The 71,920-nt window shown below is 45.1% G+C and overlaps 1 protein-coding gene across 1 annotated transcript; it reads left to right on the top strand.

Annotated features, from left to right (window-relative positions):
* The first annotated feature begins 17,106 nt into the window (after positions 1-17,106).
* Positions 17,107-60,733, top strand: THBS4 (thrombospondin 4). Its single transcript, XM_032847723.1, has 22 exons — positions 17,107-17,362; positions 22,792-22,995; positions 36,179-36,426; positions 38,721-38,829; positions 39,211-39,293; positions 39,628-39,679; positions 39,897-40,108; positions 41,644-41,781; positions 43,308-43,376; positions 45,144-45,296; positions 48,432-48,536; positions 49,100-49,207; positions 49,466-49,625; positions 51,502-51,620; positions 52,474-52,526; positions 55,004-55,197; positions 56,156-56,334; positions 56,987-57,035; positions 57,133-57,329; positions 57,900-58,072; positions 59,828-59,967; positions 60,502-60,733. The coding sequence occupies exons 1-22, from the start codon at positions 17,275-17,277 to the stop codon at positions 60,561-60,563; spliced, it is 2,895 nt and encodes a 964-aa protein (XP_032703614.1). The 5' UTR covers positions 17,107-17,274; the 3' UTR covers positions 60,564-60,733.
* The last annotated feature ends 11,187 nt before the right edge of the window (positions 60,734-71,920 follow it).

Below are 71,920 nucleotides of genomic sequence, written 5' to 3'. Positions count from 1 at the left end.
CTCTTAACTCCATTTCCTGGCCCACCTTCCCAGTAATTCATCATCAAATTCCATGATGAGGTGGGATTATAAGCGAATTATGAAAAGAGCTGTTTCATGAAAAACTCATTAAGGCTTTGGGGTACAAGGCAGTGTTGCCTTGGCACCACCACCAATTCCTACAATGTATATATGTTCCACCTGCCCGGGGGAGAGGGAAGCCCTCAAACTTCCCTTCGCCGTGCTGCACAGCTCGGAAATCCCACGGGATCCAAAGCAAGAGGTGATACCCAGCAAAGGTGATAGATTTTTCCAGCAAACATGACTTCTGTCCCCAAGCTCATGTGACAGCAGTACCTAATAGGCATCAATATGGCTCGCAACAGATGTAGCAATGATCTCCAGCAGACATGACAACGGTCCCTGGCAGACGTGGTGGTATTTCCGGTAGAAGCATGAATGGTGCTCTGTGGATGCAGCAGGACCCTTGGCGGCCACAGCAGCCTGAGGCTGGTTGAGACCAAGGGGTGCTGGGGCCCAGGGCTGTGGTATTGGCCAGTGGTTGGAGGAAGAGAGGAAGAAAGTGGCCAACACCAGGGGAGGAGTTGCTGGTATTCACTCAGGAACATGTGTAGGTATAGCCCAAGGTAGAGAAATGTGGGTATGAGGGAAGTGGAGAAGAGACTCTGAAGTGAGCTAGAGTGAAGAAAATAGGCAAGGAGGTATGACATATGCCTCTGTCAACTGGGATGCCCGTAAGAGTCAAATGAAGACCTTCATTTACAGCACCGTATTTCAGTGAGGAAGTGGAGTGAATGCTGCACCAGGAGCCCGGAGCACTAGGTTTTCATCCCAGCCTACCCCTGACTCTCTCTGGAGAAGCACCTTCACCTCTTTGAACCTCAGCTTATCCATGTACAGAAAGGAGGGAAGAGAGTCACCCTTTCTGTAATGGTTTTATTTCATCACTAGCAGATTCAGATAAAGCCAAGGTCCTTCTAATACCCTTTTCCAGTTGAAATGTGTTATCTCCCGTGAACTTGGAGATGCCACCATCCTGGTAACTAATCTTTTCATGGGAATAGTACATCCTTTAAAATAATTAACGTTCGGTACTCAACCTTAGAACATTATCCAAATTTAGAGGAGAAAAGATGAAGCAAGGAAAAAGGTGTGACCCTATCATACTTTTTCTCTGGGGCATTCGAATACTCAGTAAGGGGATGGGGAAAGTTTTAGTTTCTTTAGCCCCAAGTTGGTGGCAGCAAAAGCTAAGTGAGAGTTGACTACGTCAGGTATGGACTTCCCTGAGGTGCTCCAGGTCCAGGCTGCTTCCTTGCCACCAAGGCAAATGATGCCCGTCTGGGGCTGGCATGCTTGGCCACAAGTAAGAGAACTTCGACAGAGGTCTACAAGTTCCTGGGGAGGATGTATTTTAAAGAGCTAAAGGTGGACTAACCTGAGGGCTGAGGGGTGGGCAACCAATACCTCTGTGAGATTTACTAGGAGAGGTGAAGTCATCTTCTGGAGCTTATGTCTCTATGCCTTCTCACACATATCCCCCCGCCCCCAAAAGGAACCTCTGATAATCATGTGTTTCACTGGAACAACACCATCCTCGTCATTAGCAAAATGATTGCTGATTGTGGACATTCATGGAGAAGGTGTCTGAGGAGATCAGGTGTCACAGGGAAGACTGGAAGACAGACTCGCAAAGAGAGTGTTCCTTTCCATGGTGAAATTGCCAGAGCCCAGGATCTGGAATTCAGTCTTAGACATATAGAAACTCTTCTCTTGTCAGTGTGTGAGGGAGGCTGGAGAATAATCAGCAGACTGTCAGTATTGTCATTAAAAGTCAAGGCGTCTTTTAGGAGGCTGACATTCACATCAGCCTGGCATGCACATTCTTAGACAAACTGCAAGGAAGCCAATTTAACAGAAAGTTGTCTGGCAAGCAGCAAAGGTGCTACTGAATGGGGTCAGCCTGTAATTACCTGATGTATCCATTTCTACCGTGTGGCCTCCTTGCTTCTTGGACCAGAAAGGTTGTGTTCAGGACCAGGACAGCCCTTCCACAGACAGTACTCATATGTCCACTCCCATGTTTTGCCTCAATGACTTTTCCTGTGCCACCCACTTCCAAACACCAACGTCTGACTGATTCCCTTTCTGACTGACACAATCCTTCCATAAATGTGTTAAGATCTTTCATCAGGACAGGTCACACTCCGAGATATGGCTGCACACTGGGTTGACCCATTACATGTGCTCAGCCGGTGAAAAGCTATTTCCTTTCATAGTCTAATTCGTGGGGTCACCCCATCGTTGCCCTCCTCTCATGTAACACCTACATTGTAGTCTTAAAATGTCGTTTTGTTTTATTTCATTTCCCTTTTATTTTCTGTTCTTTTGAATGTCTCCACTGATTTTTTTGAGTGGGATTACTCTGAGAAAGGATGTTATTTTTAGCATAAATCGAATCAAGTGAGATGAAATCTTATAACAAATTCCACTGCCATAATCAACTTCATTATATCAAGGGAGGGCAGGTTCTTTCCCTGCTATAATTTCTCTTTGAGGAACAAAACTATGTTCATAAATAGTGAAATAAAGATACATATATTATCACATTTAGAATTATTAGCTCTAAAAGTTGGTCAGTAAAGTACTGACAATATAAAGTAATAGGTTTTTCTTTTTCTTTTTCATAAGACTTGTCTTGTTGGTATTTTGTAACCACTAGCAGCTACTAAAAACCCTAAGCCTGGATAAACTGCTTGTGATTCCAACCTTAGATGAACAGATTCAAAGAGGGTAGATTAACCCATACTTCACTCCCAGTAACAAAGAATACTAAAGAACCGGCAACATAGTTGCTGCTTTCCAGATTTCAAGATTCTATTTGCTTTAATCACTTTTATTTATTGTCCCACTCAATTTTTTAAAAAATTTTTTTAATTTATTTGACAGAGAGAGAGAGATCACAAGTAGGCAGAGAGGCAGGCAGAGAGAGAGAGAGGGAAGCAGGCTCCCTGCCAAGCAGAGAGCCTAATGTGGGGCTTAATCCCAGGACCCCGAGATCATGACCTGAACCGAAGGCAGAGGCTCAACCCACTGAGCCACCCAGGCACCCCTGACCCACTCAATTTTATATCTATTTATTCCTACCCGATTTGTTCCACAAAGTATCTAAGATAGATGATAAGAACACAAGATCAAAGTTAGGATCAGGAAAAATAAACTCAATGTTAGATCAAGTGAGAGGAAGGGGGTGCAAGATATATAAGATAGTAGTAGTTCCTGCATAATTATTAAAGTGGAGGTCAGTTTGGGCTGGGCTTCCTGGTGGCAAAAGGAAAAATGAAAATATAATAGGTATGAAATTACCTATTACCCATAAAGAAAACCTCCTGAAATGAACAAAGTGCTTTTATTGGCATTGAAGTGGAAAGAAAATTTTATTTACATCTTTATATAAGAAAAACTCATTGATAGGGATGACACCATCCCATAACACAGTTTGGTAACACAAAAACCAAAAGAATTCTGTGTTTTTTGAGGGTTTTGTTTTCCTTGTTCATTTTCTTCGTTTTACTAGAGCAATGCACCCTCTGTCTATTCTTCCAGATGTTAGCATACATTTTTTTAAATATTTAATAACATCTAAGTTTAATCAGTATTTTTACCTGCTCCTGAGAAGTTCAAGGACATTATAAGACTCTATCAAATTATTTCCCTCCCAACTTTATAGTATACGCTAGTTTGGTTCTATCTTGCTTTGTAATTCTACAAATGAAACATCATTGTTGTTGTTTTATATGACTAATGTTTATATTTATTTATTTATGAATGTCTTTGTTTACCATCTCTTCTTGCATTTCAGACTTTCAATCTGAGTTCATTTTCTCTGAATCTGAAGTATATCCTTCAGAATTTCATTTTGTAAGCATTTATACTCAGTTTTATTTGCCTTAAATGTCTTTATTTTGCTCTCATTCTTAAAAGAACTTTTCACTAATTGTAGAGTTTGGGATTGATAATTCTTTTTTCAGCACATTAAAGGTAATATTCCTTATCTTCTGGCTTCCACAACGACTGTTGAAAACAGTGCTGTAATTTTAACTTTTATTCATTTGAGGTGATTTGTCTTTTATCTTTGGCTGCTCTTAAGATCTTCTCTTGGACCTTGGTGTTCTGAACTTTTGCTACCATGTGCCTGGGAGTGGTTTTCTGCTTTTTTATCCTGTTGAGGATTTGTTGGGATTCTGTGGTTTAGAGTCTTTCAAGAATTCTGAAAAATTCTCAGCCATTATCTCTTCAAACACTGTCACTTTTTCATTCTTTCTAATGTTTCCACCTAGAATTTCAATTAGACATACGGACTTTCTCACTCTATCCTCCTTTACTTGTAATTTCTCAAATTTCTTTTTAATATTGTTTCTCTGTGCTATATTCTGTATAATTTCTTTAGCTTTATCTCCTGCTTCACTGGTTATCTCTTAATATTGTCCAATATGTTGTTTAATCCATACATTGTTTTTAATTTCAGTGATATTTTTCACTTCTAGGTCTATTTCAAATACACTTGGTGTTTTATTTAATACTTTTTGTGTGTTTCTTGTTCTTACTTTTAGGCTTCTCTTTTATTTCTTGAGGCATACTGTATGTACTAATTATATAGTTTGAAAGTCTATAAAAGTGTAATTCTGTTCTCTGTTGTTTCTGTTGATTCTCACTTATGATCCTTGTTTCTTTGAGTGTTTTGTAATTTTCTTTTTATTATGGGCTTATATTCTTTGGAACATTATCTGTAGGAATTTTTTGAAAACTGGGTTAAAGTTCCTGTCCCCCAGACAGAATTTCCTGTGACGTCCGTGACTACAGGCACTACCAGTTTTCTGAGTTTTTCACACTGTATATTAGCATGAATTTGGATCTACAGAACAATAAGGACCAATATCAACTATGAAGCATTCATGATGAAAACATTTCACCTGAATCTAGTCGTGAGGAAAAAAACTGGTCAAACCCAGAAAAAGCTGATCAAATAGAATATGACTGTTGGGCCAAATTCTTAAAAAAAAAAAAAAAAAAAAGTCATTGTCACACATGTGAAAAAGAAAAGGGAGGTTATTCTTCTTAATTAAATAGGAAAAAAAACTAAAAAAACAGAACAATCAAATGCAATGCATTCACTTTAATCAACTTGTTTTTCTTTTTTAAGACATATTTGGGAGACAATATTAGAATACAATATTAGAATACAAAGTATATATTAAATGATATTATGGAATTATCATTACTTCTCTTAGGTGAGATACAGTGATTATATAAGAGGATATCTTTGTTCTAGGAGATGCCTGTTCAAGTATTTAAGGGTAAAGTGTCCTGTGCTTATAACTTCATTTCAGTTGGTTCAAACAAAAACCCCCAGGTGGTTATCTAAACACACACACACACACACACACACAGGTAGGTATAGGAAGAGAAACTGGTGATTCTAGGAGAACTATTGGTAGTGCTTTTCTCTGGACTTTTTTGTCGGTTTTTAAACATTCAAACTTTTAAATTTTGTGAGAAAAGGCAAAAACAAATAAACAAAAAATCACATGAGGGAAGGCTCTAGCCACAGATTTTGAGGAGGAATATTTTTCTTCCCTTCACAAGGGCCAACATGAAGACAGGCAAATCTCCTTGTTCCCAGCTTCTGGACAGAGGGCTTATTTCTAATCTTCTCTTACACGAAGGATGTAACCCCTTGAGGTCTCAGCTTTATCTGGAAGTGGGCGGGGGGGGGGGGTCCTGTATTAGACTCTTTGCCCTAGGAAAGACAGGCTTTTTAAAATCCCTTCAATCGGGCGCCTGGGTGGCTCAGTGGGTTAGCCTCTGCCTTCGGCTCAGGTCATGATCCCAGGGTCCTGGGATCGAGCCTCACATCGGGCTCTCTGCTCAGCGGGGAGCCTGCTTCCTCCTCTCTCTCTGCCTGCCTCTCCTCTGCCTACTTGTGATCTCTCTCTCTGTCCAATAAATAAAAATTAAAAAAAAAAATCCCTTCAATCTAGGAAGCTGATAAAACAGAAGTTCAGTATCCCAGGGTTTATCAGATACTCTCAGGGTAAAAGCTGATTTTCCTGCTCATCTACCTCCCAGGATTCATGCTTTAATTTTATATTTGGGCTGTGTGGATTTCTTGCTCTGTTGCAGCTGAGTAATTCATCTAATTTGTAAAATGTTTTCCACCCCAGAGATGCCTGGGTGGCTCAGTCAGTTAAATATCTGCCTTCGGCTCAGGTCAGGATCCCAGGGTCCTGGGATTGAGGTGCCCATTGGGTTCCTTGCTCAGCAGGGAACCTGCTTCTTCCTATGCCTGCCACTCCTCCTGTTTGTGCTCTCTGTCTCTCTCTCCCTCCCTATTTCTCTCTGACAAACAGATAAATAAAGTCTTCTAAAAAAATAAAATATTTTCCACCCCCAAGTTTTAATTGTTTTTACTAGGAGAATTATTTAGGACATCTTGTCAAATGATACTAGTAGAAACAGAAGTCTTCATGCAACAATATTTTAAGTGAAAGGTATTGTTTTTCTCTCAATTCCTGTAGAGATTTAAATAGCAATTAAAGCCATAAGCACATTTTGAAAAAATATGCCTTATCATATCATTATTATAAAGCCCTGGGCCTTAATACATAAATCCAGTATATTTACCTTTCATCTACCAGTTGAAAACATAGTTGTCTCAAAACAAAAGAGTACTCCATCAAGCCAAGCTTTTCCCCTAAGTTATGAAGCTTATTTAGTCAATTTATTGTAAAGTCATAATTCTACATTCTGTGCCCAAAAATGTATATGTGAAGAGAGGCTGGGTCATGAAAGAACACCTTCTCAGTGAGTCATAAACACCTTTCCTAACAACAGTGGAAACAGCCCTGTTGACAAGAGCAATACATCCCTCCTTTCATGCTTCATTTGTTTGCTTATATGAGGAGCAGGCTACTAAAGCCAATATCCCCCACATTTTCTTTTTAGTGTAGTGGACTTGGGAGCCCTGGACCAAGACACTCCAGGATGTCACACTTCCCTTAACACAAGCCTCCAGTTAAGAACCAGGGTCAACCTCTCCCCTAAATGGCTAAGAAAGCTATCACCAGTTCCCTCAGTGGTGTGAACACCATCCTCAATGGATGAAGGGAAACATTTATTAAAGAAAATAGAGAAAGAAAAGAAAAGAAACATTATTCTGCAATAAGCCAACCTCAGAATCCTAACATTCCATGATGTTCCATAGTCCCTGATTATAATAGAATAATTGTTCTCCAATGTCAGTTACATGGAGGTTGTGGATGGAGGCTCTTTTTATTCTGGGATCTTCCTTGGCCTGAACCAGCCCCCAAACTCTATTTCTCTGATCTGTGTGTTGGCCAACATATCTAGGTGTCCCTGTACGCACAGAGTCACGCAGGAGTAAGATTATTCTGTTTCCGTATATAGTAGCACAACCTCTTGATCCTCCTCCCTGATTTTGGAGCTCCATTCTTGCCCTAGGTTACCAAAACAGCCAAAAGCACTAATTTTGCTTGTAGTCAGGGTAATTAACATATCCTCTCATTCCTGCTTTCCTTTTCTTCTTTTTACAAGAGATTTGGGTGCCCTTTCCCTAGGAGGATGTGCTCTGCTGTTTAAAGATCGTCAAGGCAACCTACTGCTTCTCCAGTTCCTCTCATTCAGGCTCAGGACAATAACAGATTAACTAACTCAGTGACAAACGAAAATACCTGAACCTCATCAAAGAAAGAAAAAAGAAAGAAAACATACTAATGAAACAACTATGTGCCAGGCACTAGGTCAAATATTTATTCTTTCACCTAAAAAGTGCCACTGGCATCTCCATTCACCTCACAGCCGGTACCATTAACATCCCTATTTTAGGGTGACTCTCCGGTCTCAGAGACAGAGCAACTGAATGGCTGCCCAAAGGCACACAGTGACGGCGATGGAGCCAGGAACAAAACCAGGCAGTGTGGCCACAGAGCCTGCTCCTAGCCAGGACACTACCCCTGCTCGTTGGCACCAACTCTGCTCAGAAGTGTTTCAAATTCACGTGTCTGGGATGTCCGCTTCAGATCTCGAGAGTCACAGCCCCAACCTAGGAATAAACAACCAGTACTGACTGAAAGCCACAATAGGCCGGCCACTGCCCTAGAGCTGCCTCTCCTACAGCTCTCAAGATCTGGGGCATTGCAGTTCCTGCTGAAGAAAAGAAACCTCACCCCACCCACACAGGAGCCCAAGGGAATTCCCAAACCATACCCCTAATAAGTGCTTCGGCCTGTGTGACTCCTCCAGACCACTTCCCCAGAGTAGACATAGCATTCCTTCATGGTGCAGGCGAGGTCATCATATACTGTGCTGCTGACCTCACCATTTTGGCAGTGGTCTTTAAGAAGCGTAGAGAAAGAAAAAGTAAATACTAGAAAACAGTTTTTTGGTTTCAGATTATAGAGCATTTTCATATATAGTTAAATGAACACCAAGAAATTCATTCTTTTTTTTTTTTATTATTTATTTGACAGACAGAGATCACAAATAGGCAGAGAGGCCCGCAGAGAGAGAGGGGGAAGCAGGCTCCCTGCTGAGCAGAGAGCTGGATGTGGGGCTCGATCCCAAGACCCTGAGATCATGACCCGAGCGGAAGGCAGAGGCTTTAACCCACTGAGCCACCCAGGCGCCCCAAGAAATTCATTCTTATGGCCTCACTTCACTTAATCTGCCCAGGCAGCAGAGTTTAATGCGTTGGTCAGATATTTCGTGCTCCCTGAGATAGCGCAGCAGAGTAGAAGGGTGCTGGGGCTGGGGCTGGGGCTGGGGTTAGAGACCTGAGTGTGACTCCAAGCTCTGGCATTTCCTTGGGAAGGTTATGCAACCTCCCAAACCTTTAGTTTTCTAGTCTTTACAGTGGGAATTATAACCATCCTACCTATCACACCTCATTGTGAAGATCGAGATCAACTATATGAGCGACTTAATGAGATATTTAAGGTCGATCGCTAACATTATGTGGGGGTACTAAGGCTCTTCCACAGAAGAAAAGAGAAAGATGAGGTGTATGTGTGTGCTCATGCATGTACATGCACAGACATGTGAGCACGAACACGGACACAGTGCCGTGTATAAGTAAGCTGCATTATGCAGATGAAGGTGAAAAAAAATTCGTCAAAATGTCTCAGGAGAAGCTCTGATAGATTGTGCTAAGGCAAGCCTGCAGGCCTCTGATTTTAGCGGCTTAACTAGCGGGACAGCAGACAGTGCTGAAAGATTGCTGCTGTGACCAAGATAAGAGGAACGACAGTCCTCAAAGGACTGGCACGAAGCCACGCCTCCCGCGGCCCCGTCAGGGAGCTGCCTCGGAACTCCCTAGCTCCCCCCAGAGGGCGCCGCCGGAAATGAGCTCTCAAGTTAGGGGCTGGGGGAGAGGGACAGATGTGGGGCGATGGAAGAGTCAGGTATGATGAAGGACATGGGACTCTCTGACAGGTGTTTTAAAAGGAATCAGCATTTAACAACTCCAGACACAATAAGCTTGTCCTTGAGGGACGCTTTGCTGCCTTCTCGTCTTTCCTTCCCATGCCCTCCTTCTCTTTTCTTGTTCCCCAGTTCCTCTGCTACTTTTGCTCACTTCTGGTGTTTTCTGGCACAGCTTTAACTTTTACTGAATTGGTCAGGTCTATTTTCCTTTCCCGCTGGCCAATTTTTAAATGCAGCGGCCAGAATAATCATCACTAGGAATTAGATCCACACTCAGAACGACTTCTGGGAGGGGACATGCCAGAACCCCACAAGGAAATCTCTTTCTGAGAATTACGTTAAGTTGGAATTTCATTTTTAAATGACATGTAGGATGGAACACATGCTATATATCAATGAAAGTCAATGTTCAAACGGAACAATAAAATATGTTTGCAGTTCACATCTCCCATAAGAGGAATCACATTTTCATTACCCATTTTTCAGGTTAGTGACCAAGTCCCTCCCGTTTCTCCTGAAACTGATATAAAGTTGGTCCATTTTGATGCTGCTGGGAAAACACTATATCTAGAAAGAGGAGGGAGAGGAACAGTAGATTTATTTATTTATTAGTTTGTGGTACTAGGCAGCAGGATGTAACTCGTGTCATGTCCCTCAACTCCTAGGTCTGAGCAGGACTGTAGAGTAAGGAATAGGGTATCAACAACAGGAGTCCATTAATATTTGCTTCTTCTTCCTTCCCACCCACCCCTCCTTTTTTGTCTCTGCTTAATAATTAAGCCTAACTTAATAGATAGGGTTTTTCAGAAAATGTATGATCTAAAACAGAGCTTGGTAACTTTTTCTATAGAGGGCCACAGAATAAAGACTTGAGGCCTTTGCAGGCCATAGGCGCTCTGTTGCAACGGCTCATCCTTGCAGTGATGTACAAAAGCAGCCACAGATGAGTGAACACGACTGTGTTCCAATAAAACTTTATTTATAGCTTAAATTTTACATAATTTTCACATGTCAGAAATAATACTCTTCTTATTTTTTTTCCTATCCTTTAAAAAATGTAAAAACTCTGTTTGCTGAGACCAGAAGAACAGACAATGGACCAGTTTGCCAATTCCCGGCCCAGAACTTATTTATTAAGAGTATGCTTCCCATTAGACCTATCAAAGTTGAAGTTATCTTTTTTTTCCCCTTCCACTTTTCCCTGAATCAGTTACTTTTTTCCCCACAGCCTCCTTCTTACTCTGATTTACCAATACCTCACTTCTCCTCTTAGCTTTACTTGTTTTTTGGCACTATGAACCTCACAAGAGAATAAAGACCATTTGCCAAAGACCTCCCCACCCCGCACCACCCATAAGCACCCAGCACTGTGGTGAGCACTAACAAAATGGTAGACACAGACTCTGTGGCTGACCATGTTGATATCATCAGCTATCCATTGTCCTCTTTCTCTTCCTTCCTGGTACAGTCTACTCCCACAATAGATGCTGGACCCTAGTCATCACTTCCCACCCCTCCTGGTAGATAAGATGTGGGTATATCTGTGATCTACTCCTAGACAATTTTAAACCTGAGAAGTCTGTTTGGGTGCTCCTGAGAAAGGTTTTTTCCACTGGAAAAAGAGAGAAAGAGAGAGTGACAGCAAAAGTGAGGGAGACAAGAACAGAAGACTCATCTTCTTGCTTCCTACTTTTGCATCATGTCATGTAAAGATATGATGTTTGGAGCTGCAGCAGCCATCTTGCAACTGTGAGGAAGGTCCAAAAGCTTTTTGGCACATGTAGAATACCTTCTCATTCTTCATGACCCAAATAAAAATCCATCTCTTCTAGGAACACTTTTCTAATTCTAACTACAAGTTACTTCAAGTATTTCCCTATTTCTTGGGACACCTATGTATGATAGCCCTTGTCATATTTTTTATATCATCTGCTTCTCTGAGTAGACTATGAGCGGGAGAACAAGAACTGTGTTTTATTCATCTTTGCATGCCAATTGTCTAACAGTGCTATGCACATTCTAGAAGACTCGAAGTAAATATTTTTTGAGTGAATTAGCGATGGACACAGTAATTATTTGTTGCTTAACTGATCACATTAATGAGAAGAAACTCTCTCTAATATTTCATATGCAATAGACAAATATTCTTTCCAATTCAACACTTTTGTCACTGACTAGATAGCAACACCCACATAATTTTAGAATTTGGAATTGGAAGGGCACCTGGGTGGCTCAGCCTTCAGCTGAGGTCATGATCCTGAGGGTCCAGGATCAAGCCCTGTATCTGGCTTCCTGCTCAGCAGAGAGCCTGCTTCTCCCTGCCCCTCACCCCACTCATTCTCTCTCTCTCTTTCTCTTTCTCAAATAAATAAATAAATCTTTAAAAAAAGAATTTGGAATTGGAAAAATTGTACGTATCTAGTCCAACTCCTTTATGAACTCATTAATTACTGTGAGCCTCATTAAGGCTCATGGTAATTAGCAGTACCAATTTTCCTGTTGACAGTTAACTAAAATCCTTCATATGTTTGTTCCTTTAGTTAGGTTAAACATGTACCCAAGGATTCCAGTGATACTATTTATTTGTGTATAAACCTTTTTTCTGTCCATAGGTAAACTTCAGTTTGGAGCAAATTATCCCTAATCCTAAACTCCTTACATCCAAATGAGTAGCATTTTAGCATTTTTTGCAGGTTTGCTTTATATCCTATTATTTTATTGCAATTTGTATCATATTTTCTTAGCAAATATATTTAGACATCTGGCCCTAAAGTTGTTATTGTCTTGGTACAATAATCATTGTAATCACTTGACATTGAAGGAACTACCATGCGGATGGATTAATGTATTATTTAATGAAGGAAAGAAGTTACTTTAAGAAATGCTAGAGGCAGGGTGCTTGGGTGATGCAGTTGGCTAAACATCCAATTCTTGGTTTTAGCTCAGGTCATGATCTCAGGGTTGTGGGATCCAGCCCTGCTGATTGTGGAGTCTGCCTGAGACTCTGTCTCCCTCTCTCTCTGTCTCTTCTCCACACAGCCTTCCCCCCCCCCCCCCCAAGTGTGCGCTCTCTCTCTCTCTCTCTCTCTCAAATAAATAAATAAATCTAAAAAAAGAAGAAGAAGAAATGCTAGTTGTCAAAACTCTCTCTGGACTTCAAGTCGGGTAGACATAGTTATTTGTAGTAATGGTCCACACAACTGCATTTTTCTAAGGAATTTTTACACGGTATTTGGTAAAGTATATTAAAGAAGCTTAATGAGAGTTTTTTTTTAATAATCTACTTAGACCCTTAGTGAGATTGAAAATGAGTGATTTTACACATTTGTTTTTTGCTTCACTAATCTTCAGCGCCTAAATTGCTGTCTTTTAAGTTCTGGGGGAAAAAAAAACAAACCTGTTTACTTTTAACCATACACTAATCTGAAGCCCCCTACTTATCAGTTCCTTATTTGTGCTAACTAGTTTCTAGAGAAGCTATTATCCTGTCAATTAATCAAGTACCTTCCTTTGTTATTAACATTAAACTGCATAGTAGCCCACAGTCTACATTTTCCAGGGCTGTGGCATAAATGTTATTATACATTAGGGTATAAACCATATTCCCTTTAAGCCATCTTTAAGTGTTAATAATTATTTTCCATTTTCACTCCCTTCAAGAATTCAAGTGGAAAAAACCTAACTCATGATAATCTTATCCAAATATCAATTAACAAATATGTATAAAACTTCTTAGTTGTGTCAGATAGCAATATGTAATAATGAGTAACTTCCCCACTACTAAGGAACACAGGAGCAGGAACAGGACGGGTATCCCCACACCCAAAATGAAATTTGGATGTTTAGACTGATGACAGTGCCACAAGTGCAGCAGAAGGGTTTGGAAAAGTTTATTACCCACATAAGGAGACTTTCTGCCAAGAGCAGGATGGGCTCCCAAGCTGGTGTGAAGATGACTTGGAAGAGCAGGGAAAGGACATTGTTTAGGGGATTTCGGGGTGGTCAGGGGGTGGGGCTGGGGTGAGGATTCCTGGGCATGGTCTAGGGCTCCAACAGTTGGAACTTCCTGCCAGCACCAAAGGAAGGAGCACCCAGGCTTTCTCATCAGCTAGCTCCGGTGTGGGGCCAATGGAAGGGGGAATGGTAGAGCTTGAAAGCTGTAAGCAAACATAAAACATGGAGTTATGCTCTGTATAAAACAGTTATAAATGGAAGGATACCTAGTTTATCAGCTACCTATTGCTACAATAATATTACATAACAATCTTAAAATCTTACGACATACAAAATAAACTTTTATTGTTCACACATCTGGAGTTGGCTACACAGCTCTGCCGATCTAGCTTGAACTCCTTCACCTTTCTGAATCAGCTGTCAGCTGATCTCAGGTAGCTATGCCTAGGATGACTGTGGTGACTAAGCTTTGCTCCATGTCTCTCATCCTCCAGCAAGCTAGCATAGCCATGCTTTCACAACAAAGGCAGAAGTGAAAGAGTAAGCAAGCCCAATCACATAAATACTTTTGAAGCTTCTGAATATGGCATTTTTTTTCTAATATGGGTGGGCCAAGGAAATTACATGGCCAAACCTAGAAGCATAATGGGAAAGCAAAAGATGTATAGATAGAAGAGCAAAGAATTGCGACAATTTTTGCAACCTACCACACAAATGGATTACTAACATATCACAACCTCTTATCCTACTTGACAGTGCTGAGAGAAGGAAATTCAATTCAACGAGCTACTCACTAGTACATGCTAGGCACTAGGAAATGGGGCTACAAAAAGAAATGAGACAGTGCTAAGAAGGTCACAGTCTGATACTGGAGAAAAATTAAACAATCCATTATTAAATTAAAATTCAGTGAAATAAGTGCAACAACAGATATTTTAATGAGGTGGCACAGACTAGACACTGATTAACTCTTTCATTTCCTTTATCATTGATTTCATATCCAGTTTAATGGATTGTATTGTAATCACTGTCATCAAATTTCCTCTTGGTGTTGAAGACATAAAGAAAAAGCTGACTGAGATTCTCTAGTGAATGGCTTCCTCAAAAGTCAGGCTCTTTAGAAGCAAAACTAAATTGTAAGCACGCTAGACTAGCAGAAAGTCACTGGGTTCTCTTATTGATCCTTACACTTATTAGTCACTCAGGTTCAACCAAAATTTATTGTGTGCACCCCTGGGCAAGCTATTTTGCTGGGAATATTCTAACAATTGGAGTTACCTAACAAAGATGACTAAACAAAGATGACTTAAAAAATAAGATCTGCCTCAGAGGACATGAATAGACATTTCTGCAAAGAAGACATCCAGATGGCCAACAGACACATGAAAAAGTGCTCCATATCACTCGGCATCAGGGAAATACAAATCAAAACCACAATGAGATACCACCTCACACCAGTCAGAATGGCTAAAATGAACAACTCAGGAAATGACAGATGCTGGCGAGGATGCGGAGAAAGGGGAACCCTCCTACACTGTTGGTGGGAATGCAAGCTGGTGCAACCACTCTGGAAAACAGCATGAAGGTTCCTCAAAATGTTGAAAATAGAACTACCCTATGACCCAGCAATTGCACTGCTGGGTATTTACCCTAAAGATACAAACGTAGTGATCCGAAGGGGAACGTGCACCCGAATGTTTATAGCAGCAATGTCTACAATAGCCAAACTATGGAAAGAACCTAGATGTCCATCAACAGACGAATGGATAAAGAAGATGTGGTATATATACACAATGGAATACTATGCAGCCATCAAAAGAAATGAAATCTTGCCATTTGGGACGACATGGATGGAACTAGAGGGTATCATGCTTAGCGAAGTAAGTCAATTGGAGAAAGACAATTATCATATGATCTCCCTGATATGAGGGAGAGGAGATGCAACATGGGAGGTTAAGGGGGTAGGAGAAGAGTAAATGAAACCAGATGGGATTGGGAGGGAGACAAACCATAAGTGACTCTTAATCTCACAAAACAAACTGAGGGTTGATGGGGGGAGGGGGGTTGGGAGAGGGGGGTTGGGGTTATGGACATTGGGGAGGGTATGTGCTATGGTGAGTGCTGTGAAATGTGTAAACCTGGTGATTCACAGACCTGTACCCCTGGGGATAAAAATATATGTTTAAAAAAATAAAATTTATTAATAAAAAAATAATAATAAGATCTGCCTCCAGATAACTTACAGTTTAGTCCTGCTGACTCCGAAGACCTGCTTAAAGCAGAAGGTGGGAGCCTGGAGCTCCCTCTAACTCAGGCCATTGTTGGGGACACAGTTTGAAGATTTGAAGATTCTTCACTCGTGTCATTAGTACACAGTCACAAGTCCAGAAACACGTACACTTTGTCTCTACAGCACACTCTCATGTAGATAAATGGTGACCCATTCCACAAAGTGGCGTCAGTGTAATGGGACATTATATGAAGACAGACCTCAAGTAGAAGAGCTATGTTAAGATAGCTCACAAATCCCCAGGTCACTAGCTATGACCGGAATCATAACTGGTGAGGGTTATTCTAGTACAGTTTGAAAATAAGATGTTGAGTTAATCTTCCAGCTTGTGGCAGATCAAACTCCAATATGAAATTCTTTGAGACATGAAGATAGCAGAAATGCTTTGCTGGATCTCCTCCAATACTCAAGATTTTCCAACAGGGAAACGTTTTGCCATTATTCTGAAATATTTTTTCTTCTACTTAATCCACATTATTTCTAGGAGAACTCACCTACCTCCTGCTACCCAGCAAAAAGACCAATTCCTTATGTTCCTTCCCTCTCTTTCAGTATGTTCCCTACTCCCAGACCTTTCCACTGTCACATGGAATCTTTGGGGAAGACGGAACAGAAGTGGGCAGGCAGAGTGGAAACTAGACTGAAAATAAATTTTCCATAAAGCACCACCATCCTATCTAGAACAATTCCTTGGGATGTGTTTTATTTCCTTTAAAAACTCAAAGCTTTCAAACGTTCACTGTTCAGGTCTCAAAACTTGATGGGGGAAAAAAATACGCAACGTTTGAAGTACCCAAGAAAAGCTTGAAGAAATAAAAGAAATCAATTGCTCCCTGGACCACTTGAGGAAGCAGGCGTTCCTGTAAAGCCTTCAGGGTTCCTTTGCAAGGGAATCTACGACGGGTGTTAAAAAGCCTCTCCAAATTCTGCTTCTTTTAGAAAACAAAAGGAGTACAGGAGGTGGCGGGACTGACGGTGCCTAACGCTGGCGGGACAGGGTCACTTTGTTCCCCCTTTCGCTCCCTTCTTCCTCTCCATCTCTACCCCGTCCTGTGCGCCTATCGCATCCCCGGCTTCCCGCTCCCCCAAAGCGCCTCGCCGGGCAGCGGCCGCTGACTGCGCCCAGCCCAGGTTCGGCGCGGCCGGGTCGGCTTCCCCACCCGGCACCCGGGCCTTTCCCCCCGCCGCCCACGCTCCCCGCTCCGGCCGCCCCCTCTCTTCCCGGCGAACCGGCTTCCCCGCCAAGGGGGCCGCCCCGGCCTCGGCCCTCCCCCGGCCCCGGCCGGCCAGACCATAAAGAGCCGGGCGGCCGCCGCTCAGCAGAGCCGCGAGCGCACTCAGCTCCGCGCGGCATCTGGACTCGAGCACCGCCCCCGACGGCAGCCCTGGACGCCGCGCCCCGCACACGCCTCGAGCTCCCTCCACCTGCGCCGCCCGCGGGGCCCGACGGAGAGCGCGCCTCTGGGGACAGCGAGGCACTGTTGAGCTGCCTTCGCCCGCGACCGCCCGCGGCTGCAGGAAGAGCCAACATGCTGGCCCCGTTCGCAGCCGCCTTCCTCCTGCTGCACCTGGCCCTGCCGCCGCGGCTGGGGGCCGGCGCCCAAGCCGCCCCCCAGGGTAAGTGGGCTCGCGCCGGGGCGGGGGGCGACGGTCCCCAGGTCCCTCCTTCGCGTTCCGCTTGAACGGCAGGAGGAGCCAACTCCGTGCGCGCTGCTCGGCCCCTGGCACCTCTCCGTCCCTCTAGGGCCCGAGTCACAGCACTTTGTAACTGGACGCGGTGATTACAGTATAGCATTTTCTGAGTCCATTATCCAGCCATGAGACCAATTCCCTAAACGACAGCTTAGGGGATGCGAAACTTTTCAGTCTATGCGAAGAAGTGGGGTTCATTTCCGAGTTCACCGCCCTGCTCTAGACCTCTAACGGGTCCTGTCTGGAGTGGGGTGAAATCCAGGTTCTGTCCCCTGCGGATCTCTCTGGCGGGCCATCCCCTCGCCCTTGGCCTTCTAAATTCTCCTACGCGGGAGTAATCTTACCCCCCCAGAAAGTCTGAGAGGGTCATCCCTCAGAAGGGCACAGCGTAGTTCTGTTTGCCCCACCACTCGCTGTTTTCTGCTGTTTGTTTGGACCCCAAAGCCTCCTTTGGGAGTTGGCGTGATCTGATTCCTGAGATAAATAGAGCAGGAAGGACTGAGAAGTCGGTGTTTCTGTTATAGAGGTAAAGATTCGGAAAATACCCCCAAAAAGACACCTGAATAATCTTCAAACCCCTTATTGAGATTGGGGTGAAGATAACTGTTGGGCAGAAGCACTTAAGCTTAAACTGATTTTTTTTTTTTTTTGTAAAGGCCAAAAGGAAGAAATTATTTAAGTGAGAAAAGATCTTAGCACTCTAACTAGGCACTCAATAATGACCTTCACTTGTTGATGTGTTCGCACTAATGAAATAAAGCTGGAAGAGTCACACAGGTCCAAGTAAACGTTGTTACTCCTCACAAAGCCAGAGTGAAAAATGCCTGTGAGGGAATTCTCAAATTCCTTTCCCTCCCATTGCAGTAGCCAACCCCCTTCTAAACTTTGCATTTCCCAAATAACCTCTTTTGATTTTTTTAGACCGGGCAACCAAATAGTGGTTTCAGGGGGTAATGTTCTGCATTTAGTTGGCCTTGAACTATTTGAAATGCTGTAATTTATCATCATTGTGACTGCTCTTCTAGGAAGGTGAACAATGATTCCGTAGTTGTATACACTGTGAAATGGTCACCACCATAAATCAAGTTAACATCTGTCACCATACAGGATTACAAAAAATCATTTTCTTGCAATGAGAACTTTTGAGGTCTTCTCTCTCAGCAACTTCCAAATAGACAATATCATATTATTGATTATAGTTATCACGCTGCACTTTAAATCCCTGTGAGTTATTTATTTTATAACCGCAGGTTTGTTCTTTTGACACCTTTCACCCATGGCCCCCATCCCAATCTGTTCTCAATCTATGAGCTTAGGTTGTTGATGTTGAAGATTCCACTTCTAAAGTAAAGTATTTGTCTTTGTGTGTCTCGCTTATTTCACTTAGCATAATACCCTCAGGGTCCATCCATGTTGTCACAAATGGTGAGATTTCATTCCTTTTTATGGCTAAATGATATTTCATTATATACTTATACCACATCTTCTTTATCCGTTCATTGTTAATGGGCACTTGGGTTGTTTCCATCTCTTGGCGGTTGTAAATAATGCTGCAGTGAACATGAACCTGCATATATCTTTTTGAATTAGTGTTTTTGGGGTTTGGGTTTCATTTTTTGGGTTTTTTTTTTTTTTTAATAAATACCCATCAGTGGAATTGCTGGATTGATGTAGTTCTATTTTTAGTTTTTTGAGTATCTTCCACAATGTTTTCTATAGTGGCTGCACCAATTTACATTCCCACCAACAGTGCACAAGAAGTCCCTTTGCTCTACGTTCTCCCCCACATTTGTTATTTCTCTTTGATAATAGCCTTTCTAACAGGTGTGTGGTGATTACTCGTGGTTTTAATTTGCATTTTCATGATAATTACTGATGTCGAACACATTCTCATGTGCCTGTTGGCCACCTGTAGGTCTTCTTTGGATAAATGTCTGTTCAGGTCTTCTGCCCACTTGAAAATCAGATTGTTTGGTTTTTTTACTATTGAGTTGTTATCATTTCTTTATATATTTTGGATATTAGTCACGTATCACATAGGATTTGTAAGTATTTTCTCTCATTTGTAGGTTATCTTTTCATTTTGTCCCTGGTTTCTTTTGCTGTGTGAAGCTTTTTTGATGTAGTCCCACTTAGTTATTGTTGCTTTCGTTGCCTTTGCTTTTTGATGTTAGAAAGGAAGCTTTTTAACGCAATTCAGAAGTTTTCTGGTTAAAGACATTATCTGGCAGTTTTGAATTTATGGGTATAATATTTTGTTTTATATGAATTCTTGACGTTTGAAGACACAACTTCATGGCCTGCTATGGTAGGGATTTTGCTGCTGCTTAGAGCTGCCTGTTTAATGGGACTTGTAATCAGGCTATACTACCTAAATTACCCAGTTAATTTAGTTGATGTAGATTATCAGATTAAGTCAAGTTTCTGATACATTCTTTTATTGAGTTAATTAGTCTTATAATCATCAGCTCAAGTGAATAATTTGCTTATATCCTTTCTCCTCTGAGCTGCCTTGCTTGTCTTATTAGTATGTATTCAATTTTCATACCGCGGTGGCTGGGCTGATTGGTAGTAGTAATTTCACCTCTAACACTAGAAGGTTGCTTAGATCCCGGCACTATTACTAAAATGTAATAACATTAATAGAAAATTGTTGTGTCTCATTTCCTTTTCAAAACACTTTCCAAACTCATTACTGACTAATCCCAACTCTGCCCCTAGAGAGAGAAGCCAATGGATTAGATGAACCTTGCAGATTGAAACAGAGTAAATTTAGCTTGAGCTAAATTATGAACATAATCATAGATCAAGAATCAGGGATAGGAAGAGTTTAGTTTTGAATGCAATTCACATGCCTTAAACTCACATCTGCAGATTCCTTGTCCTGAATGGAACTTCTAGACATACGGTCTCATTGTCCTCACTGCCCTGGTGGAAATGTAAAGCTTCCAGTTCTTTGGAAATTAAAAAATTCCGTTTCCCTTTTAGAGTACAGTAGGTAGTAGTATTCAAGTTTTGGGAGAATGTGGAGTACTGGAAGGAACATAATAGATTTTTTGCTTTCCAATACTTCTAGTATCAAATTCATTATTTTCTAAGACCCTAAGGACACAGAAAAGAAATAATACAGATCTAGTATAAAGACGGATTGTCTTTTAAAGAGTAGACATTCTTGAGTAACTAGGTTTTTGCCTGTTTGTTTTATAACTTTTATTTTTTTCCTACTGCAAACCCAACACCTGTTCATTGTAAAAATAAAAATAAAAAATTGGGTAAGCCAAAGAAAAGTAAATAAATGTATACTTATACAATCCAAAGAAAGCTACTATTCATGTTAGCATTCTGTTGTTCTGTCTCTGAAGTCTTTTTATTTGCGGGGGTGCCTGAGTAGTTCAGTTGGCTAAGCATTTGCCTTGGGCTCAGGTCATGGTCTCAGGTCCCTGGGACTGAGCCCCACATGGGGCTCCTTGCTCACTGGGGAGTCTGTTTCTCCTTCTGCCTGCTGTTCCCCCTGCTTGTGTGTGAGTTCTCTCTGATAGATAATACAATCTTTAAAAATTATTAGACAGTTGTATTAGACAGTTTTATGGGTATTTACCCCCCAAATACAGATGTAATGAAAAAAAGGGCCATATGTACCCCAATCTTCATAGCTGCAATGACCACAATCACCAAACTGTGGAAAGAGCCAAGATGCCCTTCAACAGACGAATGGATAAAGAAGATGTGGTCCATGTATACAATGGGGTATTATGCCTCCATCAGAAAAGATGAATACCCAACTTTTGTATCAACATGGATGGGATTGGAGGAGATTATGCTGAGTGAAATAAATCAAGCAGAGAGAGTCCATTATCACATGGTTTCACTTACTTTTGGAACATAAGGAATAACACGGAGGACATTAGGAGGAGGATAGGAAAAGTGAATTGGGGGAAATTGGAGGAGGAGATGAAGCATGAGAGACTGTGGACTCTGAGAAACAAACTGGGGTTTTGGAGGGGAGAGGGCTGGGGGATGTGCAAGCCTGGTGGTAGGTACTAAGGAGGGCATGTTTTGCATGGAGCACTGGGTGTGGTGCATAAAAATTGAATCTTGGAACATAAAATAAAAATTATTAGACAGTGTTAGAGGCTAAAGTTCCTGCAGACTTGGAATTGTTCAAATAATATTTGCATAAACCAACAAATACTAAGTAACTTCTAGTATTGCCCATTTGGCCTTTGCCTTTAAAATAACTCTGGGGACGCCTGGGTGGCTCAATGGGTTGGGCCTCAGCCTTCGGCTCAGGTCATGGTCTCAGGGTCCTGGGATCGAGCCCCGCATCCGGCTCTCTGCTCGACAGGGAGCCTGCTTTCTCCCTTCTCTCTCTGCCTGCCTCTCTGCCTGCTTGTGATCTCATCGTTGTCTCATTTCCTTTTCCTTTAAATAAATTTTCCTTTAAATAAATAAAATCTTTAAAAAAAATAAAATAACTCTGGATGTTTACTCTTAGAGTTTGCATAAATACGACAAAGCTTGAAAGTACTGCTATCTTAAAAGCAATTTATATAAACACAAGTTCGGATTCTAGTTTTTGTAGACCACCTCTATCAGTCAGGTTACAGTTAAGAAAGAGAAACCCCATCGTTTTGTTCTTATGTCAGGATTATTATTATTTTTTTTTTTTAAGTAAGCCTTACGCCCAACGTGGGGCTCAAACTCACAACGCCAAGATCAGGAGTTGTGTACTCCACTGACTGGGCCAGCCATGTGCCCCTGCATCAGGAATTTTAACAGGAAAATAATAGAGAACTGTAAATGCATAAAGGGAACCACTTGGGTCTAACAGAGGCAGCAAATCATTTTGTGGACAAACTGTGTCCTACCACAGCCATGCTTTCTTCTGCATTCTCTGTATTATTTATCACTGCCCAGGAAAGTACAGTTGTCTCTGGTACACCAGGTACATGAGGGACCCTAAGACAGACATCCACTGCTTGGGGACATAAGAGAAACTGTGACTTGTGTGCTCTCACCTGTCCCCTTTGTTCTCTAAGCCAGTAGTAAGCTTTTCCTAGTGGGCATTTTCAGAGCCACTTCTTCAGCCAAATGCAATTTAGGGTTTGCAAATTTAGTCTTCTCCTGGTCTCCTAGTCATGACCTAGTGAGGAGAATTGTGTTGTACTTTTTCTGGTTCACATGTCCCATCACTATAAGAGTGATAAGGAAGAATGGGTGATTTTAGCCCTGTGAAAAAATAACCATGTTCATTGACATTACTTAGATCTTGCTGTCAAACCGTGCCCCCTCAAAAAAACAGATTTGTCTGAAACTTCTTTCACTGATGATCCCCTTCTCCCTGTTCTCCCCAGTCTTTGACCTTCTCCCATCCTCCAGCCAGAGGCTGAACCCAGCTGTTCTGCAGCCAATCCTGACAGACCCCACCCTGAATGAGGTCTATGTGATTGCCACCTTCAAGCTGCACACGAAAAGTTCAGCCACCATCTTTGGCCTTTACTCGTCAACGGACAACAGCAAATACTTGGAATTCACCGTGATGGGACGCTTGAACAAAGGTAAGCACGTTTGCAGAGATCATTTTCTTAAGAATCATCTTTTCCTATTCCAGCATTTGGGGTCGACTTGCCTTAAGATGCTTCCCTCCTACAATTTTATTTTCATCCGTCCCTCATTTCAGTTTTCAGTACCAAGTTCTTCTTATTGTACATTGACCTGTTTGGGGAGGGCGAGTTGCTATATGGCGCGAGAATGAAGAATTGATTAGGGCCAAGATGCCCGTCCACCTGTTATTCGGGATCCAGTTTGGGAAAGAACAGGACCCAGGACCTTTAGGCCACCGTCTTAGTTCGGGATGTTAGAGTAAATATTACAAACTGGGTGGCTCAAACAGCAGACATTGATTTCTCACAGTATCGGAGTCTGAGAAGTCCAAGATCAAGGTGCCGGCAGATTTGTTTCTGGAGCAAGCCTGAGTGCTGTCACCCTCCTGCTCTGTCCTCACAGGGCCTTTCCTCCCTGAGCAAGAAAGTGGAGAGAGGGAGCGGTCTGTCTTCCTTTCCTTATAAGGATACAAATGCCATCCTGAGGGTCCCACCCTCATGACCTAATTTAAACCTAGTAACTTCCCAAAGACCCACTTCCTAATACCACCACATGGAAGGTTGGGGCTTCAACACATAAATTAGGAGGGAGGGAGGAACACAAACATGCAGTCTAGAGTAGCCTCCCACCCCAATCTTCTGTTCCCTTGGGAGCATGTGGCTTAGCAGACCTCACTCCCAGCTCTGCAAGCACTCTCCTGGACATGATGGGGAAAATACACTTGTCAGTGGCACTGAATGAACAGCTCTCCTTTCCATCTGTTTGGTGCCAATTTACACAGGTCTGACACCTGTTTGGTTGCTTGCTGTCAGATGTTCCACTCTCAGCATAAGTTACTATGAATACTAAGAAGTGGCTCGAAGAGAGAAAGGTCACTATTTTTTCATCTCTTTCCCCTCCACCCGTGCCCTGAGGACACCACCTGTTACTGCTTATTGAGGAATGTGACAGTTACGTGTTCCTGCTGCCGCGTGCTTTTAATAAAAGAAAGGAAGGAGGACCGGTGCTTCTGGCGAGATTTCATGTTTATTTCAGCTTGCTTCACTTGCACTGCGTCAGACTATCAGATTCCAATTGTGATTGAACACTCACATTTTCAGGTGTTAGGAGCTGGAAGAAATTCCTCATTCTTAGCTTTCATGAGACTCCAGAGTTGACAGCAAGAAGGAATGGGATTTTAACCCCTTGGTGTGTCATTCCAACATCCCCCTTCCCTCGCCCCCTCCCCAACTCCGGCTTCATCTGTACCTCAGGCTCCTCAGGGGCTGTGGTGAGGTCTCCAGTAGTGAAGGGAGTCTGGGGACATGGCTCAGGGATGGTCTAAACACTCCTGTGCCCTTTGCCCTATCCGTAGCCCCAATGAAAGGTGACTTCACTTCTCTCTCTCCCTTGACTCAGCCCCATTTGCCTCTCATCCCTGAAAGAACTGCTCATGCCCCACTAACAGGCTATTCTGTTTGTGGTCTATAAAAACCACCCTTCTTTATCCAAAGGTCAGTAGCTTCTCACAGAATTGTATTTTTAGATGCATTGGAAGATTTTCATTTAGCTCACCCAGCTTAGTGGCCAAAGGGCCCTCTGTAGAGTGAAAACCCCAGCATCTCGCTGTTCACCCTCAGTGAATCACCCTCTCGGTTTTGAAATTGGCCAGTATGTGTGAGCTTATTGTGGAAGAATCTGTTGCCCGGAAAAGTAAGGCAGGAACTTCCCGGAACTGACTGTTTCTGTTTGCTCTATATGGGCAGAGGTAACGCTAGATGGGAGTGGAGGGGTCAGGGTGTTGATGTTTCCTTTGGATAACCATCAGTCATAGGATTGGTCTGTAAATACCAGCTAATCTCCATGTTGATGAACACCTCTGTACCCTCCAACCTTGGAAAAGATAAATAGCTTTTAGAATTCTTTTTTTTTCCTGTTTTAGTGGATTCAAGTTTAATGTCGCTTATAAGTGCATATTAGCTTCTATAAGTCAAACCATAATCATAATTGAAAATTAGAACTTTGGGTAGTAATATTTCCAGTAATAATGTAAATATTCAAGTGATCTGAATTGTGTATAAACAATTATATACTAGATACTTATTATCATCAGTATATTCATGCTGATACTATTAATATATAAAATAAAACAATGAACAGCATTTCCTGAACACGTATTTAGAAAACATACTTTTTTTTAAAAAGATTTTATTTATTTATTTGACACACAGACAGAGATCACAAGTAGGCAGAGAGGCAGGCAGAGAGAGAGGAGGAAGCAGGCTCCTAGTTGAGCAGAGAGCCTGACGTGGGGCTCGATCCCAGGACCCTGAGATCGTGACCTGAGCCGAAGGCAGAGACTTAACCCACTGAGCCACCCAGGCACCCATAGAAAACAAACTTTTTAAATAAGAAACAAAATCTTGGGGCACCTGGGTGGCTCAGACAGTTAAGTATCCAACTCTTGATCTCCGCTCAGGTTTTGATCTGAAGGTTGTGAGTTCAAGCCCCTTGTTGGTCTCTGTGCTGGACAAAGACTCTTCTCGAAGTAGCCTCTTCTCAACTTCTTCGTGTACTTTGCTCTATCAGTCCTCAGGGTAATTGCTTGAGTATTCAGAACAATTCAGTAGTCATCCAGCTGTGCTCAAGGGAGGAGCAAGACTTGGGTCCTCCTACTATGCTGGCGTCTTAGCTCCCCTGACCCTGCAGTTTTCTCCCCTGAGAATTAACGGTGAGATGCCAGAAACACATCCAAGTTGAGATATTCATCACATTAAACCATGATCCGAGGCAGTCAGGCCAATGCTCTTCGAGCAGGGACCCCACAAGTGGCAGATCTGGGGAGACCCCGTCCTTCCTCCTCTGCAGTGAGCCTTGCGGGAGCACACTGCAGGAATCTGCTGAGTTTGGAGACTCCGAACAGGGCTGTGCGCCAGACATAGAAATGCTCAGTCACAGGCCCAGTGAGCTCAGAGTGCACCGGGCCAGAGACCAGGGAGGTGGGAATGATTGCCGGCTTTTCTCTGATGTCATGCTTAAGAGTGGGGACTCGAGCTCTCAGCTCCTACAGGACCAGAGACTCAAAGGCCGCCATCTTCATTCCCATCCACCCTTAGAATTCTTTTTATTTTTTTAAAGACTTTATTTATTTATTTGACAGACAGAGATCACAAGCAGACAGAGAGGCAGGCAGAGAGAGAGAGAGGGGGAAGCAGGCTCCCTGCTGAGCAGAGAGTCCCATGCAGGGCTCGACCCCATGACCCTGGGATCATGACCTGAGCTGAAGGCAGAGGCTTTAACCCACTAGGCACCTAGAATTCTTTTTATAAATATTTTCTAACAGAATCCAGTAGTCAAAATTCTCAGAAAACAAAGAGCAATTTATACCAGAGTTTGGAGAGTTGAAGAATTTGACATAGAGAAGTTTCACTGGAGCAATAGGAAAAAATACAGAGATTTGCCAGCACTGGTGGATCTGACGGTTCTAGGAAGGAGAGGCAGCCATTCTGATGCGAACAAGGAGAACTCACTGGGGCCATTAGCTCCCGGAAAGGGTGGGGCATGTGGTTGTGACTCCCCATTGAAGTGTTCCGCAGTGAGGGCCTGACATAATTGGAGGGGGGTGGGGGAGAATCCTCCTCCCAGAAGGTGAGCCCCAGTCATTGTCTAGGGCCCTAGATGCTTCCTGCAGTAAACCCAAGTGGATTCCATGAAGGCCGTGAAGCACAGGTTTGCTGCTGAGCTCTCTGCTTCTGCTCACGCTTCCAAGTCCTCCTTCCTGTGGCTGCCTCAATACTGTTGATAAGCATAACTTGGAACAAATTATGCCTGACAGCAGAGACGTTTAGTGACTTCCCATTCTAAACTGAATAAGGTACAAATGTCCTTGCTGGGCAGTCACGACTTTCTGCTGCATGACCCCCAACAACCTTTCCAATGTATCCCTCCTTCCAACCCTGCATGTAGACTGCACTTGAGCCGGGTATACTAGTTACCATTCCCTGGGCCCACCCATGCTGTCTGTCCTTCTCCATCCATTTACCCTCCCCACTGGGGCATTTCCTGCACTGTCTTCGGTTGCTGAATCCTACAGATGCAAGACCCATCTCCTATTCCTTCTGACATCTTTTATCATAGAACTTTGTCCTGTAGAAGGTGCTAACCTTAGCTTGCCTTGTACTTGAATTACCTGTAGGTCTTCTCTCCAGTACATTGTAAGCTCCATCAAAGCAGGCACTGAGCCTCCCTTAGCTCATGTCTGTGTCTGTCACGGCACTTAGCACAGTGCCTCGTAGATAGGAGTAGCTCATGGGCAAATTGAATAGAATAAATGAAGGCTGAGAAGAGTAGCCTTGTTTAAGAAGACATGAGATGAGGTATTGTGCAAATTCCGGAAGTGCACAATGTCTGGCATGTAGTAGGTCTGGCTTGAATTCATTAAAGAATTAATAAATTTTGAAGACCATTTATATGAGGTTATAAAGGAAATACAGTATTTCTGGTACAAATGATCTATCAGTTGTTAGTAATACAGGTGGTAGAATCTTGATAGAAATAAGCATTCTGCAGAAACCACCTGGCTGGACAGAAGATCTGGGTGATGCTTTTCTTGTATCTAGCATAGGGCAACTTTCCAGTTAGTATTTTGAGTTTGAGTCACAGTTAAAAATTTTAACAGCTGTGTCCCCAAGAATATGTCTCTAAATTGCTTAGCCCTGGTTTATTGTCTCTAGAGTGGGGGTGATAATAGCTACCTCACAGGTTGATTGCAAGAACTGAATTATATAAAGTATAATTTTTTTTTAGACTGCAAAGCTCAATAAAAATTTGAGGTTCTTCCATAAGCTTCTATAAGGTAGGTAGACAGAAAGAGGGAGAGAGAAAGATCTCTACTTTTTCGACAACTCTCTTCTCGAGATGATTTGGCAAACTCTTGACTTGCCCTGATAAGGCCTTCACCTTTCAGAAAAAGCAAACGAGGGACACCTGGGTCGCTCAGTTGGTTAAGCCACTGCCTTCAGCTCAGGTCATGATCCCAGGGTCCTGGGATCAAGTCTTGCATGGGGCTCCCTGCTCAGTTGGGTGTCTTTTTCTCCCTCAGCCTCTGCCCTTCCTCACTCTCATGCACAAATAAATAAAAATCTTAAAAAAAAAAAAAAAAAAAGAGAGAAAGCAAACAAGAACTGCTTTTTTAGTCTTAATTTGGTTAAGAGGAACAACTTGGTGCTGTGTGCCAGAGATAGAAAGGGAACCCCAAGAATTTGCAGTAATGACTGCAGACAGTCAAGCTCCTTAGCCTAAGGATAGGATGTGTCAAATAGACTAATGGTTCACAGGGAAGCCTGTGGGCTAGAAAGAAATACAGTATGAGAGAGAGAGAAGGGTTTCAAAATTAGTATTCTGAACCCAGTACTGACGGTAGATAATGAGGTGTGTCAGACATTAATATTTATGGAGCCCTTATAATGTACCAGGACTGTGCTGAGGGCTCAACACTCATTTTCTTTTTAATCTTCACAGTACTCTTGTGAGGTACCCTTGAATTAGCTCAATTTTAAAGTGGTCATGTACAGAAAATGAAAAGAATTTTAGTGAAATTTAGGACAAACTCCTGGAGGGTTATATTATTATCCTTGTATTTGGGGATTACCTGGGAAAGAAAGCTGGGATTATTTGAAGGTAAATGGGTTCGCTAAAAGGCATGCTGAACTTCTTTTTTTTTAAGATTTTATTTATTTATTTGACAGAGAGAGATCACAAGTAGGCAGAGAGGCAGGCAGAGAGAGAGAGAGAGGAGGAAGCAGGCTCTCCACTGAGCAGAGAGCCTGATGTGGGGCTCGATCCCAGGACCCTGAGATCATGACCTGAGCCGAAGGCAGAGGCTTAACCCACTGAGCCACCCAGGCGCCCCCATGCTGAACTTTTTTTAAAGTAAAGATTCTAAGCTGATAAATCACAAAGATGCTGTGAGCATGACCTATCCTGGCATCAGAAAAGAATCTTATGAAGTCCTTCATTATACCTTTCTGGATACTATAAAAAAAGAATGAGCTAAATAAATAGTACTGATAGGTGCTGGTAAGTTGTTTTGTAGCAAAGTATCTGGAGTTTTTGACAAGGCTCTATCTTGGGCATTGAACCATTGAACATATCAGTGACTTAGGTGAAGACATAAAGAGTATTATGTTTGCAAACAGTACATAGCTGGAAAAGACTGTTGAATATGTTAGATGCTATCATCAAGATTAACAAGGTCCTACCATTCCAACAAATATGCCACAATCAGTCAGGTGAAATTGAATGGGAATAAATGTAAGTCCATCATTTAGGAGTGAAAAATAAAATGCCTAAGTACAAGATATAAGACACCTATCCAAGGAGTTCCGGTCAACAACATTAGGAACCAAGTAGTGTTGAGCACACAGCCTAACCTTTAGCAGATGTTTAGAAATGTTTGCTGAACGAATGAATGCAAAGATACAGCGATGTAACAGTTTTTTTAAAAATCTCCTTAAATTTTAGGCTTCATTAATGCATTTATGTGGCCAGATTAAGGGAGCTAAGGAGTCCCACCTTGTTGCTAAGTATCCAGGCCACATCTAGAATATTGTCTCATCCTGGACACATTTCACAGGGACATTCTCAACTCCAGAATTACCTTAAGGAGAGTCACCAAAACAGTAATCTTCTAGACCCCATTTTTTTTATGACCTCACAAATAAAAATGTTAAAGATCTGGAGAAATAAAGGAACCAGATAGAAGACATGAGAGAGATGAAAGTTGCCTTCAGATATTTGAAGAATAGTGTTTAGATGAAGGATAAGATTCAATCTGTCTATAGCTCTGAAAAGTATAGTTCGGACCCATTGGTGGGAGTCAGAGGGAACGGATATTGGCCCTGTATTTGGAAAAACTTGGCGAGTGATCCAAAAGTGAAATGGGTTTCTCTGCAAAGTAATTAGTTCCTTGTTCCTGAAAATGTGCTGGTAGAGGCTATCCTTTTATTGAAAGGATTTGTGAAGTGAGATGTTGAGCTAGATGACTTACAGTCCTCATATTCTGTGGTTCTGCTAAGGCCAGAGAGGTTCCATGGGCGCTTAAGGAATTGCTTGGCAACTCTCTCCTGCAAGCTGACCTTGGGATTTTGTACACAATCACAGCTTTGTCGTCCACCAGAGAGCTAAGGACATGATGAATCTCATAACTTTTCAAAATATAAAGCCCTCTGCAGATGTTTAATATCCTCACTGTGCTTCCTTTCCCTGGATGGTTTCCTTGCACAGGGTGTGTGTGTGTGTGTGTGTGTGTGTGTGTGTGTGTACACTCTGTGTACTTTACCTTTGTTCAAACTGCTGTAAGAAGACTTCAGAACCTCCAGACTGCATCCATCACACCTGGGAGTCACCCAGAGTACTTTCAAGAAAAGCGATTTGATGATTTACCTTTTATATGTCTTTCCAAAGCACTGAAGTTACAAAGACCCAGTGTATAGGGCATGAAGATAAATAAGCAAAGGCAAACAAGAGTATCCATCACAAGAGACATTAATGGCAAGAAGGCTTTTTTTTTAATGTACAATTATTTAAAAAGAAGAGGAAAGGTTGACAGCAGTGGCTTTCATCATATATTTAAAAGTACCAAAGAGCAAAGCCATTTGCCAAGCAAAGCAGAAAGCCCCAGACTACCTTTGTGCGCTCGCTGCCCACAGGCCAGGTCACTCTGAACTATTTTCCCCAAGCAGACAAAATATTATCATTTCCAGTCCTTGAAAGCTGGTACCCTCCTTGATTGCTTTGACATTCAGTCCATAATGAATAATATTTTTGACTACCAAGTCTACTTTTTAAACAGCACCTTTTGAGAATTCTTTTCCAAGAAAACAGTATGTCCAATCTTCATTGCTGGGGTTTGCACTTTCATCTCCTGCCAGGCCGGGAGATGGTCTTTAATCAGGCTAGGCTCTGCGGTTCTGGTGTCAGGCTGGTATCCGGGCCTGGAAATAGAGCCATAAAATCAGACCCCAAATTGTCTGGTGTGCAAAGACGCGAAGTTTAGAAGGAAAGGATTTTCAAAAAGAAACCAATAGAACCTGCCTCCCCGACATTGTTTAAGAGACTGTGGGTAAAAAAATAAAAAATAAATCAGAGTGGATATATGAGTACTCTGATCTATTTTTCATTCAATTTATAGTTGTATTTGGTGTTGTCAGATGGTATGGTATATGTATGAGAAAATTAATAAGAAATAGAATCCTAGTCTCAAGTGCTCTAATAGAGAAGATAAGAAATAAACACAACCCACCGTTGTGTAGCAGTTTATAGTTTCTGAATTTTCTTGTTTGGCTACCACTGAAACAATGAGACAGAAAAGGCAATTATTATTAGCTCCATTTAATAGTTTAAGAAATGGACCCTTGGAGCACCTGGGTGGCTCAGTGGGCTGGGGCCTCTGCCTTCGGCTCGGGTCATGGTCCTGGGGTCCTGGGATCGAGCCCTGCATTGGGCCTCTGTTCGGCGGGGAGCCTGCTTCCCTCCCCCACCCCCTGCCGCCTGTCTCTCTGCTTACTTGTGATTTCTGTCAAATAAATAAAATCTTTAAAAAAAAAAAAAAAAAAGAAAGAAAAAGAAATGGACCCTTATCAAAATGAACAGGCCCAGGGTCACATAGTTATCAGGAATCTGGGCCATGACCAGACTGTGCATCTTGGGAACGTAGAGCTAGAAAAGCCCAGAGCAGGTGTTATGGGAACAGGAATGAGAACAACTGCCAGGCATGGGGAGGAAGGAAGACTTCAGGGAGGAGGATGGAGCTGGATGTTGGCTTCCGATGTGCAGCAGTGATGGATTGGGAAAGAGAGGGATAGAGAAGAGAACATTTCACAGAGCAGGAAGGACGAGGGAAGCCAGAGAAGTCTAGAGACAGGTGAAAACGTAAGACAGGTTGTTCATCTCGGCTGGGCATCAGCAGCGCAGAGGGGAATGAAGCCAGGGGAAGGTTGCAGCTAGTCCTGGGACGAGAAGTTCAGGTATGACATATGAACCACTAGAGAGCTATTAAAAGATTTCATTTGCTTGTGGCGTGTGGCTTTGAGAAGGCAATAATTTGATCAGAAGAGTCCTAAAAGGAGCTCAAGCTGTCAGTCCAGAAAACTTGCAGCAAGAAAGCTTCAGTAGGAAGGTGAGTCAGGAATCTGGGGTCACATCCAGCGATAGAAGGGCATAGAGGTGGGAGACACCACGTGGAGCCCTGCAACCTTGGGTTATAATCAGATGTGCTCGGGTCTTTGTACTGGCCCTGCGAGAACTGGGTTGAGAGCCCCAAGAAGCTGGTTTCAGCTAGTGGTGAGTGAAGAGAGAGTATGAGAACTCAGCAAGCCTCCACTGAAGGAACAAAGATGCACCCAATGACTGTTTTCCCGAGTGGAGTTCTCCTAGAGGTGGTGATGGGCAGAGGTGTGGAGGACCCAGGAGAAGACCACTGCTTCTAGCTTCAGGAGGCTGGCTCTGCACTCGTGCTGGAGGAGGAAATGATTGTGTTCCTGGCTCTGTAGTACTTCCCCTCTGTTTTGCTCTCTGTCCGCTGTGTGTGTGTGTGTGTTGGGCTAAGCTAGGGCTAGGTGAACACTGGGAAATGGGACTAGAGAGAAGAAGGCAGCCATGTCTGTTCTTTATGTCTCTTCTCTGCTGTTCCAGTGGCGCTGTCTCTGAGAAGGTCAGGGACACTTCTACCCAGCAGGCTGCAGGCTCCTGGAGCCAGAGCTTTCAAGTGTTTCTGGACTCGCTATGACTGATGTGAAAACATTGAGCTTCCTGAGCAGGTGCCTATCTGCCCTCTGGGGTAGTCTTACTGCTCTGAAGATAAAATAAGTATTGAAGCACTGAAGTAAGGAGTTTGCAATAAAACAGGAAAATGAAAAATGGAAGCCATAAGAGGAAGGCGAATGACTGGATCAAATACGAAGAATGGCAAATGTCAACACGCTTGATAATTTTTCTGCGAACAGACACCATGAAGACGGAAGTTTCCATAATTCTTCTTGTCCTTTTTTTTTCTTTATCTTCTTGCTATTGTCACAAGATCTAGGAGCACGAGGAATTTGTCATTTCAGTATTGCATTGCAACACAGAGCAAGGCAGAAGTGTAGAATGCCCTTAAATGACAGCATGAACACAACAGGAGGTTTTGCTGCCTGCAATGGATGTTGAATCGCCACTCTCCAAACTTTTAAATTTGTATATGAAATGCTTTCAATGCCATGGTTTCATTATTCATCGAAAGTGCGCGTGCACAGTGTTCAGTGTGCACCTGTTACATGCAAAGTATTCCACTGTGTACTATTTATGAAATTAAACTCAGTGATTCGGTTGTGAAAAGAAATCATGGCCCACATGCCCTGGAAGGCCCGTTAAAAAGCAGACAAGATGACCATGACAATATGTTTCCTTTGAATTCCATAGAAATACCAGGTTGGGGAAGAAAACCAAGGCCATTTGTTTTAAGCCCCTAGGGGTATCCTCTCCAACTGTTAATATCTGGAGTCTGGGGTCACCTGGGTGGCTCAGTGGGTTAAGCCTCTGCCTTCGGCTCTGGTCATGATCTCAGGGTCCTGGGATCGAGCCCCGCATTGGGCTCCCTGCTTAGCGGGGAGCCTGCTTCCCCCACTCTCTCTGCCTACTTGTGATCTCTCTGTCAAATAAATAAAAATGTTTAAAAAAAAATATGAGGAGTCTGGATTGTAGCTGCAAGGAGAATAAGGACGTGTTGACTATACGTGTCTGTGACCTCATTGAAGTTTGGAGGTCCCAGTGGCATTTTCATAGGCCTGTAAAAACTCCAGGTACTTGTAAAACTATTCAAAAACAGTAAAGAAATAAGAGTTTTAAAAGTTGAACTAGTGGGACACCTGGGTGGCTCAGTCGGTTAAGCGTCTGACTCTTGGTTTCGGCTCACATCATGGTCTTGGGGGTCTCAGGGTAGTGGGATCAAGCCCCATGTCTGCTTGTCCCTCTCCCTCTGCTCTCTCCCTTCTCTCTCTCTAAAATAAAGTCTTTAAAAAGACATGTTTTGGTCAGTTTTCCCCCTTTTAGGTACCATCTATATGCTCCAGTTTCCAGCTATGCACTTACTGTTTAAATTCTCAACAATATTAAATAGAGGGGTAAAACTTCTATGGTATCCTGTATTTACAATATCTCAAGAATTTTTACTCCTGTGTCTTTTCTTCCTTCCTGTTCTTTCTTTTCATACCACAGTGATTTATGGCCTATCAGTCCTTTACTTCAGGAAACATAGTACTCTACTATCGTCCTACGAAGGCCTTCTAGCCAGTCTTGTCTTGCCAAGTCTTACCAATTCTTTTCTCTTAGTAAGCAAGCTGTGGTGACCACTTAAGCAGAAAAGAAGATCTCCTTACTCCTCCTGGCGTCTCTCTACAGAACCTAAAGCCATCTGGCCCTCTCCAGCCATGGTCAAATGGAAAAGCAGACCTAGTCTTTTGGGAATATCAACCTAGAAAGTGTAATATATTTGGAAGAAGTCTTCGAGTAAACTCAAAAATTTCACAGTAGTGATTATTTTCTCTGGCAGTACCACAACATAAACAGGCTGGTGACTCCATGAGGCAGCACCAAGTTGGTACAGAAAAGGTACCTGAGGAAAAATAGTCCAATAGTCCATTTTTCATTTTTCTGTTTTATTGCAAATAAAATAGTCCAAGCATACAGCTTGACGGAAACACAGCCTGGGTATATGTGTGTAAGTCATTGTTTCTTTTTTGTGTATTGTATAAGTAATTCATGTTTCTTGTGCAAAAATTAGACAATAAAGATGAGCGAGAGGAAAAATTCATCATCCAAGCAACCAGCAATGACCACATTAATGTTGACATATTTCCTTCTAATTTTCTGTATATTTTTTCTGTATGAGATTACACGGTGACTCAACCCTTTTTTCACTCAACAAAACACTGGAAACATTTTTGGGTTTTTAGCATGCACCTATTCCATAGTATTCCATTTCATGATTATACCATAATTTAAGTAGCCAGCCCACCCTCTCTTTTTATACATACGTGTTGTGCCAAATGTTTCTTATATATTTCTGAAATGATTGTTTCTGGTAATGAACTTGAGTTTGGCAACCATACCTTTGAATGGATCTGGAGGTGTTCTTGGTAGGCTTGCTGAGCCTTTGGAAGCAATTCACTTTGGTCTTTATAGCAAACCTCACCCAATGGGCTTTACTCCCAAAGGCTCAGCAGCCAGGAATAGATTTTTAGCTCAGGGCTCAATAAATTCAAGACTGTAATGGAGTAAAACCAGACAGAAAACCAGAATCCTAAAATATGTCTGAATTTTTATTTAACAAAAAAAGTAAAAATGCTTGAGCTTAATACTAAGTGAATAGATAGCTACCTACATAGGAAAAAAAAAAAACAAACAAAAAAAAACAAAGAGAAAATGAGGTGATAGATCCTCTTCTAGTCCTTCTTTTGCGACCATGGGTATCTTCGGTTCTCTGAACATTGTTAAACTGAAGATGGGTTGTTGAGGGACAGTATGACAGCTTCTGCTCCATTTGGTATATGCTTATGCAGGCCTATCCATACATCACCTTTTAGTCATGGAATAAACCACGGTCAGTTTCAAATTCTGGTCCTGCCACTTAAGACATCCTTGAGCAAGTGCCTTCCCTTTCCTGAGCCTCACTTTTGTCACCTGGAGTTATTCCAATTTGCTAGTTTGCAATGAATAGAAATTAAATGTTGAAAGCAGCTCAGGGCAGCGCCCAGTCCCCCAGTGTAGTGCTCAGGAAATATTTGGTCAATTAATTTATGCGTTGAAGAGCTTACTTGGATTTCAGTTGACTTTCAATGCGTTCTGCTTGCTCATTGTACTTATTGCTGTCTGAAATAGTGTATTTTCAGATTTACCACCTACTGTCTTTGCATGAGCACAAAGCATCCTCAGTAGCAGAGTGGCTTACCAGTGCCTAGAACAATGGATGGTACTTAAGATGTTGAATATTTCTGCTTCCAGCTTCCTTGGATTCTTTTCCGTAACTGGCCCTTGTGACCTAGAGGCTCAGCAGAGACCTGTCCCACTCCCCCAGCCCCACTCCCCTTATCTCATCATTCACTGATATGTGCTTGCTTCCAGCCATCCTCCGTTACCTGAAGAATGATGGGAAGATTCATTTGGTGGTTTTCAACAACCTGCAGCTGGCAGATGGCAGGCGGCACAGGGTCCTCCTGAGACTGAGCAACTTGCAGCAAGGGGCTGGCTCTGTAGAACTCTATGTGGACTGCACCCAAGTGGATTCTGTGCGCTATCTCCCCAGAGCCTTTTCCAGCCCCTCCCAGAGTCCCGATTCCATTGAATTGAGGACTTTCCAGAGGAAGGCACAGGTAGGAACCCACAAACTATTCTCCAACCTTGAAAGATGGGCTTCCCAGGCTCAGGGAGGGCAGAGGAATGTGCCGAGGTCAGGAGTGGGTCTGACTGCATAATTCTAATCACCTGGGGAACTTAAACTCTTGCTAGAGGGCCCACCCTCAGTATCAAGTGAATCAGAATCTATTGAAATGGTGCCAAGGCATAGGTATTTTTAAAAATACCGATTCTAATGGGAAGCTAAAATGGAAAGCTTCTGCTTTAGAGGCTAAATGAACACCTTTTGGACATAATCGCAAAGTTGGAAAGGATTAGCAAAAATTAAAGAAAACAATCTTAAGGGATGCCTGGCTGGCTCAGTTGGTAGAACATGTGACTCTTGATCGTAGGGTCATGAGTTTGAGCCCCAGGTTGGGCATGGAAATTATTTCAAACAACAAAAAACAAAAACAAAATCTTAGGGCAGTAGGATGATATAATTTTAATCTTTCTATAATGATAGTATTTATTATTTTAACAAAAGTGATAAAGAATGATTGGAAACTGCCAAGAACTTAGAAACAGTATTTTTCAAAGGTCTTATTTGAGCATCCCTAACAAAAGGGACCTCATTGCCAACTTAGTTCCACGAGGCTTTGGAAGTTCCATCATGTCTGTTGTCTGTTTTATGCCATGTTGATGGTATTTTTCATTATATCATGGCACCTACTGTAAAAATTTCCACATGTATTTCTTTTAAAAATTTGTGTTAGGAGATAGTTTCCTATGAAGAACTAGCATTCTTTGTCCTTTCCATTAATTATAACTGGTCATAGTTCCTGAATTTTATCTGATATGGAAGTCAATGCCAAAATCAGTAACTGTGTTCATCTGTTATGACCCATAATGTTATTTTCTGTGCCTCATTCCTCACTTTGCATTTATGTTTTATTATTTTATTATACGTACTTTAGTTACTAGCTGCTCTGAGCCCTTTGTACAAAGAGGCTGGGAATAAATAGTAATATCCATTACAACTAGGAATGCTGAGAAGTTTTACATAATAATGTAAAAACTATCAATCTGATACTAGAATTTTGTGCTTGGAAAATAGGAAGCATCTTCAAGCAGAAATTTCAAGAAAGCTAAAATCCAAGGATTTTGTTTTGTTTTTGCAGGAAAAGAGAGAAAGATGTTTACATACTTAGTATAGATTTCCATAGGAAAAAAAATAGTGAAGAGAGAGATATGCAGAACATTATTTCTGAATCCCTAGGGTAGCCCAAATAATCAGAATGATAGAAATTGTGTCACTGACATTTCAGAAATTCATGTCTATCACCAAATAAGTCAATTTCCAAAAGCCAGGAGTCAGCCATGACAGGGTCAACAGAAACTATACTTACTGGAATTTTTTTCAAAAGTTCTAAATCCTTAGACGATCAGAGACCCTCACGCTCTATCTTCACAGTCACTTCATTTATTCAGTGAATTAACAAATAGGTATATTCTAGGCATTAGGGAAAGCATGGGGGCAAAACAGTCATGGCCCTGCCCCCACAGAGCTCATAGCCTGACGTCCAAAACAATATCTATTATATAACACGTGTTGTATGCGTCATAACTCAGCTAAATTAAAAAGTAGAACTCTGAAAATCCTCAGCATCCTCATTTTTAAATTAAGGGTGATGACTTTACATTGGCAATTCACATAAACTCTTTCTGTCATGAATATATAATGGTCTGATTAAAAGTTACAAGATAAAGCAGTAGGGAAATTGACCTTGTGACTAACAATAAATGATTGACATCAACACAAAATGTAAACATACAATCCCAGCTACCTAATAACCCTAGAGTATACAGCTTATTCATTCTCCTAGCCTGGAAGGATCAGGGACTTTGCTAAAACTTGGAGCTAAGACATCCTAAAAACAATCGTGTTTAAAATTGAGATCAGTATCTTATTTATTATGGTCTAAGCTCCATAAATAAAGGCCAGACAATTCTTAACAGTCTCCTGACACAAAATAACTTGTTTACCATGAAACTCAAAGCCCTTCCTCGCCTCAGATCCACCTTGATGCACCCTCAGGCCAAGCTGGAGGCTCACATGTTCCTAGGCTGTTGGCTCCTTCCATATTTGCTTTAGTCAAGAGGATAGGGCTGGCCGGTTTCAGGAACAAAATCAAACCCACAGAATTATGTAAGATGTCAGAGCCCAGGGATACAGGGCTACTTAGGCTGTTAGGAAAAGTATGTGAGTATGCAAGCACATTGGCTTCTGAACAGCGGCAGCAGCCTGTGGTATGGATATGATTTCTTCCAGGACTTCTTGGAAGAGCTGAAGCTGGTGGTGAGAGGCTCGCTGATCCAGGTGGCCAGCCTGCAGGACTGCTTCCTGCAGCAGAGTGAGCCGCTGGCCACGGCAAGCACAGGTGTGGGTTCTGGGGCGGGTGGCACACCTCCATCAGTCCAGATAAAGCCTCAGGCCCTGAGGGCCCTGGGTCCCACTCCTGAAAGGGGGACTTTGGCAGAGAACCCCAATAGGATGTGTCTACAGAGATCAGTCTCTTGTGCCAAAGTCCAGGACAAGAAAATATGTCCATTGCACTTCTGTTTTTACAGCTCAGGAATCTGGGCTAACAGCTAGCGGCCTCAGTATCATTTTTTACATGAATTAGATTAATAACCCCAAGTTAAATTCCTGTACGTTAGGTATTTGTTGTGATGGTTCCCTGGGAAGTCACCAGTTTTCAAGGCACTGGAGGAGCGTCTGCTCATGGCTGAACGCCCTTTGCTTTTTGCTGTGGCTACAGGAGACTTTAATCGGCAGTTCCTGGGGCAAATGATGCAGCTAAACCAGCTACTGGGAGAGGTGAAGGATCTTCTGAGACAGCAGGTAATGGCAAGGACACAGCATCAGAAAACCCTGGTCCTGCCAGAGCAGCTCATTGTACGAGCGAGCAGAGCTGCAGGGGCGGGCAGGCGGGCGGGAGGCTGACCTTAGGCGCCCCATGCTCCTGGCTCCCTGGAGGTCTGTTAGGAGGGCTCTGGAAATGGGGGTCGGGTACGTGAGAAACACAGTGGCTCAGAGCAGAGAGGGAGCCCTTAAGGGGTACCTGAGCACTCCTTTAAGAAGCGTTTACTAGATTGCTACCCGGGAATGCTTTCATTCCCAGATTACCTCTCAGATCCTCCTTTTCCATCTTGTTTTTTCTTCCCCGTTTCTCAAGGTCAAGGAAACATCATTTTTGCGGAACACTATCGCTGAGTGCCAGGCTTGCGGTAAGTGCTGTTCCAGTAGCTGCTTTGTTCAGAGTTGTTTGGGCAGCTGAGGATGGTTGGAGGGCCTGGGGTGAGGTGACACTGACGGTGGCTTCTGTACGGTTGGCACCGAGTTGGAGGGAAGGGAGGGCTTGTTGCGAAACCAAACTTCGTTTTGTATCAGCTGTGTGTGTTTTGCTGGTGGTCAGTAGGTCTACGGATTATTGCTTTTCTCTAGGTCCACTCAGCTTTCAGTCTCCAACCCCAAACACACTGATGCCCCCGGCGCCCCCCGCCCCCCCGACACCCCCGATACCACCCGTGCGCCGCTGTGACTCCAACTCGTGTTTCCGCGGCGTCCGCTGTACAGACACCAGAGACGGCTTCCAGTGTGGGCCCTGCCCTGACGGCTACACAGGAAACGGGGTCACCTGTTCTGATATCGATGAGGTAACAGTTCACCTCGACGGGGTGGGGGCTCCCTAAGTGTCTTGGACACCCTGCAGCCAGGTGGCTGTCCTGGGGTGTCCTCCAGCCAGATGGAGGACTCGGGGTGTCCTCCAGGTGACATAACAACTACACCCTCATGAACCCTTAGAGAGCACGAGCTACTGCGAGCAGGCGGACGGAGTAGGCATGACCATGGTGGCGGCATGGATCATGTCTCCTTGCTCTGTCTGCAGCTCATCCCCCAGGCCGTGTTGCTACCCTGCAGACATCGGTGCTTCCAACTCTGATTATTTCTCCTGTGCGATCAGCATTACAGTTTCGATTTTTCTACACTTCTGTGTATGGGGGTGGGGGAGATCTGTGTTAGGGTGTATTTCAGGGCTTGCAACTAATTTCTTCAGGCTTCCTAAACTGGAAGTGCAGACGGGCATCTCAAACCAACAAGACCTGTTTGAGGAGGTCCTGTAATCCGTGAGTAATCAGAAGTGCTAAAGGACAGAGCCAGAGACACACATACGGCGAATACAGGCTGCTGGGCCGGCTTGCAAAGCCTCTGCAGGAGACTGATTCAAGGGCACAGCTAGCCAGTCTTGAGTCCGGTCCCAAGGCAGTGTTCACATGGGTAGCAAGGCTACTGTGAGAATATGCCTTTCCCTTCCCACCAGGCCAGAGGAGGGCTAGAAGGAGAAAGAAGGGGCATGCAAGGAGTTTAGGGGTGTGCACGCACATGCACACACACACACACACACACACACACACACAGAGCTCTGCAGGCTCATGGTAGGACTGGGCTAATTACCTCCTTGGTAGTAAGCAATTAAAATGGTCTGTAGTAATCCCTCAATTGGAGAATCATTGTGCATGTGTCACAGAACTGCGTCTGGTTTCTATCTGTGAGCTGGAATTTTCCTCCTTTTGAAAGTGCAGGAAGTAGTCATGTTTTTTACATTAGGTGAAGTGGTTGGGGTGCGGTGGGGAAACCAGTCTCCTAGACTCCACAGAGAGCTTTGGAAGAGCTGTGGACTTGAGAGGATATGAAGGCAGGCACAGCCCTGATAGACCACATCTTACAAAGACACAAGTGCCCTGGCTCGGTCTTCTCTGGATTCCTTCAGTGGAGAAGTTGGCCCAGTAGTGTGTTTGGATTCATCTAACAGCCAGCTAACAAGTGGTCCCGGAGCACTGTCCTTTCGTGGCGATTTTTCTATTACAAGGTAGAATATCAGGGAATTGACACTGGGAGGTAGACTGGTGATCATGAAGGACCTTTTCACTTGGCCGTGCCATTCTCCCGTGGTTCAGCAAAGCCCACTGAAATGTAACCCCATCCTGTGTGTGTCTGGGATTCTGTGGGTAACTATGAGATAAGAAGCTTTTATTTCCTTTTACCACTTTGGGCACCAACTAATGGATGGCTAGGCAAACGAGCACATCCGAGTAGATGAATGAAAGTTCGTGTTTTCCCTGTGAGGCTAAAGACTTTATTTTTTATTTTTGTTTTTTGTTTTATTTATTTATTTTGTTTTCCTTTCCAGTGCAAATACCATCCCTGCTACCCAGGTGTGCGCTGTGTGAACTTGGCTCCCGGCTTCCGGTGTGAGGCCTGCCCGGTGGGCTTCACGGGGCCCGTGGTACAGGGTGTTGGCATTAGTTTTGCCAAGTCAAACAAGCAGGTGGGCTGAAGTGATGGTCTTTCTATTCATTTTTTTATTCTGAATTACCAACAGAAAAACTTTGGTTTGTTCCCACCTCTTCCATTATAACCTCTTTGAACAGCCAATGCCACGTGGAATGTCACGGGGCCCTGCGGGCAAATGAGGACGCTTTCCAACTCATTTCTGAGCAATTATGTTCATCATGTCTAGTAGGAAGGAAGCTGTTAAGTCAGGATAATAGAGCATCACTAGGAGAACAGTGAGTGAGGTAATACTAAACACGCGGTGAGCTTTCCAGCCTCTTCTGTTAGCCATTGAACATTTTGTCCTGCAGAATAACTTGAGAATCAGGGAAATAAATAAAAGCTTTGAAAAATTAGGTCACTTTTGTAGAGTCACTGTGGCTGAGAAGAAGCTGTTTCAGAGATGAGAGGGATTCAAGAGGAGAAATAATCCCCTGAGGAAACCCCCTTCTTCTTTATAAGCTATAAATTGCCATAAAGCACTTGAGCACTTCGTGACAGTCTCCATTTATTTCTAAATGTTCTACTATATCCTGGCTGTTATTTAACTGACTGACTGTGAAATTCTTTTTGATGTTTTCAGCCCTTGAAAATGGTTGGTCTATAAATATATCTTACTACCTTAGCAAAATTAGTAGGTTTGAAGAAGGGCAGGGGTTTGTTATTTTCTAGCTGCCTATCAAAGGACTCTAGAGGGCATTGTTTTTTAGAATAGAAAAAGGAGGCAAGCTGGACACATAGGAGTGACAAGAAGCCATTAGAGTAATGATCCAGAGTTTTTCTTCCTCTCTTCTAAAGACAAAATCTCCAAGACCAAACCAAGGAAAATAGACAAAACGAAATAGTCAGTGCTATTTACGTGAGCTAGTAAGATTTCCAGCAGTGTGGTAGATGGAACTGAAGTAGAAGGGAGCCAACTCGCCACAGCCTAACAAATTCAAGTTCATGGGACATGGGAGGTGGGTGTCGGCCCTAGGAGTGGGGATCTGGGGTTTGAGCATCTATACACACCTTGGGAATGTCCTAACGCCCCTGCAGAAAGACACAGCCTCAAAGAGCTACCCTACCCGTTGGAAGGAGATGAGAAAACCACTAGCCCTCACAAGCAACAAGGAAGCTGGATGTCATCTCTGGGACATGGTTGACAAAAAGGGAAATTGCCCACAACAAATCGAAGCTTCAGGGTTGTACGGCATACTGTTAGGAGCTTCAAATCTGTTACACATATAATGTGGGAATAGAAGCCAGAAAATTAACAGAAAAATTAGCCCTGGAGTAGGAAAATCCCCAGGGCCCTGGCTAATGTCAATGCCACACTACTTGTGAAATACCAGACCCGCAGCTATCACTTGAAATTGGGTTAAGTACAGAGTGATACAAACACACGGAGGTGGCTAAAATGACGCTCCTGTTAGCATTGTACCTGAAATTCCATGCCTTCACACAAAGCTATCAAAACAAAGCAAAATTTATTTGCATTTCTGCTTAAACAGAGTATCTCTCTAAACTTTCCTGCACTAGATCTGCACCGACGTTGATGAGTGTCGAAATGGAGCATGTGTTCTCAATTCTATCTGTATTAACACTTTGGTAAGTATTTTTTCATGGAGGATGTTATCAAAGCAGACCAGTTATTGAAACAAGTGTATGTTTATGAATCATAACCCCAAAACACACATAGAACAGATGGGCACAATACATCTGATTGGCAAATGAAGATAAAAGTTCATGTTGAAAAAGAGCTTTCCATGTAAGAATAATCTTATAAGTAATTTTTATATAAGAAAAATTTTATAAGTGCCAGACTTTAATTGAAGTTGCCATGTTGGACTTTCAGAAAAAAATTTATTGAGTAAACCATTGTTCTTGTATTTTAAAAACATGAAGATCTTCTGAGTTTATATGGTTCAGAATATGCATTGTATTGGTGATGACACAGTCCCCAAAGAGTATTCATTATTTTTAGAAATCTTTTCAAAAGTCATTTGTATTAAAATGCTTAGTCCTTGAGGGGGGTGTCCAAAATGTATATTCTGGTATATATTCAGAAATATATACATATTTCTGAAAGTTCTTGTCCACTGATTGCAGGATAGAGGTGTGGCCCAGTAAACTGTCCACAAGAGAGCCACTGAGTCCATGACAAAATGGCGGCTTCCCACTTGAGGTCCGTGGGAAAGTTATCCCATCTCTAGGTTCCTAGTTGCCTTATATGTAAAAACATTTTATAAATAACAAATCACATATTTGAATCTTGACAACTGTTTTGTCTCTAGGCACTATTATTCCCATTTTAGAGTTGACAACGCTAAGCTGTGAGAAGGTAACAGGGCCCAGGCCACCATCTCCTAAGGCTTCCGGTCTGGCCACAGAGCCTGTGTTCTCATCCACATACTCTGCTGCCGTTGCTTCTGGGCTTCTCCCCAGGGCTGTCTCACCTCGTGTGCAGATATTGATTTGGGAGACCCTGACCTGAAGGGAATCACTCACACCACCGGGGGGAGGGAAACCGGACGGTGGAACTCTCTAGAAAGTAGAACTCCAGCGAACCTTAGGAAGGGGCAGAGGCAAAAGAGCAGGAGCAAAGAAAAGATGAGACCTGGCCCCACGGAGCCATCCCATGAGGCTGACAGGTCAGGAAGGGCCACCAAAGGGCACCCTTTGGCCGTGGCAAGTGGGAGGCTGCTTGTGACCAGAATCGTTGAGCTGTAGACTTTACACGGATGTCGTTCATGAAATGTAAATTTGATCTCAGTCAAGCTGTTTTTAAAAACCATGAAGTCATGGCTGGCCCAGGCAGCACTGTTGCCGTGGAGCCGACAGCTAGCTCACTGGCCAGGCTGCCCCCGGCGCCACCTCGCTTGTCGAGAACTCTCAGGACAAGGCCACTGACATTTCTCTGCACTCCTGTTCTCCATCACTCAGTTGTAAAAAAGCCAAAGGAATGGTTAAAAACAAACAAACAAAAAAAAAACCTTTTTCTTCTCCCCTAACCTGCTTTTCAATCAAACTGCCTCCCTTGTCCCCAGAATAAATCCTCACTCTGCCTCCCAGAGCTTCACGGGCACCATCAGTCCTTTCCCCTTTTGTCCTCACACTGGAGTTGGCAGGCCAGTGACAGTGGTTCATTCCAGCCTTCCTCCCTCACATCTGCGTGGCTCTCTGCCACTCCCCGGCTGGTGGCATCTTCCTCTGCATTCCCACAATCTTAGGAGACGGACATGCACACGGCGAGGCAGGCAGGGGAGGTCCCGTCCTCCCGGCATCATCGAGTACGTGTGAAAACAAACACGATCGCGGTAGCTTTGCTCATGGTCCTGAGCCTGCAGTTCACAGTCTGATCTTTGCTCCCTGCAGGGATCTTACCGCTGTGGGCCCTGCAAACCAGGGTACACGGGTGATCAGACAAGGGGGTGCAAAACCGAAAGGAACTGCCGAAATCCTGAGCTGAATCCTTGCAGCGTGAATGCACAGTGCATCGAAGACAGGCATGGCGATGTGACGTGTGTGGTGAGTTGTTTGTCACCTGCTTTACCAGGTTTTCATCCTCCATCTTAAATACCTCCCCTCCTTGGGTTCTGCTTGCTTCCCAGAAGAAAGTACTCAAAAGTGATGGGGCGCCTGGGTGGCTCAGTGGGTTAAAGCCTCTGCCTTCGGCTCAGGTCATGATCCCAGGGTCCTGGGATCGAGCCCCACATCGGGCTCTCTGCTTAGCAGGGAGCCTGCTTCCTCCTCTCTCTCTGCCTGCCCCTCTGCCTACTTGTGATTTCTGTCTGTCAAATAAATAAATCTTTAAAAAAAAAAAAAAGAAAGAAAGAAAGTACTCAAAAGTGAAAACATTCCTATGGAGATAAGCACAAACTGTAACCGTCACAGGGTTCGCTGAGCTCCTGGAGAGCAGTCTCCAGTCCATTTCACATCAGTTGCCTTCTCTCTCTCTCTCTCTCTCTCTCTCTCTCTCTCGGCCAGGGGTTGACACTCTATCCTCGGGCACATCAGCAGGGGAGCCCCCCTCCATTCCCAGGCACCCACTGCGATGGGCCAAGAAGCGAGCAGCAAGCTGGGAAGGAGCCTCCTCTCCCTCCCTCCCATCTACCCCCTTATTTGTTTGTGTAACTAAGGAGCATGCTGCTGTCCTAACTGTCCTCAGAATTACTCCAGGCAGCAGGGGACAGTGAAGGGGTGAGCTGCCAGACACTCTCCGAGGGCCCCTGTCTCCCCTCAGGAAGCAGGAGGGGGCCAACGGCACCACTCCGTGTCCGCCTACACCCGGATTCAGGAATAGCTCAGTGGACGGTCACTCTCCTCCCTCTCTGTTCCCCTGGAGCCCATCTGGGGAGGAGGCGGCTGGGGAGAGAGCGGGACGGTCACAGGCTGATGCTGGTGCCATGCCAGGCAGGGGTGTGGGGAGCCATAGGTCAAGAAGCAGGCCTGTGCCTGCCCTCCACTCCCAAGTCCCAGGCTCCAGAGTCCTCAGGGCTTCGAGGTGCTGAGACAGCAGCCACTCCCGCTGCTTGCCCTCACCTTCCTTCCCGCTAGGCCAGGCCCTGGGCAGCGGGCCCTTCCGGTTCTGGGATCTGCAGGTTCCCAGTGATCTCCTGACCCTTCTTTCTACCTCGGACTTGGGCTTCTTCAACATTAGGCTCACAAAATCTTCTACAGCAAGTATATCGCTTTTCAAATAGGGAAAATGAAAAGAATCAGGACGAAGTTAAAGAAAGAAATATAATAATAGCATCCGTTCTTTCTGGCGGCACAGATAGTCTGTGACAACGTCCTGATGAAGGAGCAAGCTGGGTCAGAGGGGAAAACCCCACAGTTTTCCTAATTCCAGCTGCCTGGGCATGTTTATTACCATTGAGAGGCGAGGGTGAATCTATATGTAAAATCCTAATTTTCTGTGAACAAATTAATGACTTCCCTGGGATGGTGGGTGATGGGGCTCTTAATATGTTTTTGAATTTGTAATAAGGCACAACGACAGATGGGAAAGGATTAATATACTTGGTGTGACTACTAAAATAATTTAATCTGCCAGAAAATGGCTCATTAAAAATGTATTTGTTCCTAGAGGAAATTTTTCCTTCATTAAAATGAGTCAAGGACCATACCCCTTGGCTGAGCTCTCCAGGCCTTCTGAAGGCTGGCTGAAGCAATTGAGCGGAAATAGGGGCCCTATAGGGAGGGGCGTCTTTGGCCTCCTGCCTTCTAAATCCCTCGTTGCAGAAGGAACGCCTGGATGATTGAGAACAGGCGGCGTGCCGCTCAGGAAGTCCCTGGTCTTCAATCACCGTACTCGGATTAGCAAGGCCAAGAAATTTAACGTTTATTCATGGAAAGTTTCTTTTCCCTTGGCCCTGTTTCTTTCCGCAGACTCTCTGCCCCATCCCCCACCCTGCCTTTCTGGTGCCCTCCTCTTTTCCAGGTCCTCCTCTTCTGTGTTCCTGGGGTCCTACCTGCCCCCCCAACCCTGCCCCCACAGGTGCCCATCCTGGTCCTGGGCTGAGTTCCCGGGTCCCACCTCATGCCCAGGGCACTGTGGAAGGAACCATTTTTTTTCTCTCTGATTTGCCAGTGATCCTTGCCCAAGAGCCTAGCCATCTCTGATACAATAGGATCACAGCGACCTTGCAGTGTTATTGTATAGAGTGGAGACCATGGTTATACAATCTGATAGAGGAAAACTCTTCATGCCTCTTACGCTGGCAGTGATGTCAGTGGCTGGTGGTGGCAGAATACTTAGGTGGACTTCTCCAGGGACAAAGAGAACCCAACACTGTACCTGGGGGAATCTTTTCCTGTTAAAAGCATGAATAGAGGTAAAGCACCTTGGAAAGTTATTTTTTTTGTTGTTGAGAACTAATCTAGAATACTGTTAAGTGCAGAGGTAGGGCTGAAGTTCAAGAATGACAAGGGAAGTGCCACAGAAGCGCATGGTTTCTGCTGGGAGAGGAAATGAGACAGTCACATGGAGACCATTTCAACAGTAACTCAAAATTACAAAGACCCATTGAACCAGAAATTCCACACTGAGAAACCAGTACAGGCGCAGAAGGACAAATGTACTAGAATTCCTTGTTGTGGCATTGTTGGCAATAGAGAAAAACATTTTTAAAAACCAGACAGCCACCCGTAGAGCACTGGGTGACTTCATGGAGGAACACGCCTACCACTTTATGCATCCTATGTCTGTGACCATTAAAAAGAACAGTGTGAGCCTCCATGGAGTGAAAGAGCACCAAGGTACAGTACTAATTTTTTAAAATAAGGTGAAGAATGGTGGATATATGGGCTCTCAATTGCGTCAAAAGATGAAAGAAGGAAAAGAATGTCTGTCTGCCTGTCTGCATGGTGTTATCTCTTAAGGTATATGGAAGAACGGATTGCCTAAGCCAAGGGAACAGGAATGGGAAGGAGTTTTCACTCTATGTCCTTCTGATTCATTAGACTATACCAAAAATAATAATTTTAGAATCCTACCCAGCAGCGCTGTATAGCTCTGGGCCATCCCTCTGGGGCTGTGCACTGGGGAGCAAGGATTCACAGGTTCAGAGCAGTGGCCCTTGTCAGTCCCCCCACCAACACACACACACACACCAGGCTCAGCTCAGCTCCCTGAGCATGTGCTGGGCTTTACCTTCACAGTGCGGTGTCGGCTGGGCTGGCGACGGCTATATCTGCGGGAAGGACGTGGACATCGACAGTTACCCTGACGAAGAACTGCCGTGCTCTGCCAGGAACTGCAAGAAGGTAAGGGGGACACACGGGAGAAAAACTGCACCCACCGTGGCCTCCCAGGCCCTGTCTTCTCTGGGGGAGAGATGCTATGGATTCCACTGAAAATGGCATTTTTCACGTAGCTGCCTCTCACACATTACAAGGCAGCCATCCAGGGGGAAGTCAGGTGGGTGCTGTCAGCATTGAGGTTGGAAATCCTTTCTGACTTAAGACAGAGGTAGATGAGGGTGGGGAAAATAGGGAGAAGTTGGTAAAAGGGTAAAGACTTTCAGTATCACACGAATAAGGTCTGAGGCTCTCGTGTGTAACATGGTGACTTTCACAGATAACACTGTACTGTCTAATTGAAGTTCACTCGAAGAGCAGAACTTAAACATTCTCAAGGGGAAAAAAGGTCAGTACGTGAGGGGCAGGACATGTTAACTCCACGGTGGGAATCCTTTCACAATATAAACGTATGTTAAATAATCACTGTGTGCTTCACATATATTAGAGTTTTGTCAAGTATGCATCAATAAAATTGAAAAATCAAGTCGGATGTAGATGTCTCTCTGAGCCCTGTTTCTTCTCCCTAGGACAACTGCAAGTATGTGCCAAACTCTGGCCAGGAAGACGCAGATAGAGATGGCATTGGGGACGCTTGTGACGAGGACGCTGATGGAGATGGGATCCTCAATGAGCAGGTATGTGCTCGTTGGGAGGGTCAGGGAAGTGCCACATGCCAGGGACGGTGGAAGAAAACCCGTGAAATCACCTGTTTACACGGGTCATCCCAAGCATTGGTTTCCATGCCTGTGACCCTGTAGCATTGTGACTTTCTGTCCTGAGCGCTGACCGCGTGTGACCACAGGGACGGAGACTGGCTGACCCGCCTCACCACAGGACCAGTAACTTGGGAGGGACTCTGTAGAATCTGAGTGTTTGGTCTTCTGACCCTTTAGGATAACTGTGTCCTGACTCACAACATGGACCAAAGGAACAGTGACAAAGATATCTTTGGGGACGCCTGTGATAACTGCCGGAATGTCCTGAATAATGACCAGAAAGACACTGATGGGGATGGAAAAGGAGATGCCTGTGATGATGACATGGATGGAGATGGTGAGCCTGTCTTGCTTTGTCTTTTATTTGGGACTCATTTGTCCTTTTGCCCTTGTTCTCTATTAGGAGCAGAAATAGAATTGCTAACTCAGAAGGCCTCCCACACCGAGTCCCCCGTGGTTCCCCATGGTCTGTGTCTGGCCCAACTGTTTACTTTTTTTTTTTTTTTTCCTTGAGAGAGAGAGGTGGGGACAGGCAGAGGGAGAGGGAGAATGTTAAGCAGGCTTCATGCCCAGTGCAGAGCCGGACACGGGGCTCAATCTCACAAGCCTGAGATCATGACCTGAGCTGAAATTGAGATTCAGATACTTAACCGACTAAGCAGCCCACATGCCCCTGGACCCCTTGTTTCAATGGAAGGAGACTCCATAACCCATTCCCCTATTTATTAACTCTTGAGTGTTTCTGGAACTCTACATCATTGCCAGAAGCTTTGTAGGAATTACTTTAAGCAGTGTCTTGTCAGGGCTGTGTCTTTGTAGGGCTTCTGTCCTGCCAGAAAAAGTGTATCTCCCCCACCACCTCCTCCAGCATCCTCTCCACACCCGAGAGCCCTGGAAGTGGAGAGTGGAATGAGGGGCCCTCGAGCAGGGTTGCAGGCTACAGCTGGGTCTGGCTGCTCCTGCGGAGAGTCGGGTGTCTCCTGGGAGATGAGTCCATGTCCTGCCTATTCTGGGAAGAAGGTGGGGGGCAGGAGAGCTGCAGTGCGCAGCTCCTGGCTCCACTGAAGGGGCCTTCACAAGTGTGGGCTGTGCGAATGGCACCCCTGGGAGCCCAGCATGAGCACTGGAGCCTCTCTGGATGTGAAGAAGGACATGTTTGGGGTTTTTTTTTTTTTTCTTTTTTAAGATTTATTTATTTATTTGAAAAAGAGAGAGTGCAGGGGGTGGGGAGGGGGAGAGAGAGAATCTCAAGCAGACTCCCCACTGAGCTCCACAAGGGGCTTTGATCTCAAGATCCTGAAATTGTGACCTTAGCCGAAATCAAGAGGCAGCCATTTCACCAACTGAGCCACCAGGGCGCCCCGAAGGACATTTGTTCCCATGTCACTTGCATAACACATAGATGACTATCATTCAAGTATAGACTGGATCTCATTGTTTCTGAAATACATTTCACGTGACAAGGGCCTTGAAGGAAAATCTTTCCAGAAATATACCCCATTCCCTCCACCTACCCAACCACCACACCCCCCCCACTCCAGAATACCTATGCCTCCCTGAAACACGACCTCATCTTCTATAAGCCTGACTGATGGCCAGATCCAGTGGTATGTGGCAAACCAGCTCAACAAAACAAAAAAGCCCCAAGTTGTAGCATTTGCCAGTTTCCGTGACAGAAATACCACTCCCGCCGTGACTAATGACAGGCTGCTGGTATGAAAGGACATGGTGAGACAAAAGCTGAGAAGAGAGGGACACGGTGGGCCTGGCTCTGGTACGCCACCACCCCTGCCCTCAGGTCTCTGTCTTTGCTCACACCCCCACAAGGTCCCTCTCCAGGGTGAGACCTACCCAGGAGGCCTCAGCGCCCCCGTAGCAGTCTTCCTAGAACCTCCAGGCCAGAAGTATGCAAAAGCCCTTGCCCTCGTGACCTCCTCATCTGGTTGCAGTGATAGCCCTTGACATCTTGGACAACTTAAAACTCCATGGGGAAAGGCCTCAGGTCACCCTCATTGTTAAGTTTCTCAGAATCCATCCTTTGATGTTACTTGCAGATAACTGCTGAGAAATGTAGTGGCTCTGAGACGATGGCCCAGGCACAAGTTACTCCCCGAGTGCCTGGGTACAGGCCTGTTCTCTTAGCGCCTAGAAGTCCGTGTTCTAAGCCTCTCTGTAATATTCACTTGACTAAGGGAAGTGTTCCTTTCTTGTAGGAATAAAGAATATTCTGGACAACTGCCCAAGAGTTCCCAACCGTGACCAGCAGGACAGGGATGCGGATGGTGTGGGTGATGCCTGTGACAGCTGTCCTGATGTCAGCAACCCTAACCAGGTCAGACTCCAGGCTGAGCTCCCCTGTGCAAAGAGTCTTTAAGACCAGTGTCTTAAAGATCCCAGCTCAGCTCCTTGCTATTGCCATGTGCCTCCTGGAGCAGAGGTGGTGGGATTGTATACTTCTGGCCTGGAAGCTCTAGGAAGACTGCCACAGGGTTGCTGAGGCCTCCTGGACAGGTCTCACAGGTTGCAGACTGCCCGTGAGGTAAGGAGAAGGAGTTGAGTGATGCCCCAAACCTGTGGTTTTGTTGAGAGGAACATGCAACATGGCGGCTAACCACTGGGAGCCTTGTGTCCTGTTAGTCCCCAAAGCCCTACAGGACCCACGTATGGATGCCTCAGATGCAGTTCAATCAGCGATGTGTTGTTTCCCTTCTCACTCCTCCTTCCTGTCTAGATAATTGGATAGGATGTGTCATGTATTTTTAAAGCTCTGCGAGAGGGGCGTCATTGTTGCCCTCTGTGACTCACTCCCACTCTGGCTCAATTCCAACATGCCGAAGCAAAGCAAAATCAGTTTGCCTTGTCCACAGGCCTTTGGCCAGCTCCCCTCCGACCCATGCCAGAGTTGCACGTCTCCACCTGCCAGCGTCCTGCCCCGGCGCCCTCTCCAATCAGCTCATCTGGTGTGTAGGCAGCCCCGCCATGTGGCTTGATATTTTGGAAGGCTTTCTTGACAATTCAGCATTGTGCCTACACCAATATGGTGTTGTCCTTTTGCAGTTCTACACCAACCCAATTCCAGAGAAATAATTCCTGAGATGCAGGGATGAAGGGCCAGGTCTGCCTTCTCTGGAACATTCTGTGCATGAAGGCCCAGGGGTAAATAACATGTTCTGTTCTCTTTGCAGTCTGATGTGGATAACGATCTGGTTGGGGACTCCTGTGATACCAATCAGGACAGGTAGGACCCTTTTTCCCCAGCTGCATCAGGGCCAGATGAAAAATTCGGAGACCATTTTAGCCTTTAGAGCTTTCTGCTGCTGCCTGGCTTTGGGATCTCTCTGTATAGATTGAGAAAGATTGAGCCACTGGTGGGACAGTAGCCCTGCCTCTGGTCAGGGTCACCACACCTCTTTGAAAGTTCTCCATAGCCGTGTGACAGTGTCAGGAGGGGCCACGGGGCACTCCAGCGAGTGAGACTGTATTACAGGAGAGGCCGTGGACCATCGTGCGTCAGACCTGGGGTCTGGAGGACTTGCTAGATGCACACCCCAGCCCCTTCACTTACAAATGGGCTAGCCTTAAGCAAGTCACTGGTCTCTGTGCCCCAGAAGGCTCACTGGAAAAATGGGGATGACAGTGGCATGTAGCTCGTAGGTCTTTTGTGAAGACTTAAGTTAACGGACAGAGTGCACATTACAGTTTCCCTTGCATAGAAGCATTTGATAGGGTTAGCTGTTTTATTATTATACTCTTTCAGCTCAGGAAAGCTTCCCCATGATCCCAGAATAGACAGTTGGCTGAGGGAGCACCGTGATTTCATTGTCCTTGGAATTTGTTCATTCTGTCTGTTATTTGGGGGGTAGTGTTCTGGGCAAGCAAGTTTTGTCAACCCTCCTAGCCCCACATGGAGACAGTCCTGTATTAAGACACGGGGCTGGATCAGATGCTGTTGCAACATCAACAGGAATGTAGACAAGAGCACATCGGCCTTGAGGGCACCTGTAGTCAGAAGGGCTCTGTCCCCTCTCATCTGTAGCTGGAAGGCTTAGGGAGGTGGCAGGACAGGGACGTGAGAGGTAAGGCATTTGGAAAGGCAGGGCAGGAAGAAAGAGGGATTCCCTTCCCAACCTCCTCTCCGAGGGTGCCCTACAGACCATCGTTCCCGAGCCCAACCCTATGAAAGGACAGCTCCTAGAAAGCCCCACCTCGGTCCTTCTGCTCAGCGTCCTTGAGGTCGAGTCTATGTGAGCCACGTGAACTTAAAATGTGCTTCTCAAGTGCACTCTCAATTTCTTCTTCTGCAAAGTAGAGAGAATGAAATGTGCCTTGCAGCCTTGGATAAAAATGAACGAGAAAGTAGGTAAAGCTCCTGGCAGAAGGCTGGCCCTCCGGTGACCGGCAACAAGCCGTAGCTGTGTTACTGTTACCATGGCGTGAGGAGAGGCAAGTCAGCACCAGAGTCTGACTTGGGAGGTCGCCATTGCTGCAGATGTGGTGGGACCGGTACCCTGAAATCCCCCTAAGTGGTGGACATCAAGAATGTTCCCTGGGGCGGGTCCTCTTGCCCTGAATGCCATCCAAGGAATCTCTAAGAGATCCTACCCTGTCAGCCTCTAGATATTTGCCTAAAACAACTGACTCATTCTGCTGCATTTTAATTCCAACAAACTTGAACCTTGGGGAGGAGGACAGGAACTGCGTTTTTGCATAAAAATGTTCAAGGCTCTATAGAATGGCTTCTGATGGAAATAGCTCAGTCTTCCTTTAAAAACAGCCCTGCTACAGGCACAGGCATTCCACTGTTGGAGCCATGTCATTTTCTGCTTATCCAGGTGGGCCTCATTTTCTCTGGGACCCATCTGGGAAACGGGGCCTGAGGGGCATGGACTGATCTCTAACTTCCCTCCCCCATCCTACCCTTGCCTGGGAGAGGCCACAGGAAGAGCCGGGTGAAGGGAGCATCCGCTCTGATTCAGAGCAGCCGTGGGAGGCCTCCATCAACCCAGGGAAACCTCTGGGGACATGGCAGTCTCATCCTTGGGTGGCTGTTAGGCCTGGAGAACAAACAATTGTCACGTGGGCAGAGAACAAGAGTTCTGAGAAGTGCTCGAGAGCAGGAGTGAGCCCAGCCTCCACGTGGGTGGCCTTCTTCTCTCGGTCATTCTCCCTGTGGTGTTCAGGTCTGAACCGCCTTGGGTCTGCTGGGCAGGGAATGGGAAGAGGACTAGAAAACACCACAGGGCTTCCCAGGAGCCAGCGCATAGAAATGCTTCGTCATAGATTCAAATGTAACGTGAAAAATTCTCATCACATAAGCATTTAATCTTTGTAACAACCCTACGAGGTAGGCTCGGTTATGCCCGTTTTACAGATGAGGACACTGAGCCACAGGGGGGGTCACACGCTGGTAAGTGGCTGAGCCGGGATTCACACTGTACGTTCTCCGGGTTGGGGGAGGGTGGCAGTGATCAGAGTCCCCAGGGACTGAGAGGAGCATCTGGTCACAACATCAGGAATCACCCTTTAACTTAAGTAGGAGATGATCTACTTGTTTTAACAAGATAGGGAAGTAGAAAAAGGATCTCCGAAGCCCAAAGGCCAGGCTTGTCTGAAGACATACGGGTTTGACAAAAGACAAACCCCCAAACACCAACTCTGTTTCTGATCCCTGTTGTCTGCTCACCGGTGCCACACATCACCTCTTCTTTCTCCCAGTGATGGAGATGGGCACCAGGACAGCACAGACAACTGTCCCACAGTCATCAACAGTGCCCAGCTGGACACTGATAAGGATGGGATCGGGGACGAGTGTGATGATGACGATGACAATGATGGCATCCCAGACCTGGTGCCCCCTGGACCGGACAACTGCCGGCTGGTCCCTAACCCAGCCCAGGAGGACAGCAACAGTAAGTGGGCCCAGCCCAGGATGGTGTGGGACCCCCCCACCAGGTTCCCCTTAGGCACAAGGTCAGGCCTCTCCCAGAGCTTCTCCAAGCAGCTACAGCTTGTGTGGACAGTGGACGGCCAGTAGACACCATTCTCTAACTCTTCAGAGAATAGCTGCTTTGCGACTTCAGAGCCGCTCTGGGATGCGGTCCCATGGGACAGGGAAGCAGCCACATGCTCCCACTCAAGGGGCCTGGGCAACTGCTCCACCATCTTGCCTGCTGCTTTACCCCAGGAGTCACAGAAGGAGCGGGACAGAGAGAAGGGCATGGCAGCAACTGGCTTAGACCGGCTCACAAAGAGTGCTGCGGGGGCTGGGCCGATAGGGAAAAGCACATGTCAAGCTAGAGATGGGACACAGCAGTGAGGACCATAGTGAGCTGGTGAGGGCATGTCCACCCACAGCTGGACAGTATTTAATTCATGTATTTTAATACCATGTCAGCTGAACAAAACATACCATGAGCCAGATTCATCCCAAGGATCCGTAGAAATTATGGTCTTAGAGACACTCTGGTGACAGTAATTTCCGTTATTCATATGCTCTAGAGAAAGTGCTACGGGCATTTGCTTATGTAAGGTCAGCCTTAAGATCCACCAGTCCATGAACCCCAGTCTCCTCAGAGAACCTGCAGCGTTTCTTATCAGCTTTGAACAGTTGCCTTCCACTCTGCCCCCAGGAAGTTCTTTCGGTCACACACAGTAGGGTTCACCAGCCCACCATATAGACCCCAGGGTGGGGCCCAGGGCCACCACGGACATGGCTGATTCTGGGCTCTTCTGCCCACACGGTTGAAAATGGTCAGCTGGGTGGGGCCTGGGCTCCCTTCGGCTCCTGGCCCAGCCCTGTCTCTGTCAAGGAGCAGTGGGGTGTGTGGGTGGCAGCTGGCTCCTGTCCTCCTCCCCCACCCCACTCAGGCGACGGCGTGGGAGACATCTGCGAGACAGACTTTGACCAGGACCACGTTATCGATCGGATCGACGTCTGCCCGGAGAATGCAGAGGTCACCCTGACCGACTTCAGAGCCTACCAGACTGTGGTCCTGGACCCCGAAGGGGATGCCCAGATCGATCCCAACTGGGTGGTCCTGAACCAGGTACATGCCAGGTGGCCAACAGCAGCGCGGTGCTGCCTCTCAGCACAGCCCTTCTGGGAGGGACAGGTAACCGTGGGAGGGGGCACCCACCTGGGCTGCAGGGACTCACCGTAGCCCTGGGACCGAGCACGGCCACTAGCCCCAGCTCACATGGGAGACAGAGCTGCACCTGTCTGCGATGCCGGCTCAGGGGAGCACCGCGGGGCATGGCGGAGCACGCTGGGATGGGGCCCCAGGCGGTCGGGGCCTAGAGCCGTGCTCCTGCGCTCTCCCAAAGCCCACCTCCCCCACCTCTTCCTCGTCAGACTACAGCGGGCTGGCACAGAGAGGCTGAGACCTTTTAGTGTCACTGAGCCAGTCATGTTCATCAGAAGTATATGTTCTCCCCCAAATGAAGCGGATCCAGCAACTTCATTACATTGTAACTTCATTACAGTTCTAGCAAAATTCTTTCTGTTCCACTTTTTCTTTTCCCCTCACAAGTCTGTGCGATCTTGGAGCACAGAACGAGGTAGAGGAGTTGCTCAGATAATGCATCTTTGTGTGGAGGTCAGAGCTCGCTGACTGCTCCCCAGTGCGCTGGAGGCCCTAGGCTTCCTCGAGCTTCTCCACCCTCTACGACGGCCCTTAACTCCTTCAACTATCTCTGCAGGGCATGGAGATTGTGCAGACCATGAACAGCGACCCCGGCCTGGCAGTGGGTAGGTCCAGGTCCTCTGCACCCCGTGGCTAGAATCCAGTCTTTGCAGCTCCTTCCGGGGCTGGTCTGCTTTTCTGACCTGCTTCTGATCCCTCCAGGGTACACGGCATTTAACGGAGTTGACTTTGAAGGGACCTTCCATGTGAACACCCAGACAGACGACGACTATGCCGGCTTCATCTTCGGTTACCAAGACAGCTCCAGCTTCTATGTGGTCATGTGGAAGCAGACAGAGCAGACGTACTGGCAAGCTACGCCATTCCGGGCTGTCGCCGAGCCTGGCATCCAGCTTAAGGTAGCCACGTTCTCCATCATCTCCCCTCTGAGCCCTTCACCCTCCTTTTAAGTCCTGTTCTCCCATAGGGCATTTAGTTCATCTGTGAAATTGAGGTGTTTATGCTTGAATTCAGGGCAGGGCCCACCCAGGGCCTTGCCTTCATTCCTTCATACAAGCCCCATCCTAACCTCTGGGTGACTGACGGGGAGTTGGGGGGACTCCGGGGACATGTCAGCAGGTGCACACTGCCAGAAACTGGCTCATCTGCTCCTGCGCGGGGGCTAGCTCGGTCTAGAGGTGCTGCCTGTCACTCCTGCTGGGAGAAAAGGTAGCCTTTTGAGAACTCATTGGACCGATGTGGGGAGCAAGGGATTCACAGCAGGAAAAACATGGAATGGGTTAATGGGGTGTCAGCCAGTGTTGATGACTCAAGGACTAAGGGTTACCTCAGTAGAAGGGGCATTTAAGTGTTTATGCTTTTATCCAAATCCAAGGCAGCCAGATCATAACCATGAAGTCAGCACCCAAGGGACCCAGGATGGGTGGGCTGTGCCTTCTGTTCTAGAACCTTGCCTATATCCTTTCCAGGCTGTGAAGTCTAAGACGGGCCCTGGGGAGCATCTCCGCAACTCCCTATGGCACACGGGGGACACCAGTGACCAGGTCCGGCTGCTATGGAAGGACTCAAGGAATGTGGGCTGGAAGGATAAGGTCTCCTACCGCTGGTTCCTGCAGCACAGGCCCCAGGTGGGCTACATTAGGTATGTGCAGGACACAGCTCCTCACCAGGCAGAGGAAGCGAAGCCCCCCCCCCCCCCGCCCCCCGCCCCAGACCTGCATCACAGGGCTGACCCAGGATGGCCTCCGGGACTGCCGAGACATCTGGCTACAGCTCCCAGCAAAGAAGTGGGAAGGAGACACCCAAGCCCAGACCAACCACATGGATATTAGGGCCAAGCTGAGGGTAGAGGGACCTTCTCCATAGCAGGGTGGGGGTGGGGGTCTCAGCATTGGAGGATGGAGGTGCCCAACTGATCTCCCCTTTCTGCCATGCCGACCAGTGTAGGGGAGATGGGGTTCAGCCTCCCCTGCCCTGGATGGCAACTTATTCATGAAGAGGTCACGGTGCACTGCCATGAGTCCCTAGGGTCCTTCCCTGCTGCACTAGAAACACCATGAAGGCCGTGCCTGGATCTCATTTTACCTCGGTCTCCTCACTGTCAGGCCTTCCCACATGGGGCAGGAACTGATCTTCCTGGGAGCCCACACAATCTGCCTCCTTTCCCTCTAGGATGATTGAAAACCACTCAAAACTATTCTCAGCAGCCGCGGATGGCTTAGGCTGCATCCTTGAAATTGAGACCATGTACTTACTCTCAGTCCTCAGACTTGCAGATCAACACGGAGGTCTCTGACATAGCGCACTGAGGGAAGAGTACCGATCACTGTCTCCTGACCAGGGCAGGAAGGCAGCCTCGTGGAAAAACAATCAGGACGGCTAGTTCACGTTTTGTTCTTCTGTGAGACATTAAGTCCAATATACTGTTTGTCGCACAGGAAGATGATCGTGGTCTCAGCCCTGTGAAGGCTAGTGCCTCCTTTTCTGTCCCAGAATGAAACTGTAGAAAATACAATCTGATCCCTAACCCCTATAACAGAGAAATAAGAATGTATAACAAAATCACGCCAGTGCCTAGACACCACGACTCCACAACATGAAACGGAAGCAGCGACATTCTAATGCGAATTGTTCTGCTGGTGACTCAAGGTCTAAAAGGGAGAACAGCTCTTTTTACGCAAAACAAAGTGCTCCATCATTTCTCAGTTTACCCCAGAAAATTCAGTATATATTAAAGCAGTGCAGAAAATACTTGATGTTCACAAGTAAAAGGAAGTTGGGTTCTAGGTCCAGATAATTATAAACAGGCTCTTCACCTACGCAAGTGTCTGGAGGAACTCTCCAAATGCATACCGCTTGCAAGACAAGCTTCTGTTCTCTCCAGGGCCTTGTAAGCCCTTCAGCATCCCTGGCTTCTATCATAAAATGCCAAAGAAACAGCCAGAAATGTCCCCACACATTTCTAAAACCCTTTTTTACGGAGCGCTACTGCCCCCAGACCGGGACCACTATTCTGAGATTCCAGCAGATTCTGTCATTCAGAACAAAGGAAAAGCAGTGGTTGTGAAGCATGATGTCTGGACAGGGTAACCCAAAGGACAGTGAGGTCACCAAGGCTCTTGGTCCTAGGTCGTAGTGTGGTGTAACTCTGCAGCAGGTACCCGTCGAGTTTGACTGTGTGCCCAACATCATGTTGGACCTTTGGACACCGAGAATTTTGGCGGGCATGAACATACAGTCCCTGACCATGTGGAGCTCCCAGTCTAGTAGGGAAGGGGCAACAGCTAGAGCACAATTGAGGCCTGTGAAAATGGATTATGAAGCAGCAAAGAAGTGGGTCTGAGCTTGACCTCGGTTTGAGTTTCCTGGTGACTGGCTTCGGCTGTGTTGTCTGCAGAGTGCGATTTTATGAAGGCTCCGAGTTGGTGGCTGACTCCGGGGTCACCATAGACACCACCATGCGTGGAGGCCGGCTTGGCGTGTTTTGCTTCTCCCAAGAAAACATCATTTGGTCCAACCTCAAGTATCGCTGCAATGGTAACGTACATTCTCGTTACTATACCATATCAGAATTAGAATCTATCAAGTAACACCACCTTATGTTTATAGCACATTTTCCTCCCAGAAGCCCAAAGCCCGTGCCCCATATTCATTAACATGTAATCATCTCTGTGTAACTGAAGTAAATGGTAGATTTTTTTTTTTTCCTATTTGATAGATGAGGAAATTGAGACCCATAGAATTTAACTGCTTGGCTTAGGATTTGGGGGTTCAGTGAGAAATTCAGTCAGATTTAATTTACAGGCAGCCTTTATTTTCTTATGGCTCAAACATAATCACACTCAAAATCCATTCTGCCTGCTAATTTCCTTTAGGCCTGTGAATGAGCACTCCTGGGCTTTAAGCCAACAATTTGCAAAGCAGCCCGAGGTAGAAAATGGCTGTGGAGCCTTCTGGGGCCTGTTGCTCAGGCTAACAGCGACCCCTACAGGACGCTTGCACAGCACGAGATGGACCAGGATCCCAGTGGAAGGAGCCTTCCTAACACTCTGTGCCTGTTCTTGTTTGCAGACACCATCCCAGAGGACTTCCAAGAGTTTCAAACCCAGAATTTCGATCGCCTGGATAATTAAACCAAGGAGGCAGTCCGTAACTGCTTTTCCAAACACTAAAGCCCTATATTTTTTAACTTCCTACAACTTTTTTTTATATACACCGTGGCTTTCTTTTACCAGTCCAGTTATATAAAACTTTTTATATGAATGTAGCAATAAAGAAGAGATAATTTCTAAAAACCATGTTACTCAGATATTGCTTACATGTGGCTCAGGCTTTGAGGGTGTGTGTGCTGTTCTCAGAGGGATGCACGTTGAACTTGAAGGGGCATCTTTTTCGTTGTTCAGACCGGGTCAGTCGGTGAGACTGAGCAAGTGTGTGAGGCAGAAGGCTCACACCAGAGGTCTCCTCTGTGGTCACTCCAGCTTCCCTTCACAGGAAAGCCTAACAGTGCCATCAGCAGCCTCCCTCTTCTGGGGAAGGAGCCTCAAAAACACCTGCTCAGGGAAACCTTCCCCAAGAAGGCTTTTCCTGACCAATCCTGGAGCAAATTTGTTCAATCTTTTCTGACCCCCTCCCCCACTCCACACACACCTTCCACACCAGCACCTTCAGCGCCTGTTACGCTTGTAAATTTGGCTCCCCCTAGTGGAAGGCAAACTTACTGAGCTAAAGGACCCTGTCTTACTGTCATCCATATCCCCCACACCCAGCTTAGTACCTGGATACAGTAAATACCCAGTACGTGTTTGCTGGCTGATGGGCTGGCCGCCTCTTAAGTTATGAGACAGCAGTGCAGATGGATCCTGTAAACCCTCCTACAACTCAAACAGCTCCTCGCAATATATGCTCCATGATGGTCTCCCTGACATCCCATGAGTGTGGTACAGAGCCGTGCCTCATCTCTACACACTAGCCTTTCTACCATTCCGTTTGTAAGGCAAAGATCCTGGCAAGTTTTTACAAATTCCGTAAGAATTCTCCTTCGAAGAATAGAAGGGTAGTAAACGATCCCTCTATTCCCCAATTCCCGGAGGTCTCTTAAATCCTAAATAAAGGAGAGACACGGTCACCACAGTTGGAGCATGATTTCAGTAGGCAGAAAATACAAGAGCAGACGCATGACCAATGAGAGATATGGAGGGTTTCGCAGTATCCACCCACACATGTAAACCCGACAAAAAGATGTTGCCTCATAATGCAGAACATTTGATCTCCTACATCAAGGTTTTCAGTGAGTGGCCAGAATTCAGGTCTACCAACCGTTCCCTCCACTGACACTGTCTAGTCTCCCAGGGGGATTCTGCCTTTCAAGGATTTCTGTGCCATGTTGCTCTCAAGGGTTTTTCCCCAATCAGTGGGTCTAGATCTACAAATCTTTCCCAATTCCAAAAAACCTTAGGAGGACAAGTTCACTTGGTTGGAGATCTCTTTCGATCTTCTCCTTTTCCTCACTTTTTGTATCTCCCTGGAAGGTTATTTCTGAGTGCTTAGGGACTCTAGGAGCTCTTCCACCCACTGTATCAATAGTACCGTTAGGTTAGACCTTTGTAGCCATTTTAATGCCCTTTTACTGTGCTCGTTTCGGCAGCACATATAATAATGCCCTTTTACTGAGTCTCTGGCACTTTCCTAAGTAGTCTGATGAAAACCACAGATCTACTTCTTGAGAGATTTCATTCTCATCATTGAAGTACATACCAGATCCTGGGCCAGAAATATGTTAATCTCTAGGGGGAGGTTGTGTTGATCAGATCTGGATGTGAATCTGAGATGAATTCTTACAGTATCTTGATCAGACTTGCAGTGAGCCTGGTTTCCTTATCGAAACCATCCTATGGCTCCCATGTTTGCTCCTTCCTGAGGCTGGTGGAAAGAGGAGGCAGCCTTTCTGTGCCCTCCCCACCCTCAAGTCTCCCCACCATGAGCTATGCCATTGCTCTGAGAAAGCAGCATATCCACAGGAAAGTTTCCTTAATCCTGCTAGTATCATCAGCCTGCTGGAGATCAACAATCTAATTGCATCCCTTAGGGAGCTTATTACATTGTTGGGAGGACAAAAGTCATTACATGCAGAGAGCAAACAGATCCAGTGACATGCTGAAGACCGCACTTACAGCTCATGAGAGCCAGCCATCAAGTTTTGAGGAATTATTTGAGTTAGTCAAGCTGTTGATAGTCTGAAATTAGCCATGGTAAAAAATATTTACACCACAGAAATTGGCAAACATTACAAAGCAGGGCACCAGAGAGCTGATCGTCAAACATTTACCAACACACAACTGGGTGGGTATACTATCTTGTCTTCTAGTCATCCCTCCTCAATATCTTGGAAATTGGTGTAGAAAGCTTAAAACTTTCAGAAAATTTTTGTTTAAATGGAGAATTACTGGGACAACTGGGTGACTCCGTTGGTCAAATGGCCAACTCTTGATTTCAGCTCAGGTCATGATCTCGGGGTCTTAAAATCCAGCCCCACAACTGACAGGTGACAGGCCCCTAGCTCAGCGAAGAGTCTGCTTCCCCTCTCCCTCTGTTCCCATACACATACTCACTCTCTCTAAAATAAATAAATCTTTTAAAAAGATTTAAAATGGAGAAGTATCAGAAAAAATATACAGAAAAAGCTTCTTGACAGTGGTCTTGGCAATGATTTTTTTTAATATGATGCCAAGAGCACAAACAGCAAAAACAAAAGTCAGCAACAGAACTACATGAATCTCAGAAACTTCGGCACAGGAAAATAAACTGAATGAAAAGACAACCTACAGAATGAGAGAAAAATTCTGCAGACCGTACATCAGATAAGGGGTTAATATTCAGTACATATAAAGAATCATACTACTCAATAATTTTAAAAATCTGATTTTAAAGTGGAAAGAACTAAATAGTTTTCCAAAGAGGACATCAAAATGGCCAATAGGCCCATGAAAGACCCTCAGGCAACTTCACCAAGCGACAGGGAAATGTAAATCAAAGCCACGAGATTATAATGTAATATATATGTGTATATATATGTGTGTGTGTGTGTGTGTGTGTGTGTGTGTATATGTGTGTGTATATATATACACACACATATATATATATATAAAATAAATGTAAAACCAAGCCATGAGACAGCCTTTTAGAATGGCTGTCATCAAGACAAGAATCTGCAAGGGCTGGCGAGGATCTGGTGAAAAGGGAACCCTTTTACACTGTTGGCGTGAAAGTAAACTGGTCCAATTACTATGAAAACCACTATCAAGTGTCCTCAAAAAATTAAAAATAGGGGGGCGCCTGGGTGGCTCAGTGGGTTAAGCCTCTGCCTTCGGCTCAGGTCATGATCCCAGGGTCCTGGGATCGAGCCCCGCATCAGGCTCTCTGCTCAGCAGAGCCTGCTTCCTCCTCTCTGCCTGCCTCTCTGCCTACTTGTGATCTCTGTCAAATACATAAATAAAATCTTTAAAAAAAATTAAAAATAGGTCTACCATACTGCCCAAGCAATTCTGCTTCCGGGCATATACCCAAAGGAAAGGAAAACAGGCGCCCAACCAGTTATCTGTGCCCCCATGTTTATCACAGCATTATTCACAGTGGCCAAGATATGGAAACAACCTGAATGCCCGTCAATGGATGAGAGGATGAAAAGGGTGTGGTAAATATCCACAATGGAATATCGTTCAGCCCTGAGAAAGGAGAAAATCCTGCCATTTGCCACAACATGACAGACCTTGAGCACAGTATTCTAAGCGAGGTAAGTCAGAGAAAGATAAGTACTTACATATGATATCACTTATATGTGGAACCTAAAAACATCAAACTCCCAAAACACGGAGTAAAATGGTACTTGCCAGAGGATGGGGGTAGGGGGAGAAGATTGATGGTGTTTAAGAGTACAAACTTGCAGTGAGTAGTAAATAAGTCACAGAGATCTGAAGTATAGTATAATGAGTATAGACAGTATTGTGCTACAATCATCAAACTACTAAGGGACTAAAACTTAATTATCCCAACTGCTAAAAGGAAAGAATAATTACATAACATGATAGAAGTGCTAAATATCACTACAATGGCAATCTTCTATTACAAAGGTCTCCAATTAACAAGTCATAATGCTTAAATGTACACATTACATGTCAAATAGACTAAATTAAAAAAGGGGGGAGAAGTGGAAAATTTTGTGAGAATCAGGAAACACTTGAGAAAGTCTAGCCAGATACCAGCAACACAGTATGAGAACAGACTAGCCTATGTGGGACCCTCTCCCCCAAATTGAAACCAGGACTTTTCAATGTTTATACCCAACCCTAGTGCAGAAACTCAAGTTTCTCTGAGTTCTAGTCATGTTATTAAGGTCTTCATTTGAATCTTATTAAGAGTTGGAGCAACCCTCACTCACCAACTAGGATTAACTCATCCTATTGCCTGTCTTCCTCCTGACTGTTCATTGAGACCAAGGGTCCTGAGGGAGGGGTGATGGGGAAAACAAGAAGGATGTCGCTGTGGGGGAAGACCATACCAGGATAGACTCCCGCAGGATGTGGGGAGAGCTCCTGGGGCAGGAGGAGGGCACTGGTTGCCATGAGGAGAAGGCCCAGGGGCATGGAAGCAGGGGCAGAGAGAAAAGGGGAGCACATTTTGTCTTCATCCAACAAAATGGAAGCTCTTCCTCCTTTTCTCCCAGGTTATTATTTCTATGTATGAGAATTATTACAGGTGACTGTCCTCAGATTAATTTTAATGCTGGGCTATGGAATGAAAGAATGAGAAAGATACAGAATCCAGTCACCCATTATTTAAGTATCTATAAACATTCTTTATGACCCAGACTAGAAAGATAACTTGGAATATACTGATACAGCTAAAAAGAATCTGGTCTGGAAGAAACTAGAGAACTAAGTCATTGATGATACGAATCAAGGGGAGTGAGGTGTGAGGCACTCTTGTTAAAGACCATACACTTAGGGTCCCTAAAATCACTGGGTTTATGAGCAGTCAGCCTTCATTTCAAAGTTATGAGCAAAATCCCCTGCAGTGTCCCCAGCTCCATATCTTACATCCTTGCCTACATCTTTGGTTAATAAATAACCTCAGTCCACTGAGAAGCTTACCCTAAATTTCTTGAGACAGTATAGTTTCCTTAATGGGTCAGGGTTTTTTTTATTCCTGAGAAAACTTAAAATTAAGTATAGAGACACTAAACCCACTATCCTAGTATTGTTGTGTAGTGTTTAGGAATTATCTTTGAATATATGGTATTTTTTTTTAAGATTTATTTATTATAGAGAGTGTGAGAGTGAGCGAATGCATGTTGGGGGGGGGAGGCAGAGGGAGAGAATCTCAAGCAGACCCTCTGCTGAGCATGGGAGGGGAAGAGGGGGCTCCATGTCTTGACCTATGAGATCATGACCTGAGCTGAAACCAACTCAGGTCATTTAACCAACCAAGCCACCCAAGCACCCCTGAATAGGTGATATTTAAAGTACTGAAGGGGCACCTGGCTGGCTCAGTTGGAAGAGCACATGACTCTTGATCTCATAGTTGTGAGTTTGAGTCCCATGTTGGGTATAGAGATTACTTAAATAAACATTTTTTATTTTTCTTTAAAGTTTTTATTTATTTGACATACAGAGATCATAAGTAGGCAGAGAGGCAGGCAGAGAGAGAGAGAGGAGGAAGCAGGCTCCCTGTGGAGCAGAGAGGCTGATGTGGGGCTCGATCCCAAGACCCTGGGATCACGACCTGAGCCGAAGGCAAGAAGCTTTAACCTGCTGAGCCACCCAGGTGCCCCATAAATAAATACATTTTTTAAAGAATAAAAAATAGCAGCTATCTGGGGCACCTGGGTGACTCAGTGGGTTAAGCCTCTGCCTTCAGCTCGGATCATGATCTCAGGGTCCTGGAATCAAGCCCTGCATGGGGCTCTCTGCTCAGCAGGGAGCCTGCTTTCCCCCTCTCTCTGCCTGCCTCTCTGCCTACTTGTGATCTTTCTCTGTCAGATAAATAAAATCTTAAATAAATAAAATATTTTTTTTTAAGATTTTATTTATTTATTTGACAGAGAGTGATCACAAGTAGGCAGAGAGCAGACAGAGAGAGAGGAGGAAGCAGGCTCCCCGCGGATTCGGGGCTCGATCCCAGGACGCTGGGATCATGACCTGAGCCGAAGGCAGAGGCTTTAACCCACTAAGCCACCCAGGCACCCCAATAAGTAAAATCTTTATTAAAATATCTAAAAAATAGCAGCCATCCAAAAAAAATGAAATCTTTTTTTTGCAACGAGGTGGATGTTACTAGAGGGTATTATGCTAAGCGAAATAAGTCCATCAGAGAAAGACAATTATCATATGATCTCTCTGATATGAGGAATGTAAGAAACAAGACAGAGGATCACAGGGGAAGAGAGGTTAAAGTGAAACAAGACAAAACAAGAGAGGGAGACAAGCCGTAAAAGAATCTTGATCATAGGAAACAAACTGACGGCTGCTGGAGGGGAGGTGGAGTGGGGGATGGGGTAACTGGGTCATGGCTCTGACTCACACAAGCTGAATTGCGCTCTGAGGGAGTAAGCGCAGAGCCCACCCCACCCAACCCCGCCTGAATGTGAGCGTCGTCCGTTGTCGGGGGAACAGGAACTATGAAAGGGAAATGGGGTCAGTGTCTTAAGGAGCTACCCCACCACAGTCTGAACCACCTCAAATATTGATGATCTAAAGTGTAGGATCCTCTCTGGGTTTCTGGGACCTACAGAAAAGGAAAAGGAGAAAAACAGCTACCAAGAATACTGTTTGGACAAGTTAGACTTACGGGATGAAATCAGAGTTGCTCAAAAGGCAGCGGGGTGGGGTGGGGGGAGATGTGGCAAAAGAAGAAGGAAAAGGGATTTCCCCGAGGCTGGAGGAGCAGAAGGGTGGTGGGGGTCCAGAGTGGCCTTGTCTGCCACACCCCTACGTGGTGTGAGAAAGCATGAGAAGCCTCTCAGGGGGTACCCGCTCCTGACTGTGGCCTGGGCATCCGGCCTATACCCCGCAGCAGTGCCCAGGGAGCCGCCCTCGGGAGGACAGGCAGACCCATCGTGAGGAGCACCAAGGTAGACAACCCGAATAAAAGGACCACCTTCTCTCCCTCTCCTTAAGTCAGGGAACCCAGGGACGGGTGGAGGAAGGAGTCCCATTAAAAACTGACAATGCAGGGGCACCTGGGTGGCTCAGTCAGTTGAGCGGCTGCCTTTGTCTCGGGTCGTGATCCCAGGGTCTTGGGATCGAGCCCTGCATTGGGCTCTCTGCTCAGCGGGGAGCCTGCCTCTTCCTCTCCCTCTGCTTGCTGCTCTGCCTACTTGTGGTCTCTCTCCATCTCTCTAATAAATAAATAAAATCTTAAAAAAAAAGAACTGACTATGCAGGCTGATGGAGTGAGAGGGCAGGGGGATGGAGCAAGAGCAGGGAGCAGGGCTCTGTTTAGCCCTAACAGACGGGAGCTGACAGAAGAAAAGTTAAGGAAGGGAGGACATGAGGGCCAGGGCCAAACCACCTGTGTTCAGGGGAAGGAAGGAAGCCACAGGGAGAACCAGGACCACCTCCAGGCCCCACACTCCCAACTCCAGAAGGTGTTTCTGGTGACACTGTCCCTCTAACCCTGTCACCAGAGGCCAAAGCAGGCAGACTTGGACCCTCTTTTCTGCAGAAAGAGGGAGTCTGTCAAGCATATCCACTATTCTAAAACTCCTGCACCTGTGTAGTTTCTAGAAGAAGAAATGGAAGAGAATCAAAGTTAAGAAAGTATCAAGGAAACCAATCAACAGTTTAAACTGATTCAGCAGAATACTAGCTAAGAGACATATGGGTGATTAGATGATATAAATGGGAAAAAATAAAATGGAAGTCAAACAACCTCAGCTTTACCTCCTAATTCACATCACCAAGGTTGGACCCCAGCTCAGTTTCTTGAGCTCCTACAAACTGACCTGGATTAGTCAACTTCTACTATTGGATTTGCTTCTAAAACTGAAAGATGCCTGTGTTTAGGGAATGGGAGAAGATATTCGCAAATGACACTACAGATAAAAGGCTGATATCCAAGATCTATAAAGAACTCCTCAAACTCAACACACACAAAACAGATAATCACGTCAAAAAATGGGCAGAAGACATGAACAGACAATTCTCCAAAGAAGACATACAAATGGCTAACAGACACATGAAAAAATGTTCATCATCATTAGCAATCAGGGAGATTCAAATCAAAACCACATTGAGATACCACCTTACACCAGTTCGAATGGCCAAAATTAACAAGACAGTAAACAACAAGTGTTGGAGAGGATGTGGAGAAAGGGGAACCCTCTTACACTGTTGGTGGGAATGCAGGTTGGTGCAGCCACTTTGGAGAACAGTGTGGAGATTCCTCAAGAAATTAAAAATAGAGCTTCCCTATGACCCTGCAATTGCACTACTGGGTATTTACCCCAAAGATACAGATGTAGTGAAAAGAGCCATATGTACCCCAACGTTCATAGCAGCAATGGCCACAGTTGCCAAACTGTGGAAAGAGCCAAGATGCCCTTCAACAGATGAATGGATAAAGAAGATGTGGTCCATATCTACAATGGAGTATTACGCCTCCATCAGAAAGGATGAATACCCAACTTTTGCATCAACATGGACAGGACTGGAGGAGATTATGCGGAGTGAAATAAGTCAAGCAGAGAAAGTCAATTATCATGTGGTTTCACTTACTTGTGGAGCATAAGGAATAACACGGAGGACATAGGGAGATGGAGAGGAGAAGTGAGTTGGAGGAAATGGGGCGGGGGGTGGAGATGAACCATGAGAGACTGTGGACTCTGAGAAACAAACTGAGGGTCTCTGAGGGGACTGGGGTGGGGAATGGGTGAGCCTGGTGGTGGGTATTAAGGAGGGCATGTAATGCATGGAGCACTGGGTGTGGTGCATAAACAATGAATGCTGGAACACTGAAAAAATAAAAATTTTTTTTAAATGCCTGTGTTCGGACCAAGCCACGTTCTGCTCCTAGAAATTCCACAAACAGCCACTGAGCCGAGTGCTCCATGTGGGTGGGGGAACCCAGGTCTTGACCCCACCCTTGAGGGGCAGCTCTTAGAAGTCACAGCTTTGGTTCCAAGTACCCTGAAGAAAAGATTCATTTCAAACCTTTACCCAAGCTATGATCTAGCACACAAGTCTCCCTTCACTAAGCTTACCTTGCTAAGCAGTATCAGAATTTTTTAAAGATTTTATTTATTTATTTGAGAAAGAGAGAGAGAGCGCGAACGAGCATGAAATGGATAAGGTCAGAGAGAGAAGCAGGCTCCCGGCTGCTCAGGGAGCAGGATGCAGAACTTGATCCCAGGACTCCAGGATCATGATCAGAGCCGAAGGCAGACGCTTCACCAAATGAGCCACCCAGGCACCCTAAGTAGTATCAGATTTATACATTATAAAACACAATAGGAAATCACTGTCAGGAACATATGTCTCAACAACAAAAAAAGTTTCCTAACTAAATGTGAATATCTCTTACCATATCTGGGCTGGGGGAGGAGGGGTCTTCTAAATAGCTGTGGTTGCTCTTTTGATAGAACACAGTAGAAAAACAATGGAGGTCTAATGTCGGAAAATTCTCATTAAAAATGTTCTCCAGGGGCAGCTAGGTGGCTCAATCGGTTAACTGTCTGCCTTCAGCTGGGGTTGTGATCCCAGGGTCCTGGGATAGAATCCTGTGTTGGGCTCCCTGCTCAGTGGGGACCCTACTTCTCCTTCTGTCCCTCCTCCAACCCCACGCTGTTCTCTCGCTCTCTCATACAAATTAACAAAATATTTTTTTTTAAAAAGAAGGAAAGAAAAAACGTTCTCCATTAGTTTATATTTAATGCATTATCCTCCCAAGAAGCCCATCTCACTCCCACTCCTCTTCCACCACACTTCTGAGGAACAGGGGTTGAGAACTAACATCTCAAAAGTCCCTTCCAGCCTGTGGTTTCTGCAAGCTGCTGGAGGATGAGTACTGTGCAGTATTTCTCTGTACCCTGCCCTCGGCCCCTCAATAAAGCATTAGCCGAATCAGAAAAGCCTGTTGCCTCAATCAAGCCCCAAAGAGGCTTCAAATTCTTGTCTTTCTCCATAGAAGCCACGAGGGGGCAGCAATCCTCCAAAAATAGCCCTGGTCTTAGCAAGCTGCTCTTTTCCCGCTAAAAAACAATTCCTGAGGTTCATTAGAAATAAAGTAACAACTACAACTGATTAAATACTTACTTTGCTCCTAGTATCAGCACTGTTAATGGTCCTGTACTTCAGATCCCTTATTTATCCAAACATTCAACTAAATAAAACCAACAACCACACACGAAAACAAATGAAATTTGAATTCTTGCAAATTCAGCACTAAATAAATACAGAAGCCTCATTTTCTTTGTTTCCTTTCCAGAATTGCCTAGAGAAAACCGTCTTGTTCCTCAGCCTAATTCATGTGACACAGTCTTCTCTGTGAGCTGACTTCATCTGCCCATTCATCACTCACCACTCATCAGTCAAACACCTACTGAACAACGGCTGTGTGCCAGGCACTGTGCTAGACCCCATGAGGGTCACAAAAAAATATAGGTAAATCCAACTGGCTTTAGTCCAATTCTCTGCATGAGTGAAAGCCATTTTCACTCGAATGCTGATAAGTGCAAAACTGTAACCTGGTTTAGGACCAGACGAAACTTAAAGCAGCTGTGTGGATTCCCTTGCTCTCTGACTCTACCTGTAAAGTTCTTCTACTGGAAGAACTCCTACTTCCTTAGTCCTGAGAGTTTTTAGCTAGGCCAAAAACAAGCCTTGTCCTAAACGTCCCACCGGGTAGAGTGACTTTCCAGGGAACAAAGGGGAGCTTCCCAGGCAGGGACAAGCAGCTTGACAAAAATTGATTCAGTCAAAAACTGTTTGGCCTGCAGTGTTCTCATTATTCTTGGGGTTTTTTGTTTGGTTGGTTAAATTCTGCAACCATTTAGAAGTCGGAAGAATTTGTAGTCCAAGATGGCAATGTAAGACCCTGAATTCGCCTCCTCCACAGACACACCAAATCTACCCCATCTACAGAGCGATTCCTCCTGAAGAAGGGCTGAGGCCTGTCTGAGCGGCTTCCCCACAACAAATGATAGACCCCACAGAGAACGTAGTCAAGAGACGGAGACACAGTAACAAGGGGAACCCTCAGCCCCAATGCCGTAAACTGCACTGGGGAGGGATGGTACCCAGTGAGCACATTTACACTCCCTGAGGCACAGAAAAAAAGCTATAGTTTAAAAGGGTAATTAGAGGGGCACCTCAGTGGCTTAGTGGGTTAAGTATCTGACTCTTGATTTCAGCTCAGGTCATGATCTCTGGGTCATGAGACCGAGCCCTGTGTCAGGCTCCACACTGAGTACAGAGCCGGCTTGAGAGTCAGTCTC

The sequence above is a fragment of the Lontra canadensis genome, unplaced genomic scaffold (assembly GCF_010015895.1).
Source record: "Lontra canadensis isolate GAN:19392208 unplaced genomic scaffold, GSC_riverotter_1.0 scaffold4, whole genome shotgun sequence".
In the NCBI taxonomy this organism is placed as follows: Eukaryota; Metazoa; Chordata; class Mammalia; order Carnivora; family Mustelidae; genus Lontra; species Lontra canadensis.
This window is presented reverse-complemented; position numbering and strand designations above follow the sequence as displayed.

Coding starts and splice junctions, on each gene's coding strand:
- THBS4 (XM_032847723.1), top strand. CDS start 17,275: ATGCTGGCCCCGTTCGCAGCCGCCTTCCTCCTGCTGCACCTGGCCCTG. Junction 39,294..39,627: donor AGGATCTTCTGAGACAGCAG/GTAATGGCAAGG, acceptor CCGTTTCTCAAG/GTCAAGGAAACATCATTTTT. Junction 58,073..59,827: donor CCCCAGGTGGGCTACATTAG/GTATGTGCAGGA, acceptor TGTTGTCTGCAG/AGTGCGATTTTATGAAGGCT.